At 39.6% G+C, this 72,089-nt stretch overlaps 3 protein-coding genes, 1 non-coding gene and 2 pseudogenes across 6 annotated transcripts in view; 4 read left to right on the top strand and 2 right to left on the bottom strand.

Moving 5' to 3' along the window:
- Nucleotides 1-3,659, top strand: part of LOC103454775 (2-isopropylmalate synthase 2, chloroplastic-like) — a 9,021-nt gene extending 5,362 nt beyond the window's left edge. Inside the window, exons 7-12 of one of the 2 annotated variants that reach the window (XM_029103665.2) lie at nucleotides 1,200-1,233; nucleotides 1,328-1,402; nucleotides 2,436-2,519; nucleotides 2,614-2,748; nucleotides 3,055-3,200; nucleotides 3,293-3,659. In XM_029103665.2, the coding sequence (XP_028959498.1) occupies nucleotides 1,200-1,233; nucleotides 1,328-1,402; nucleotides 2,436-2,519; nucleotides 2,614-2,748; nucleotides 3,055-3,200; nucleotides 3,293-3,425 (607 nt within the window). In that variant the 3' untranslated portion in view covers nucleotides 3,426-3,659. Of the gene's footprint in view, nucleotides 1-1,199; nucleotides 1,234-1,327; nucleotides 1,415-2,435; nucleotides 2,520-2,613; nucleotides 2,749-3,054; nucleotides 3,201-3,292 lie in introns of both variants that reach the window. The other variant, XM_008394379.4, reaches the window with a different exon arrangement.
- Nucleotides 3,660-6,041: 2,382 nt separating this feature from the next.
- Nucleotides 6,042-10,580, bottom strand: LOC103455369 (pentatricopeptide repeat-containing protein At4g39530). 2 transcript variants are annotated; one of them, XM_017323904.3, is made up of 3 exons: nucleotides 7,628-10,580; nucleotides 6,997-7,420; nucleotides 6,042-6,458 (listed from the first exon to the last, which is right to left on the bottom strand). In XM_017323904.3, the coding sequence occupies exon 1, from the start codon at nucleotides 10,473-10,475 to the stop codon at nucleotides 7,926-7,928; it is 2,550 nt and encodes an 849-aa protein (XP_017179393.2). In that variant the 5' UTR covers nucleotides 10,476-10,580; the 3' UTR covers nucleotides 6,042-6,458; nucleotides 6,997-7,420; nucleotides 7,628-7,925. The 2 variants fall into 2 exon arrangements, with proteins under 2 accessions (XP_017179393.2, XP_070678788.1); XM_070822687.1 differs by lacking the exon at nucleotides 6,042-6,458 and adding an exon at nucleotides 6,678-6,905.
- A 13,483-nt stretch (nucleotides 10,581-24,063) lies between these two features.
- Nucleotides 24,064-28,171, top strand: LOC103454765 (shikimate kinase, chloroplastic-like). Its single transcript, XM_008394369.4, has 11 exons — nucleotides 24,064-24,322; nucleotides 24,483-24,755; nucleotides 25,417-25,472; nucleotides 25,680-25,734; nucleotides 25,813-25,885; nucleotides 26,102-26,189; nucleotides 26,720-26,802; nucleotides 26,893-27,022; nucleotides 27,142-27,220; nucleotides 27,326-27,390; nucleotides 27,792-28,171. Exons 2-11 carry the CDS (start codon nucleotides 24,509-24,511, stop codon nucleotides 27,852-27,854), a joined length of 939 nt encoding a protein of 312 aa, XP_008392591.2. The 5' UTR covers nucleotides 24,064-24,322; nucleotides 24,483-24,508; the 3' UTR covers nucleotides 27,855-28,171.
- A 3,111-nt stretch (nucleotides 28,172-31,282) lies between these two features.
- TRNAL-AAG (transfer RNA leucine (anticodon AAG)) lies at nucleotides 31,283-31,363 on the top strand. The gene has a single exon. It is a non-coding gene; the product is annotated as a tRNA-Leu (tRNA).
- A 71-nt stretch (nucleotides 31,364-31,434) lies between these two features.
- LOC114826531 (uncharacterized) lies at nucleotides 31,435-40,573 on the top strand (annotated as a pseudogene).
- Nucleotides 40,574-41,088: 515 nt separating this feature from the next.
- LOC114826804 (4-alpha-glucanotransferase, chloroplastic/amyloplastic-like) lies at nucleotides 41,089-61,024 on the bottom strand (annotated as a pseudogene).
- Between the last annotated feature and the right edge of the window lie 11,065 nt (nucleotides 61,025-72,089).

The following is a 72,089-nucleotide window of genomic DNA, read 5'->3' as shown; positions in this document are numbered from 1 at the left end:
TTCTCTTCTGGTTTGTAAGATGCAACAAATTGTTTCTTTCAAGTCAAACTTTCAACATGTAATGGACTGTTTGATATTGTTTTCATTTTTTTGTTTCAGTTTTTATTTCATTTGAATTTTTTATTTAGGGCTGAAGAATATTTAATTTTCTTTTATTATTATCCTTTTTACAGGGGAGGTGTATATGCATGATTCCATATAAATTCCCAAATATCTTCTTTACATCCGACTCTTTTCAAAATCTTTGTTTATAATCCAAACAGATTCCAAAATTAAAATTTGTTACCAAATGAGCCTTGATCTTTTGTGTTTTATTTTGAGACTTTGGACCTTCTTCTTCCAACTATTTTCATATTTTTGTTATCACACTTTCACTTCAGTTTGAAGGAAAGATGAGAGAAAATCGGTTATGGTGGTTTGGACATGTGCAAAGAAGGCCTACTGACACTCCGGTTAGAAGATGTGACTACGGGACAGAGGTCCAGGGCCGAAGGGGTAGAGGAAGACCTAGGAAAACTTTGGAAAACTTTGGAAGAGACTCTAAGAATAGACTTAGAGTACTTGGATCTAACGGAGGACATGACACAGAACCGAGGGCAATGGCATTCTAGGATTCATATAGCCGACCCCACTTAGTGGGAAAAGGCTGTGTTGTTGTTGTTGTTGTTGTACACTTTCACTTCAGTGTTGACCTAGACTGGATCAATACAATGCTTTCAGATTTAAAGACCTGGGGTTGGGAGGGAAGGATCTGAATAGTTGCAGTTTGGTAGATTGTTAAGTTGAATTTGTGAATCCATAAATACAAGTTCGTGGATGTAGACTCCATTTGCTTCTTAATGTGAGTTCTTATCGTATAATAATTAACCACTTTATGCATGTCATGCTACCATGATTGCGCTAACATGCCCTTTATTCTCTTAATGTACTGTGCTTCTATTTCTTGGGGAAATATTAGTGTAGCCAAAGCTCAAGATCTATCAAGAAAGAATGAGCTCATTAAGAATCTTGAAGCCTCTGCTAGTTATTCAATAAGACAAAAAGCATGATTTGGTTTTTTTTTTTTTCACTTAAACATGGATGAACAGTCATTTACTTTATTGGAATTTACTTATTTTTACGTGTGATAACTCGTTTACTCCCTCAAAATAGTAAATTTTTGTTTCCTTTTTGTTCTGGGTGTAATGTTTTTTCTGCAGTGGACGTCATGCTTTGAGAAACCGACTTGCAGAGGTATGCAATGAGTCTCATTCTTTGCAACGTATATCTATTAAATTTGTTAGTTTCATTCATGCACCTCCCTTATGCTCTTCTTTACTATTGGTAGCTTGGCTATGAGCTTGAGAATGATCAACTTGCTACTATATTCGAGCGTTTCAAAGCTGTAGCCGAACAGAAAAAGGTAAATTTAAAGGTGTAACAGTATCCCCATGTTTACTTAATACGTATGCTTCTCTTATATGGTAACTTGTAAACTGCAAGGATGAAAATGTTGATCTTGTACAAATATTGGTAGTTGGGGTTTACTGTTCATCCATGTTTAAGTGAATATTGGTAAATATTACAGAAACAACAGAAGATTGCTGTAAACTGAGAAAACTGTGAGTAAAGTCTTGGGAAATGCTGAATCAATAATAATGCATTGATCAAACCTGTAAGCTATTTAAGCTGTCCATCCATGATAAATATATAACATCTATAGGTGAAATTGTTTGTACCGTTGGCACCTAAGCAAGACCATCATATGGGAGAGTTTTGGGTTGATTGCTATTGGACACTGACAAATTCATCTCATTGTTGTAAAATTAAGGATATCGCTATATCATCTAATAAGCCCGTAGAGGAGAAAATCACCTTCACCATTTGCTTGCCTAACAAGTAATTTATACAATATCTAGTGCCTGTTTGCTCTGCTGCTACCAATGCATTTCTTGCTATTGAAGATTTTGCGGTGAATATTGGGAAAACAAGGCTTACCTGTGTTTCAACTGGTACAATAGTAAACCTTAATTTTGAATAAGCTACTCTAATATTGGTGTGTCCTGCCCATAAACGAAAATATAGGCCAATATTTTGGTGGTATGGACCAGCATAGTAAAGAGTGGTCAAACCTCAAAAGATATTGCTTGTTATTTTAATTTTCCTAAAAAATCCTACGCAAACACCATTAAGACAGTAAACTTCTTGTCAGATGAGTTATTCCCTCTCCTGAATTCCTCTTTTGTCGACGTATGGTAATTTTTTTTCTTGAAAGACGAGACTCTGAAACATTGGAATCTGCATGGGAACTGTCGAATTGATTCAGATGCGCAGCGAAGATGGATTTTTGACCGAATAAACTCTGACACATATCAATCTTTAACATATTTATATCCTGTTTTGGTGCATCAAGATATTCTTGTTTGAACTCATTTTTTGAACTGTTGGTATCCCAGAGTATAACTGATGCAGATCTCGGAGCATTGGTGCGAGATGAAGTTTTTCAGCCAGAAGTTGTCTGGAAGCTTCATGATCTACAGGTTTTTCGAGATAGTGTTTTTCCATGTTCATTTTCCGCCCCATGAGTTATAAAGAGTTAATCATCTCTAATGTACTTGGACTGTGGATGGTCAGGTTACCTGTGGAACTCTTGGTCTGTCTACAGCAACTGTTAAACTAATTGATGCTGATGGGAGAGAACATGTGGCATGTTCAGTTGGAACAGGTCCCGTAGATTCAGCTTACAAGGCTGTTGATCTGATTGTGAAGGTTTGATAAGACCATTAGTTTTCACCACTGCAATTTTATTTACTTTTTATGCTTGAAATTTTTTTGTTGCAATATACTTGTACTACTGTTGAAGACAATTTTCTAGCTTGCCGTGTCTGCTTCGATGAGTTTATGATTTAAAAAATTTTGTCACTGAAGATGAATGATGGACGATGATGATCACACAACTTATCGTTGAATTTGTTTATATTGTGAAACTTTATTTTCCCATAAGCTGTACATGTGCTACCACAACATTAACTGCCTGTGTGTTGTAAAACAGTTTGTTGACTCTTTGCATAGCAGGAACCGGTAACGCTGGTTGAGTACTCTATGAATGCGGTAACAGAAGGAATTGATGCAATTGCCACTACTCGTGTGGTAATCCGACTGGAAAACAGTCATACGGTTACTCATGCTCAAACTGGAGAATCAGTCCAGCGGACATTCAGGTTTGGTGTCTAGAAGTCAGCTGTTTTTTTCAAATACCTTCTTCTATTCGCCTAGCAACAGTATGAAATTCTGTATTGTCCTCTGGTGGCAGTGGAATTGGGGCAGGAATGGATATTGTTGTCTCTAGTGTCAAGGCCTACATCGGTGCATTGAATAAGATGATAGGTTTCAAGGAAAGGTCGCCGCCAAAGTTTCCAGCTGAACGAAACAAAGTGTCTGCATGAAGGGTGGTAGGTGCATTTTGCACGTGATGTGTGAGCTCTCAAATCATGGTTCCATTTGGTTTCTTGTAGAAAGATGTCGAGAAATTCACTTCAGGGACGGCATGGATTGGCTCTATTGTGTATGCGGTGTTTTGGAAGAGGAAGTGTTCATAGATTTTGTACCATGGAATTGAACTTGGGTGCACTTTGTTTTGAATTTATTTTAGTACTATCGAAACAGTTTTTTGTTATGAATTTTTAGGCATTCAATTGTGAAAACCAAAATAGGGCCTTATATCATTGTAGAACCATGGTAAAATGTTTTTTTTTTTTTTTTTGTATAATTAATTTAACCTTGGTTTGAAACTCCAGAAGTACAGCTGTTGGATTTGAATTTGATTAAAAAAACAGTGAGAGGAAATTGTTTGAGTGCCCTCTTTGCCGCTCCTTGCTCAAATTTTGGTGACTCTTCTGGTTGTTGTTACCGCTCTCTCAAATTTTATTAAACGATAGCGTTAGTGGAGCTAAATTGTTAAATGTTAGGAGGAGATGATTGGTGAGAATTGAACCCGCATCAAGGAGCATAGGCATTATTGTTTTCTGCCATTACGGTAAAGCACTATCTGCATTAAAGAAACAGCTTTTATTAAAAAAGTCATTATGCACTTATAACCTATTTACTGAAACATAAAAACAAGATATATTAGAGCAATAGTAAGATGGAATTGGACCAATCACTTGTAAACATAAGCAAGATTCATTCTTTTTCCAATATTAGATTATCATTAAGAACGGGATGATTTGGAAGGTTGCATTTGTTTTTATATTTTAAATTGGAGAAAATCTGCACACCTAGGCTTAGTGTAGCTAGCTAGAGTATTGAGTTCTTCTTACTAATTCGAATCCCCGTGACCCCGTCTCCTCTGTTTAGAGAGATAAATGGTGAGGATTTGGAAGATTTGCCTTTTTTCCTGCAACAAAAGGTATCTCTCGTTTCTGTAATATTCTTCAATCTCAAGTTCTCTAAGAAGGAAGAAATGCAATGAGTTGCATCAATTTCACAACTTTCAAGCTTATACACATTTGCAATTTGATTTTGCATTACAAGGTGTTAAAATTTAAGTTTCACATTGGGAAATTGAGAAAATGAAATATATGTGTATGGTTTCACTCCTAATAACATTGAGGCCTTTTGTGGTAAAAATTCAATACCTAATAATAGGTGGTTAAGTTGGAGCAATAGCTCGTCTATCTTAATATCTGACATGGTATCAGAGCAGTTTAGATTGTGGGTCTTGTGGGTTCTAGTCGTGCCCGAGTTACTGATTTAATGTAACACCATGCTTCCACGCTTAATGGTCCGTTGTGGGATTGGTTGCACTTGTGGCCCACTATGTGGTGAAATCACGTGAAGGGAAGTGTTGAATATAAGTTCAACATTGGGGAATTGAGAAAATAAAATACAATATATAAGTGTGTGGTTCCATTCCTAACAACATCGGTTCTTTCTGTGATAAAACCCTATCTTGCAATAGGTGGTTGTGAGGGGACAATATTAGTGTAGTCTAGACGTAGTTGTTTTGGCTTTCCTTGTCAATCTTGTAAGTATGTACCACATCTAGTATTTAGATCAATTTTCCTTAGAATATGCATTTGCATTTTACATCTAAATTTATTATGCATTCTAATTAGTGAAGTAGTCTAGCCAATTTATGCATACATTTTACATGCAAGATGGGAACAATTCAAGACAACCCACATAGGTTGTGTACTTGGCTACTACAGAAAAAATACATTTTACATGCAAGATGGGAACAATTTGGCACATGTCTTGTAGTGTACTTGGCTACTACAGAAAAAATATAGTTGTTTTAAAAGGGTTGTGGGTTTTTAATTTTGGGTTGGAAATCCATCTTCAAAAAGGGAGTGTCTTTGTTTTTCCTCTCCAACTCAAATCTCCTAGAAGCATCAAGCATTTTCTACGTAAAGTTGTCATACAATATTTATAAAACTATCCCTGAAAATACTTGCTTACATCTTCTTAGAAGCTCATTTGTTTTGGGCTCCCCGAGCCTCTCTTTGTTCTTCTAAAACCCTAGCTGCATACACCTTTTTTCATACATTAAGTCTTGTGCTAACTCACTGACATCATTCCTGGAAAAGGTTTACATTGCTCATAGTCTGGATCTTAGTTTCAATTCTTCATTTAGACCTTACTTTGGATTCTCATTTAGTTTCCTCCTTTAACTGTTTGTTGTAAAGGCTGAAGACTACTCCAGCTAAGTGAAATATAAGGTTGTACAATGGTACATACTAGTCAATCAAATTTATTTCTTGGAACTATGATTTTCATATCTGACAAACTCGTATCTTGTTGACTATTTCATCTTACTAGTTTACTGTGCAACATTTAACTTTGATTTTTGCAGAATATTCCGCCTAGTACCAATTTCAGATTGAGCCAATAGCTCGTCTCTCTGGATATCTGACATGATATCAGAGCGGGTTCGATTGTCTTGTGGGTCCATGTTGTGCCCAAGTTACTAATTTTAATGTAACACCACGTTTCTACGCTTAAAGTCTGATGTGGGATTGGTTGCAAGTGTTGCCCACTGAGTGATGGTCCCACGTGAGGGGTGTGTTGAATGTAAGTTCCCATCGGGCAATTGAGAAAATAAAATACAATATATGTGTATGATTCTACTCCTACAACACCGAGATTTTTGTGATAAAAACGCAACACATAGCAATAGGTGGTTAAGTTGGGGGAATATATGTGTGGTTAGGAATGAGCCCATCTCTCTGAATACATGACCGAAAGCAGATGTCATCTTGACCATCAGCACGAACTATTTGTGCAGTAAGTTTGAACCTCATCTCCCAGATAAGCAAAATTCTTCAGATCAAGTTCCCTGCAATAATGTGCTTGACCAGCTTATTAAACGGGACTTGTGATCCAGCGTTTGCCTGCAAGCGGGTTGCTTCTTCCTTAATCCTGGTAGAAAACGAACCCGAATGCGCTGAGGCTTCAGATAGGCGTAGTTGTGAAAATACCTGCGGTGTGAGAAAAAAGGAGAAAATTTTCTGTTGGCATGCCCATTCATTCATTTACCAAAACCAACAGGAAATCCAATTGAACAATGTTAAAAACTTTGCGAATCAATGAAGCATACTATTGAACGAATCTCCTCCCTATAAAAGACGGTAAGAAAGACGAGAAAAATCCTTCACTATTGGTAATAGCACATGAATTAGTTAGTTAATCTATGAACAAGTACGAGAAAGAGTATTAGAACGTGAAAATTTGTCACCGCACAGCTTAACTATAAACCAACAAATTCTAACATAAACAATGCAAAACCATATGCCAATTCTAGCTGCGCCAGATATGAACTGTCCACACATACGAGCAGCTTTTGGAGCAGCACATTGCATCTGACAATGTAAAGTCTCAAGTACCAGCAATTACACATCCTTAAAGGCAAAGGACGTTCAAAATTCCTGTGAAATAAAATATTTATAGGACGAACTCTCTTCAAATTAAAATTTATCACAGATGAAGGGATTATGGGTTTTAATTTTATCCACAAACCTCGCGAGCACGAATGAAAGGTAAGAGAGAACATGAAGGAAGGAACCTTCCAAATGCCCTAAACAAGGGCAGAACAAGTGTTACTCGCAAACAACTGCAACCATCTTGGACAGCAAAGCAGACCCTTCCTCAGAATCACTTGAAACATTCATACTTTCACCAAGTTCTGCATTCCCCTTTAGACATAAGGCCCTGGGAATCAAATGTATATGGACACCCAAGAGAATTCAAAATATAAGAAACTGAAGCATCTGAGGGATCTCTTGGGATGGGTTTTAGAAGCCACCTTCATTTTGAATTTTGCTTACTGTAATTAAAAAAGGGTTTTACTTCCTGCTGCAGGGAATTAGTAGCTTCCACGGCCGCTCTAACATTTTCTGCAATTCTTGAAGCAATATCATTCACCTTAGTGGATGAAGTTTTCCTGAGGAGAATAAAGTTGCAATCAGATGCTTTGAAGTTTTGCAAAGTAAGGTATCGGAAATCACAACAGGAGAAATTGACATCACAAAAATATGTAAACCAAGAGTGAAGTCAATGAGTCTGAAAATAAAAATATTCATATAGATATAACGTCATTTGTATACACAATCCAGGAAGCATCACTTGTAAATGGAATATCAACAGTAACCTTGTTGCAGTAATTTCCAGCCAGTCTGTTATGCAAGATATGGGAGACACATCTGTAAAGCAAGATGCAATCACTGCAAAAATTGACCAAGGACAGCTCCGTTTCATCAAAATGGCATCGCAAGGAAATTTCTGCTTTTCACATTCTGATAAACTAGCCAATCAGAAGGAGCCCAAGATTTGCTCCCGTCAAGCTCAAGCTTCACTTCAAAAAGATGCACAGTGCAAATTTTCATTTCATGGTTTATCAAGAGCTCATAATGTCCGTTTCACTGAGCATTACCACACCATGTCTCATCTCAGTCATTCATCACAAGTGTCGTAATATCAGGCACATAACCAACACCCTTAATCTGCAGAATCAAATTGTCTAGAATTGAAAAAATTAGATCTGCCTCACGATGTGTTCTATCTCTTGCAGCAAATGTATGAACTTCATTATTCACTTCAACCCAACTACAGCCGGTTTCTTTCACCACCCCATCATTGTCCATTTTTTCCCTCACCGCCTTGACATCAGCCCACATACCTCTGGATGCATAAATATTTGAAAGTAAGATATATGATCCACTATCCACTGGATCATTCCAAATTGCCATCTCTGCTGCATATGTTCCCAATTCAACATTACCGGCAGCAGTGCACGCGCTGAGCAAGCTCCTCCATACAATTGCTGCTGGTTTTACCGGCATTTTCTCAATGAATTCCTTAGCTTCAAATAATTTGCCAGCACGACCGAGGAGAGTCACTATGCAAGCATAATGTTCAGTTCCTGGATCAATCCCAAACTGAGGCATTGATTCAAAGTGGCGAAGTCCATCTTCCACAAGGCCAGCATGGCTACAAGCTGATAACACACCCACAAATGTGATATAGTTGGGTTTTATTCCCTCCTTCATCATTCTTGCAAACATCAGAAGGGCTTCTTCTGCTTCTCCATGTTGAGCATATGTTGATATTATGGAATTCCAACAGGCAACGTCACTCCAAACTTTTGAATTAAATATTTTGCAAGCCTCTTCAATGCTTCCACACTTGGAATACATATCCACAAGGGCATTTGTGACGAACAGATCACTGTCAAGACCCATCTTAATGAGCTGGTTATGGAACTGTTGGCCATGCTGCATACTTGCCAGGTTACTGGCTGCTGAGATTAGGGCTGCAAAAGTAAATTCATTAGGATTTTGTCTCGATAATTGTAATTCTGTGTACAGTCTAAGAGCCTCTTCACTTTCCATCTGTTGCGTGTATCCGCAAAACATCGCATTCCACACTACAATGTCTTTCTCATACATCTCATCGAATACAAGTCTAGCATCTCTAATACCTGAGCACTTTGAATAAACATCTATCAGACCACTGCCAGAAAATACATCCAAACAGTACCCATATTTGGTGATCAAACCATGGATTTGCTTGCTCAACTGCAACGTGAATAAAGCAGCTGAGATACCAAGAAGGCTGACGAACGTCAAGAGACTCGGCTGGAACGATCTAAGTCTAAGCTCATTGAAAAGATGCAGCGCTTCAGACAGCTTATCCTGTCTTGAGTATCCTTCGATCATCGTATTGTAAGACACAACATTATGATCAGTCATTGAATCAAATACTCTTCTTGCATCAGTAAGGGAATCACATTTTGCATACATATCAATCAAACTATTCTTCACATAAGCTTCATAAACAAGATGGACTCTAATAGCATACGCATGGACTTCTCTCCCCTGATTAAGAGCGTCAAGTGAACCACACGAAGTAAGAATGCTACTGCATGCAAATCCATCCGGCTTCCAACCCAATCCGGCCATTTCAGAAAATAACTTAACAGCCTCCCGCTCAAATGAATTCTGCATGTACCCGGCTATCATCGTGGTCCACGAAATGAGGTCCTTGACTACAATCATATCGAATAACTTCTTTGCTGCCTCCACTTCACCGCACTTGGTATAAAAATCTACAAGCACATTAACCACTGAAACGTCCATTACGGTTCCCCTTCTAAGCACATAAGCATGGATTTGCTTGCCGCCTCCAATGAATTTGAGCGCAGAACATGCAGTCAGGACACTAGACAGAACATATTTGTCAGGAAGAACATCGGTGTCTCTCATTTGGTAAAACAATTTCAAGGACACTTCACTTTCTCCACATTTTGCATACCCTGCTATCATTATGGTCCAAGTAACTGCACTTTTCACGTTCAAACCCTCAAAAATCAGGTCAGCTTCATCTATATGGCCATTTTTGACGTAAAAATCGACTAAAGAAGTAGCCACATAAACATCCTGATAAAAACCAGTCTTGACAACAAAACCATGCACTTGGGCACCTTGATCAATCCCTCCCAACTGCGTACAAGCGCGGATAACACTGGCCAACGTATACTCATTCGGGTGCCCATCGGAATTCCTGCAGAAGTCCGAAAACATAAGCAATGCTTGTTCATAATTACCATGCTTGGTATACATAGAAACCATGGAAGACCAAGTAACCGAGTTCCTTTCAGGCATTTTATCAAACAGTTTCCGCGCGTAAATAACAGAGCCAGATTTGGCATAGGAGTGCAAGAGAAGATTAGCAAGAAAAACATCGTCTCGAAAGCCGGAGAGGAGAATCTGGGCATGAATTGCGTTGTAGTAGAAAATGGGTTTGTCGGAGTGGTCGCGTGGTTGTAAGAGGTCGAGTAAAGCGCGCCTTTTGGTTCGAATTGGAAAGGTAGGAGGAGGAGGAGGAGGAGGAGGAGGAGGAGGAGGAGGTACTGGTAATGCTGCTAAAGTGGATGCGTTGAGGGTTTTGTGAGAATTTCGTCGCCTACTTAGGTAGTGGTGAAGTGCAAAGTTTCTCATAATAATACACCGACAACAAGTATACGAATTTACCAGAATTGGGAGATAGAGGATGATGTCAACTCATTCAAATGCTGTGACTCTTGTGCTCTAGTGTTATAACATGACTAATCTAGTTGTAAACTTGTTTAGCAACACTTTACAAAATAATTTTTAAACAACTGTTTTGTAAAACGAAAACGACAATTTGTTTGTTTACTAGTATTCCTCTTCACTAGTAAGTAATAGCTATTAGGTTTAATTATCGTCAAAAGTAAAGTTAAATAACATTATTATGGCAAACCCATTGTAAGGCTTAACACTCCCCCCATACGCTTAGAGCACTTCCAATGTAGTAAGCCCCCTGGACAATAGGCAATTCAATCCCTTTAAATGAAAAGTAATTGCATATAATGAACACTCTACTTGCCCAAGTGAAAAGCTCAGGCAATTTGTATTAAAATATTTTTTTTTTTATTTTTATAAAATAATAAAAGATAACTTTATTTTTAATTTCATATAACAATAAACGCAGTATAATGTGGAAGAACATGGTTAGTTATTTATAAAAAAAAACTATAGTTTTTTCATTTTTTTAATTAGTTTTTTTATTTATAAATTATAATTTTAATGGTTAAATTGTGATTGACGTCATGATGCCTTCAGCCTTGCGTTACATGTAGGATGCTAGACCAGACGATTATTGCCTAACTTCTCCATCGGGCTCGCCTTGACCAAATTGCCCAAGTGGGCTGGAGTGTTTTGAGGAGGAATAAGTGGATTGAGTTGCCTATTCTCAAGGCAATAAGCAATGATGGAGTTGCTCTTAATGTAGATACTATCGTTTATTAAAAAAAATAAAAAAAACATTACTAATATAAATTTTAACAATGTGAAAATTGCGGTGGAGATGGTATTTTCAATAGCGGTTGATAAGGGGTGATGATAATGTAATTGGGTTGGTGGCGATAGTGGTGCTGGGGTATGGGTGGTGGCAACAGATAGGAGGAGCAATTAAAGGTGGTGGGAGTGATGGTGGTAATAAAAATAGTGATTGAGAGGTGGTGACAGAAATTGTTGAGGTGGTAGTGGCCGAAGGGTGGGCATATTTTGGATTCAACCGACCAAGCCATCCAACCCAATCCGCTTTAGGTGGTTTGGATCGTTTTTACCCAAGTTTCTTAGCAATCCATGTCATAACCGCCCACCCATGAAATGGAGTCATAATGTGGGCTTATCAAATACAAACCGGTCAAGAACCGACCCATACGCATATGGTAAAAATTTAGTCATTTTTTTTTAACAAACGCTATCATCTATATTATGGGGTGGGAGAGTAAGTAAGCTAAGTCTCACGATAGACTAACAATAATGTAATTCAATTTCTTCTTTGGCTATAATCGAACCCAAAACCTCTCACTTACAAGTGAAGAGAAATACAACTAGACGGTAGTACTAAATGGCTGATAAAAATTATTACATGATTTGTATTTCAAACCTATGAGCGCTATGGATTAAACTCATCCACATATGGTCAAAATAAATAAATATTTATAATAATTAATATATATATATATATATATATATGTGTGTGTGTGTGTGTGTGTGTGAAAAGTGTGAAAAAAAAAATACAAACGCTCGTGATTGCATTCTATACGCTTAAACGATAAGTACATCGTCATTTGGATTTTTAAAACCCTTCAAACCCTCATGAATAGTGTTTTTATTTTAGAGTCCAAAATTAATAAATATTCATAATAATTAATTTACAAGTGTGAAAAATGTAGAAAAGAACATATAAATGCTTGAAGTGACAAACTCTAAAACTTTAGCGAAGTATTCATGACACACCCCGACCGAGGCCAAGGCATGCTGGCCATCACGTGAGACAGACATAGCCATGTGCACAGTGCAGAAGCAATAAAGATAGCAATTATACGAATAATTAAAAACCACATTACTAGAGTGCACTTCTAAACAGAAAGTGATAGGAGTTAAGTACAACAGTAACACTCCTAGTCAGAGCATAATAAGTCTAGGTGCAGTCCAGTAGGACAAGTACTAGTTACATAGTACCAGGAATGTCCTACTATAATATAGAATAGTCAGAATAGTCGACGTCCTCGAGCCACCAACAACAACTTACTTAAAACCTGGAGGGGCGCAAAACAGAAAACGTGAGTGGGCAAAAACAAATGTTTTACAAAATCATTTCATTTATCAACATACTAACCCCTCGCTATAAAACATATAAGATTTTTCCAGAATCAAGATATAAGTATATACAAAAATATATCTAAAATCATATCAAGTCAATTCATGCTTCACATAATCATATTCATATGTATGCCATGCCAAAATATAACAAAGTAAACAGTTCAGGTAAGAATGATTTCATGGAAATACGATATGTTAGCCAGAACTCCTGTGGTAGTCTGTACGGCTGAATTCATAGCCCAAACTCAATCTAGCCGGAGTCACTACTATGACCTATACGGCATTATTCTGCACATAAGTCGGAACCACTAAAAAAGGGTATGTACGACAAGATTGGGTGTAATATAATTATGCTCAATTTTACTCTCTCAATGCTAGCTGTGCGATAATACGTTAGTCACTTACGAGTCGGAACCACCTATAGTGGTTTGTACGACAAGACTGTTCACCTAATTGGATCCCATGTGAGCATATGGTACGGGAGGTGACATAATATACAGGCCTATGCCAACTCTCTCTCTGGCTAAATCGCAATCACCCTGGTGCAGGTTATGACCTCAATGTTCATCAATGCATTTATAATCATTTTATTCACAACTAAGGCCTTTGCCTCAACTATTGTCTGACTGCATCTAACGTATCGTTAGACTACCTAGGTACCCTGAATAGGGATCAAGTCATTCGTAGTTCACATAATCAAACATAACTTACCTGAACTTACCTGTGCCTCCACAACACCACATTTATATATATATATATATATATATGCAACTATGAAATGTGTTTATACCATATTTAGGGCCTCGTATATTTGGGCCTTGGGCCTTGTATTTGGGCCTCACACTAAAGCCCATACTTTGTAAAAGAGGAGGAGCCCCTTATTCTATAAAAGGGGACTCCTTCCCTCATTCTAAGGGAGGCAAAAGAGCCAAGCCTAAGAAGGCTAAGAGAAGCTCTCATTACATTCAGGAGAGACCTCACACCACCGAGGCTCTCCTCTCCCTTCTCTTCTCTCTCTGGGGGACTTCCCCTCAAACACTTGTATCCATACAATTACAGAGAAACAGAATCAACTACAGTGTGGACGTAGCCCAAACATTGGGGTGAACCACGATAAAATCCTTGTGTTCTTTGTGTTCTTCGTGTTCTTGCAGATTCACGGTCGGATTTACGTTGTTCCAAGACCACTTCGGTTTTGTGCATCAACATTTGGCGCCGTCTGTGGGAATCGATACAAAAAGTTATGTCGGTTCTCTCTCAATTGTTCACCTTTATCGTGAATCTGCAAAATCACAAGAACCCAGAATCTCCCTCCTGGGGCTTTTCTAGAAAACCTTATTTTGTCTCTCTCTCTCCCTCTTTTCCCCTCTCTATAGCCAAACTTGAAACCCAACAGGCAAAGAGAGAAAGCAGAGGAATTTGAACGCTGGTGGAGTCAGATTTCCATCAATTTATTCTAGCTTTTCCTACAAACTAAAGAAGAAAACCTATATAAATATGGGAAGAGGATAGAAAACCGCCCCAACGCAAAACATCAAAAGCTGAAGGATGCAGTCGTCAGATCATCAAAAGCTTTTGTTGGCAGAATCAGTGCTTGTCGGGGTTGTTGGCAGAGTCACTACAGACATCAAAAGCTGGGACCGTTCAGGCAAGCTTTTCCGATATGCAGTCATCAGATCTAGACCCGGATCCGACCCGCCAGCGGAACGGCACTGACAGCTTTGACTATTGGGTAACCTCCAGATCTCCACAAACCGACGCAACCTTTCCCTCCATACCATCCTTTATTCCCGCAATTTGGGCTGTTTCGAAATGAGAAAATCGGACGGCTGTCGTCTCCAAATCGCCGAAGGTGACTATAGGGCAGACGTCTGTCGTCTCTGTCCCTCAAGCTCCAGCTTCAGTCCCATATTTCCACCAAGTTCTAGAATCCACACTCACAAACCCAAACAACTTCCCTCTCGTTCCTTACTAGTCAAAAGCCAAAAGCCAAAAGCTGTTTAATTAGTCACAGAAGCCATGGCAAAAGATATTGAGGGAGCTGAGCACGGTGAGTTTGCAACCAAAGAGCAGGCAGGAACTCCGAGTACTTCGCTGAGAACCCCGTCTCAGAGCAAGAAGAAAAAGAGAAATGGAAAGATCAATATCTTTTCGGGTTTTAGCTACGGCCGGATCAAATAAACCGACCCCGATCCTAAATGGGTCATGGAGAAAATGCCCATGCCCCGTGTCATGTCCGGTATGCTACTTTTGCCCACGGGTGACGTCCTCATAATCAACGGCGCATTGAACGGGACGGCAGAATGGGAGAACGCGAAAAATCCAGTTTTCAACCCGGTCTTGTACTGAACCTATGAATCCAACCCAGAACGGAGAATCGTGGTGCTGAAGCCAGCCGGCATTCCAAGAATGTACCACTCATCCGTTGTTCTTGTGCCAGATGGCAGAGTATTGGTAGGCGAGAGCAACCTACACGAGATGGACAACTTCAGGAGAACTTTCCCCACCGATCTCAACCTGGAGGTGTTTCATCCACCGTACCTGGCCCCACTCTTCGCTTCCCTACGACCGTCGATCCTGACCGTCGAAACGAGGGATGATACCGTATGTTGTCATCAGAGCCACCCAGGAAACGAGGGATGATACCGTATGTTGTCATTCAGCGTATCTTCCAAATCATCTATGTGAAGAGGCTCTGTTTGGGGAGAATGAACATGTAGTTGTGAGATTTCGTTACAACGACCGGTACAAATATTCACACCATTCGTTAATCATAATGCTTGGCTAGAATGATAGAAATCTTCGTTCAAAAGACAGAAAAAATTAGCAGCTCCGTATACAGTGGAAGTAGCTGCCAGAGCGAGGTGTCTATCGCCGGCGATTCGAGCTTGGAAACAAAGCGCGTCGGAGAAGAGATATCCGAGATGTTTCAGTGGCTTGCAGGGGTATGATTGGTAAATTCAATAAAAGGACTGCATCAGACAGGGATGGGGAACATGGGGGGCAGAGAAAGAGTGGAGAGATAAAGAAAGGCATATGGGTGGTGTCTGTCCAAGCAGCTGTCATCCTAGAGAAAAGCAAGGAAAGCAATGGCAATTAAAAACTTAAAATCAGATGGTCTCCAAAGGCCATAAAACATGGGTGGACAGATATAATTGCGAAAGACCAGAGATAATTGCGGGGGACTCAAGATCATGCAGAAAGGAAAAGAAAAAGTAAAAGCAAAAGCTTCTGCAGCCATCTGCCATTCCACTACCTAGCCTTCAATTATGCAAATACTATCTCATTATCAAACCATCTGCCATACTCACCTTCAAAAGCAGTATTTTTGAATGATGTAATTTATTTTTATTATCTTTCGGAGATATCTGTATAAACTCCATCAGAGGGTAATATGTATAAACCCCATCAGAGGGTAAAAAAAAAAAAAAAAAAAAAAAAGAACGGTAAAGCCCAAAATAAATGGGCTGGAATGTTGTGACGGGCAAAGACCCATAAGCCCAAAATAGCACCAACCAGGTGATCAAAAGTACGCCGAGTACTTCAAGTCATACATGAGCATTACTCATGTCAATCATACATAAACATTCATGAGCATCACTCATGTCAACATTCATGAGCATCACTCATGTCAACATCCATGAGCATCACTCATGTCAATCAACATAAACATCCATAAGCATTACTCATGTCAACATCCATGAGCATCACTCATGTCAATCAACATAAACATGCATGAGCATCACTCATGTCAAATCAGCTTCAAAGACTTCATTTACAGAGCTCTAGCTTCAAAAGCTTCATTTACAGAGCTCTAGCTTCAAAAGCTTCATTTACAAGAGCTCTAGCTTCAAAGACTTCATTTACAGAGCTCTAGCTTCAAAAGCTTCATTTACAAGAGCTCTAGCTTCAAAGACTTCATTTACAGAGCTCTAGCTTCAAAGCTTCACTTGCAAAGCTTCACCTACAAAGCTTCAGTGCAGGGTATACAAATACCGCCTCCGAACAACATGGATTCAATTTGGAGTCTCCAGCCAACAGACTCTATTGACTGAAGACTTAGGGGACTACATTATGTACCATATATTGGGCCTCAATTGGGCCTCATGAAAAATACTTGGGGGACTCTAGCCCATTATTTATGTATTAAGGAGTGAACCCTTATTCTATAAAAGGGACTCCCTCACTTTCATTGAAAGATCACCCATGATTTATGTATTGAGGAGCGAGCCCTTATTCTATAAAAGGGACTCCCTCACCACCATTAGAGAGCATCGCCGCCTACTGAGCAACCGGCTCGCCGTGAGCATCAACTCTAGCCCATCATTTATGTATTGAGGAGCGAGCCCTTATTTTATAAAAGGGACTCCTTCACCTTCAAACGCCACAAGCCAAGCCAACCAAGGCAACATAAGCTACAAGCAAAGCGGCCTCACAACATGTGACAGTTGAGCATCATTTCAGATTGAGCACCGCCTCATATCGAGCATCAGTTCAAGATAACATCTAGTTACTTCGGCCCACACATGGACTGAATTTCAAGTCTCCAGCCAAAAGACTCTCTTGACTGAAGACTTGGGGGACTACTGTTTATACCATATTTAGGGCCTCGTATATTTGGGCCTTGGGCCTTGTATTTGGGCCTCACACTAAAGCCCATACTTTGTAAAAGAGGAGGAGCCCCTTATTCTATAAAAGGGGACTCATTCCCTCATTCTAAGGGAGGCAAAAGAGCCAAGCCTAAGAAGGCTAAGAGAAGCTCTCATTACATTCAGGAGAGACCTCACACCACCGAGGCTCTCCTCTCCCTTCTCTTCTCTCTCTGGGGGACTTCCCCTCAAACACTTGTATCCATACAATTACAGAGAAACAGAATCAACTACAGTGTGGACGTAGCCCAAACATTGGGGTGAACCACGATAAAATCCTTGTGTTCTTTGTGTTCTTCGTGTTCTTGAGCGTTCTTGCAGATTCACGGTCGGATTTACGTTGTTCCAAGACCGCTCCGGTTTTGTGCATCAACAAAATGCATTACCAAAGTATAAAGGCATTTGGCATGGAAATTGAAGACATACTTTCATTTAAATGCATTTCTGGGAAATATATCAAGTATATAAATATATATTGAAAACCAAAAGCCCACTCACTGATATGTCGAAGGGTCGTAGCCTCCGAGTCGCCCGTGGATACGCTCGTCCTCAGGATAAGTCTCATCTATATGCGAATTAACTATAAAAACGTTATTTTAAAGCACATATACATAACTAGCTAATAAATTCTCATCCATTGCTCAATTTTGGTATTTAAATATACTAACGTGACCTACACAACCTCACGAACATCGTGATATTTTTTGATAAATTTTTAGGAGGCTCACGCGCCCCCACAAGTCGGGGAGGGCACGGCCTCACGCACCCAACACGTGCATCATCTTCAACCTCCAGACACCGGAACTGTTCACCAGCGCCGGATTCTGGGCAGACCTTCAAACTCACTATTCTCCTTCGTTTCTCAACCATTTTTCATGCAATTTGTACCAAAATGAAGCTAAGGACATCTACAATCACTTTATACTACTTTTAAGCCTTGAATTCCACTAGAATCTACCTGAGGAAACTCAATAATCTGGTCGACTTGAAAAGCTTCGATCTCGGCCCTCCGACGTCCAAACTCTTCCAACGAACTACCCCAAGGCTCATGAGGACCTCCTTAAGCCTTCTATGAGCTTCGAATTCCCTGAAAATCGAAGAATAAAAGTTGCATGAACAGTGCATGGAATCTGACTTTGTGGTTCTATGTGAAATCGAAGGTAACCTTACTTATTTTTGGTACCTTTGAACTCACGAGGACCTTAGGAACACAATGGTACCATTTTCAACCTCGATCTACTAGGTTTGGGGTGTTCTTGCCCTTGTCCGTACATAAGAAGGAAGAGAGAGAGAGTGAGAGTCCGAGAGATGTGAGAGGACACGGGGGAGAGGAGAGAGATGGAGAGTGTGTGTGGCCTAGGATTGGTCAACCACCAAAAGAAAACATAACTTAATCCTAATTGGTTCCAAACAATTAGGATTTAAGTGTATTAACCCAAAGCTACCCTTAAACCACATTACACAACTAACGTTCAGGGTATTTCCGTCAACTCACGCCGTCGATAAATATATACTTAGGACGGGCTATGACAATTCAACTCCGATTATATTTAACCATTGATTGTTGTTTAAGTTTACTCTTCATTATTCTCACTGGATTTCACTTTTTCAGATTTTCTTTTTTGAAAACATGATCTTGTAGCGGATGAAGAAAGATAAATGGTTTGGACATTAATATCACGTTCAAATTTTTACGGTTAGTGAAAATATTGCTCGGAGTTTATAAAGTCTCTATAAAATATATGATGACTACTCATATTTTAGTTAATTGTAAATGTCAGAACATGATATCAACAATCGGAACCATTCATCTTTCTGCATCCACAAAAAAAAAATCATGTTTTCAAAAAAAGAAAATCTAGAAAAAGGAAGTCCGTTGAGAAGAATGAAGTGTAAACGTAAACGACAATCTATGGTCAAATATAAATCTAGAGTTTATGGATTATGGTGTCAAATTTTGGAGTTGAGCTCTTCATGATAGTTGTAGATCTTGTCATTATGAGCGTTTGTATATTTTTGTAACATTTTTCACACTTGTTTCTTACATTAATTATTATAATTTTTTGTAAATTTGCACTCAAACATAAAACATTATTCATATGGGTTTGGAGGGTTTCATAATCTAAACGATGATGTAACCATTGTTTAAGCGTATATGATGTAATCACGAGCGCATGTATATTCTTTTCACATTTTATACACTTAACATTGATTATTATGAATTTTTATTTATTTTGAATGCCCCAAAATATTATTCACGAGGGTTTGGAGGGTGTAAAAATTCCAAACAATGATGTACCAATCGTCAAAACAGAGATGATGGGATCGCGTGTGTTTGCATATTTTTCACACTTGTAAATTAATTATTATGAATTTTTTTAATGTGCTTTGGTATTTTGTAGGAAAAATCAAATTACATTAAAAAAACTTCATAATGAGGGGTCCAAGTTCACTACCCTTGATTGTTGGCTGCCATACCATCGTTGACCGTTGACTAACATTGATCAACGGTAATGATTTAATATCACTTGTATGAAATTAAACCCTATGGCTATTGTAGTAAGGTTTTTTAAGTAGTTTAAAGTTACCAAACTATTTTTTTTCTTAATGGGTTAAAACGGATTACCAGCAGGTAAATCTGTTAAGAACCCATTAACAGGTGACTCGATTAGTCATCTCTCTCTCTCTCTCTCACCATATCGACTCATTCTCTCTCGTATCCTTATGATTTAAGTTTTTTTCTTAATGGGTTGAAACGGATTACCAGCGGGTAAATCTGTTAAGAACCCATTAACAGATGACTCGATTAGTCCTCTCTCTCTCTCTCTCTCTCTCTCTCTCTCTCTCTCTCTCTCTCTCTCTCTCTCATCCTTATGATTTTGGTTTTTTTTATGTAACTTTTTAAATTTCGCTAGTTGCTTTCCATTTCAACTTTTAACTTGAATTTAACTTATTTATTATGCCATTTAAATTTTGAAGTTACATAAAAATTTGTGACTCAAATTCAAATCATCGAACTCACATAAAAAAATTGTAGCAATGGTCCCTCAACTTTAACCCAATTGAAGCAATGGTCCCTCAACTAAAAATCTGACACACCTCGACTTAAATCAGGGCATGCTGGTCGTCATGTGGGAGTGACGTAACCATGTGCACAGTGCGGAAGCAATAGAGATAAAATGGAATTGCGAAGGAATAAAAACTAAACTACTAGCAGAATTAGTTAAGATAGAGTGTTAGTGAGAGATTAAGTGCGAAATACACAACTAGAGCATAAATAGTCTAAGTGCAGTCAAGCAGGACAAGTACTAATAGTACAACACCCGAGGGTGATCCTACATGGTGATGTTTTGTCAGAACCCCCGTCAAAATCCTCATGATCCACCAAAGCACTTCTACTTAAAACCTAGAGGGGCGCAAAACAGAAAGTGTAAGTGGGCAAAAACAAAGCTTTTCAAAATCATTTCATTTCTCAAAAGTTCTAACCCTTCGTCGTAAAACCTGTATAATTTTCCAGAAAATAATAATAATAATAAGCTGTATTCGAAATCATACTCAAGATGAAAATCCATAGAAGTATACCATGCTAAAATATCTCAATGCAATGCTATAGGTTAACCAGGCAAAATATATAAATGTCAAATATCGCATCAGCCAAATCTCTCTAATTCAAACTGCACTGCTGAATATATAGCTCATAACCAATCTCAATCATATCAAATCAAATCCTGCATACGAGTCGGAACCACCTACAGTGATCTGTATGACAAGACTAGGTGTAAAGTAAATATGCTTTAGTGCTACGATCACGTGAAGGTTGTGCGAATGATTGCGGGTCACCTATGAGTCGAAACCAAGTAAAGTGGTATGTACGACAAGCCTGTGCACCTAACTTGGATCCAAGGTGAGCATACGGTGCGGGAGGTGAACATCACGTGAAGGACTATGCCCTAACTCTAGGTGGGAGCACTAACACCGGGGTGCAGGTTTATGAGCTCTCAATACATCACATCATATTTCACATAACTGAAGTAATCTCAATCTTTAATTCATGAACTTACCTAGCACTTATCTGTGCGTCCGCAGCACCAATTATAAGTATATGCAACTACTAATGCATAAATAAAATAGGCAGATACTTTGCATGGTATTTCAAAGCGTATAATCATTCAAATTCATTTTCTGGGAAAAATCTCAAGTATATAGGTATATACGGAAAACCAAAAGCCCACTCACTGGTATGTCGAAGGGTCGTAGCCCCCGAGCCTCGATTGATGGCGCTCGTCCTCAGGATAGGTCTCACCTATATGCGAAATAACTCAATAAACGTTATTTAAAACACGTACACAAAACTAGGAAATAACTTCTCATACATTGCTCAAATGGGGTATTTGAATATACCACCATGATCTACTCAACCTCAGGAACATCTCTAAATTTTTAGAAAAAAATTTCAACCACCCACGCGCCCTCACGAGCCGGCCAAGGCACGGCCAGACGCGCCCCCACGCGCGGCCATGTGCCTGGCACACCAAACGGATTCCCTAACGGCGTTAGGGAATATTCCGTTAACTATAAGCATATACCGTTAAAATCAACCAACGCCGTTAGTCAGCGTTAGGAATATCTCGTCAATTTTGACGGAATATTCCGTCGTCTCCTACCTTCGAACTCCGGCGACCGTTGCCGTCACCGAAAACTAGAAAAACCTTAAAACCTTATAACTTCTTCATTTTTGTACCAAAATTCACCAAATTTATATCAAATTGAAGCCCTGAAGGAGTAGAATAAAACCTTACCACTTTTAGACCCTAAAACTCCGGGAACTCGCCGGAAAAAGCTCCGATAATCCGGCCAAACTTAAAACTCGCCAATCTCAAATTCCCGACGTCCAATTTACTTCTCCGAGCTTCGTAAGGATGTTCTAAAGCTTCCTACAAGCTTCAAATCTCCTGAAACATCCATAATTACGACCACATGAACAGTACCCCAAATCGGGGATTCTTAGTCCTTATGAAATCAAAGGTTTCATGTCTTAGTGTAAATGAAGTCAAAAGCTTGCAAGGAGTTCAAAAATTACCTTATTGACTCGATCCATGCATGAAAGCTTAAGTTCGAAGTTCGTTCGTACGACTTGTATGGAAAATGGAAAGAAGTCTGAGAGGGAGGAGAGAGAGAAAGCACGGGAGTGATGTGTATGTGTGTGAGTGAATGTGTGGTCCAAGTTGGCAACAACCACCAACCACAAACTAGGAAAGTTTAGTTCTAATTGGTCCAAAATAATTATAACTTAACATATTGGTCCACAACCTAAGTCTAAACCACACAACACAACTCAAAACGTCCAAGGGCATATTTGAAATTTCATGCCTAAAAATATAATATTTCCGGACGGGTTGTGACAAAATCCATTACCATTGGTTCCTCAACTCATCAAAACGTGCAACTATGATTATTTTCGTCAACTCTATTAGAACTTCTGTCAAAATGAGTCATGTGACATGCACGTGAGGCTAAATCAAGGGGCAAATTGTCTCTCAACTGGAGAAATTGTCTCTCAACTTTAATCCAATTAGAGCAATGGTCCCTCAACTTTAACTCAATTGTAGCAATGGTCCTTCAAACATAACTCATTTTGACAAAATTCTGAAGGAGTTGACAAAAAGGATCATAACTACACATTTTGATGAGTTGAGGGATTAATGGGAATGAATTTTTAGTTGAGGGACTATTGCTTCAATTTGATTAAAGTTGATGGATCATTGCTACAATTTACGTTACACTTAAAAATGAGCTAGAATTGGAAAAGCCCAAAAAATTTGCCCAACAAACGAAAGCCCAAACCAAATTTTGAGTTTACCAAACCATTCCAATTTTTTAGTTTACTGAAAATTTTGGTTTGGTTTTAGTTTGATTTATAAGTTAACCGAAACTTCGATTCAGTTTTTGGCTTGGTATTTTCGGTTTGGTTAGCAAACCGAAAACAAGCCCGAGGTTGCTTATATCGTTACATGTATTTTTGTCAGATTAAGTTGATAATCTATGTGACACGTTCTAATTAAATGTGGTTCATTTATATTATCACATGTAAGAATAGTTTTTATCTTTTTTTTTTGAACAAATAATATTACATACAATAAGAAAAATGGAATGAAATAGATTTTACTTTTACCTACTTTATAATATTAGGGGTCAACAATGGTAAGGTATTTCCCTGCCGCGGGTACGGTAGGATTACAAGTGTGAACATGTAAACCTGACCCGGATAGTTGCAGTGCATTGCTTCCAGTTTCAATACCTGGTTCCAAAATAAATCACTAGAAAATGGAAATTACAAAGCACTTCCAGTTTAGAAGAAATTTTTACTTTTGCCCCTGTAACACAGAATGATATATCATATGTTATTATATAAGTAGTAAAAAATTTTATTTTTTAACATAAAAATCTTACTACTTGTATAAAAATATGCGGTACAGTAGCTTATGTTTTGAGTACATTGAAAAATCTCTTCGTGCGTCGTCGTCGAGTCCACCCACCCACCAACCAGGGACCAGAGACCCGCGAGTAAGTTGACGCTTATGCAAAGCTACCAACCCTAACATCACCATTTGATAATGCCTACGCCTACGAGGGGTTGGTAGCATGCGGAGAAGTCACAGCCTCTTGCCAATCTTACCCGCATGCCACTGCCACGTACCCCATTAATTTTAAAATATAAAAGAAATAAAAAATACAAATGATTCAGTCCGTCAGATAGCACTACCATTACCACCAGTAGGACCAACCCCTCGGGGGCACAGAGATAGTGCGTACCCCCGCCGGTGTTGTAACAAAAACAAATGAAAAACCGAATTCTGATGACTAGGCTCAGCGAGAGGCACCAACGCTTTAAATAAACAACATGGTTGCAGAGAGGCATGAGCGAGCGCGAGAGAAACAGCATAGCGTGAAAAACGACTCACATCTGTGTGTCGTTGATTCTGCTTTTGGTAAGCCGTAGAGGTACGTGCCCCCGCTCGTCTTTCCGAAACTCCTCCAATCCAATTGTTGATATCAAATGTTTGTTTGTCTGTTTGTTGCGCCGCCGCTTTTCGTTTAGATTTGTATCACATTTTTCGAGATTGAATAGTTTTATCTGACTGCGGTGGCGGTGCAATCACAGCCGTTGAGCTGCTTGTTTGAGGGAGGATGAGTATGGAGGCGGCTACGGTTGCGCCGAGATTGCAAATTTCAACATGGATGGTGGATTCCGACAGGGTTGCGAGGAGGCGGCGGCCGAAGAGCACGTCGGCCGCCTTCTCTCGGAGATTAAAGGACCAAAACATGACCCAGGTGCTTGTTGCAGCTGCAGCCGCTCACCTACCAACCTCAAAAGTCTCTAATCGACAACTACATGTCGCTTTGGAGGTTTCGTGCTCTTACAACAACTTTCCAAGTAACTTGTTCAATTCAATTCAATTCAATATATATATGTATTGGATTTTTGGTAGTGTTTAACCGTGATTTGTAATGTTTATTTGGTGATTGAAAGTTGGTTAATTTCAATCTTGGTGTTGAAATTGCATAAGATGAAGGATTAAAGACACAAAATTTAATGAATATATCCAAGGAATAATTACTCTTTGGTAAAGGAAAAGTAATCAGATTTGTATTAGTTTTGTTGCATTGAGTCCCAAGTAAGTTGCTGTCCTAATCGTCTACCTAACTTATGTTAGGTGTGCCCCCATTGAGTTTAAGAAAACTAATAATATTTTTAACCCTAGTAATTTAGCCTCAGCCATGAGAAGCTTTACAACTGTGACGCGCATTCTTTTTTATCTCAACTTAAGTTCCTAACAGTAAAATTCTGCAACTTTGAACCCAAAATGGAATTAATTTGTTTTCAATATATTTATCGTATACAATTTCATATGCGTAACAGAATTGGTTATCTTTTGAGAATTCTGGAGTGTGATGACCTCAAGGCTTGAGAATCTGTTTTAATGAGGTTTCCGTTTCATGATAACAGAAAATCTTACTTGTAATCTGGAAAAATCTTTACGCAATTTATTTTCTTTCTGAGGTTTGACTTGTTATTTCAAATCTCACTTGTGTAGCTTCAACAGTGGAATCTGGAAACTTTCATACTTCTGATCAATCACTGGTTTTGAAGGTATGACACACCTTTTTCGAGTTTGTTTGGGCCATGAAATCCTGTAAATCAAACCCCCTTTGGTCTTGATAAATAACAGAATCTATCTCCTGTCAAATGAGAATGTGAACCCTGGTTCAAAGATAAAGCAAAACCATATACATTTACTTATTTATTCTTGTGTGGCACACACATGCATCTGTCTAACTAGAAGTTATAAAATTGCAGAATAAGGCACTAGCAATCGAGCCATATTTGAATCGACGTTGTATATATCTAGTTGGTAAATCTCTTTATAAGCCATTTATATTTAGTCTGGGATATAATTACTGTGCACTAATAAACTAATTCTGAGTTGCAGGTATGATGGGATCTGGGAAAACAACCGTTGGCAAGATTATGGCGCAATCACTTAGTTATTCGTTCATTGATAGGTATTTAATCTGCCTACTTTCGAGTTTGGTCTTTATAGAAAAAGTGCATGCTCTGTCAGGATTGCATAAAGAATGAAGGGAAGGACAAATAGTTCTTTTCTGTCAATTATCTCATTTTTCTAAGTCTATCTGCAGTGGCTTATTTAGGGTATCAGTTTATGTTACTTTTTACTAAACGGTTTTCTGTATTTTGGTATATTCTTGTGGATGCTTTAGTGATTCATTGGTGGAGCATGAAGTTGGTGGAACTTCCGTCGCTGAAATTTTCAAGCTCTATGGAGAGGGCTTTTTCAGAGATAAGGAGGTCAGTTGCAAACTATTTCCGTTGATTCATATTTTTGCAGATTTCATGTTTGGAGACTATCTGTTACCTAATGATTCATTATGTATTAATAGAAAAAATGTCTGATTATCAGTTAGAACTCAAAACTGCTTAATTTTTTATTATTATGAAACCATGTGTAGCCAACCCCACTTGCGAAAAAGGCTTTGTTGTTGTTGTTGTATGAAACCATGTGTAATCAGTTTGTAATTTTTAAATTTGGTGTCTCATGATTGGTGGTGTTATGGCATAGTTCGATGAAGTGTCGCTCGTAATAAAAAGTGGAAGTTGTAGGTCCTATACAATGCCGTACACCTCATGTACATGCATGCACATGTATAAAAAACTGAAACATTCTTAGTAGTTGTCCATTCAATATACATGAAGATAAAGAAGCAGCAGCGTATTAGTGTAGCTATGCACTGTAGGTTGATTATTTTTTCCCACTCTTCTCTCCCTTCCATTACTGCAATCATGGTTTATAATTGTATAATTGTACTTATTCCTTTTAGACTGAGGCGCTACGTAAACTATCTTTGATGAATCGTCTAGTTGTTTCTACGGGTGGAGGTGCAGTTGTACGCCCTGTCAACTGGTTAGTAGTAACACAAATTTCTATGCTTTTGAATTCTCTCAAATTGTATTAACTTTGTAATAACTTACTATACACATATTGGTGCATCAGGAAGTGTATGAAGAAGGGGATTAGTGTCTGGTTAGATGTTCCCTTGGAAGCCTTGGCTCAGAGAATTGCAGCTGTGGGAACTGGCTCTCGCCCCCTTTTGCATCACGGGTCAGGGGATGCATACAGAAAAGTAAGCCGTTTATGTTTAGCTGAAAATTGTCACTGAAATAATCATCATCTTTCTTATTGATCTATCAAATGAAAAGGATACCAACTCATTGGTATGTTGAAACTTTGCCTTCCATCCAGACTTATATGCGTCTGACTAGTCTTTTTGAAGAGAGAGGTGATTCATATGCCAATGCCAATGCTAGGGTTTCCTTGGAAAGTATGTCAGCCTTCCGACTTTAATTCTTCTCTTGACATAGTAAAATTAGTAAACGAAAGAGTTTCTCTTGTAAGATATTGATTCCTTACGTTATCTGTCGTGCAGATATTGCAGCCAAATTGGGCTGTAGAGATGTATCCAATCTCACACCTACTGCCATTGTGATTGAGGTTTCCTCTCTCTTTATGACTCTCAATATTGCATTCCCATGTAAAGGAATACTTGTTAATCATCCTTTTTAAAAACCAAAAACAGGGCTATGAGCCAATTTGGGAGTGCTTTTGTAACAATCACTTCTACTCATAAGCGCTTTTGTTAGAAGCAAATCAAACTTTTAATAAAACGAAGCAAGTCCTTGGGTGAATAAGCATTAAAAGTGGTTTTATAACCCATAGGGAGTTTGAATGTTCTCTTCATAGCGTCGGCCAGATCACTTTAGTTTTCTGGAAGCGCTTTTAGCCCTTCAATAAGCATTGCCAAATATCATTACTTGGTTACAAATTATGTGTTGTTTTGGTTGAAGTTATCTGTTACCTATTCTAATCTCTACTTTTACCGTACCCTTGGACAGGCGCTTGAACAAATTGAAGGCTATCTGAAGGAAGAACATAGACATGCACATATTACGTTCTAAGACGGAAAAAGCTTCCGTGTTGGATTCTGGTTATGGTAAATTTATTAATTTAGTTTGCAAACGTGCTAGGTTTAGGTTTCTACTTTTTAAATAACGAAAAATGGTGTGGTTTTATGCGTCCATTGTGTTAATCGGGGTTTGTCATGCAAAAGTTAGGAGAAATGAAGTATTATAAGATTTTGAATGTAATGTAATGTTGAGTACGCTGTAGCTGTATATATATTATATACCTTGTACCTGTATAACCTTTCTACGATATTTCCGTAAATCTGGGGAACAAGGTTTCTCCTCGAGCAATAAACTTGTCGTTTATTTTTTTTTGCAGATTAAACGTTTAATTGTTAGTTGAATTTTGAAATGGATGTGAATGTTCCCTAAGTTGCAATTGTTTCTTTCCTTGTGGACACATGATGATGATGATAATAATAAGTTGAAAACTGTCCAAAATAAGAAAGGAAAACTAATGAAAAATAGCTTGAAAACTTTGAGTTTTAATCAAAATGATAAAAAGACGTTGTAAGTGAATAGTATCATGAGTGATTTTTTAGAGTAAAAATTTATTTTTCATTAAAAATGAACAATAACGGGAGTATTTCGTTAAAATTTTCAAATAAGAAGGATTTAAGGCCACCTCAAGTCAACCAATGATGAAGTTTTAAAGTCATGACGATGCTTAATGTGCTCGAAAAAGAATGAGGATCCTCTTTGGATTCTCTTTGTGAGGATTTCAGGGATCTTCTAATTACATCCGTTCATCATATATCGTACGGTCTGAAATCATTGTAAATTTTTTTGTTTAAAATTAAATATAAGCAGTACCTATAAAAAATTAACCACACTATACACGATAAAAAATGTGATTAAAGAATCTTTGAAAGAGAATAAAAAAAAAGATCGTCATTCCTTGAGAAATTCTTGTGGTGTGTGGGTGGACAACAACTCACCTTTATATTTAGGTCCCACCACCCGCTAGATCGCGCAGTAAGGGCGCCGTACGTAGAACACTAACTCCATTTGGTCCATCACATTGCGTACCAACCCCATAAACCTCGAATTGCAACTAGCATCATCAAAGACCAAATTTAGTCCTTTTGTTTTTTTATTTTATTTTGGTAGGAAAACAAAGAAAAAGTTGGTTGGCGGTGTAGGGCCTACCTCTTATAATCTTGACAACAACAGGTATATGGGGGGGAGAGAGAGAGAGAGAGATGGTTGTTAAAAAGAAAAGGAGCACCTCACACCACTTGGATTGGAGTTGGAGGCTCCAACAAAGACCTTTGCATAGAAACAATATTTACCCTTAAGACTATCAATAAATATAAGTTTTGGAGCCATGTGAGATGGCACCTCTCGCCCTTGCTTTGTGTTTTGGTAGATTATTCGTCGAATATTATGAATAAATAAAAGTTTTTGAGCTCATGAACGACCCTAGGATGCCGTATAGTATGATTGCAAGTATTCGACAGATAATCTAACAAAGTATGAAGCAAAAACAACAAAAAAATGAACAGAAAAGAAATCCCCAACTTCTTGTCTAGCACTTTAAACAATGAGTATAATAATAAGTACAGGCCTCAAGTTGCCATGTGTTCGTGGCTAGAATTTCCGTCGGGGATGTTTCCTAGCCGACGAGCACACAGCTCCCCGAGAGGTTGGCGTCGGTTGATGCTTTCTGTCGGGCTTTTGCTTCACTGGCGGGCTTGTCGGGCAAGGCTGAAAGAGAATGACAGAGTTAACTTTGAAAGGTGCCTTTGTGGGGCCTTAGATGTAGGCCTTGAGGCTTACAATCAAGATTAACTTTTAAGTGTTCAGGCGTGCCACTGCCATCTTTAGCATGGCAGATGTAAAATGGATGTTGAGGTTTAGTTGCACATATATTCGAGAGGCCGTGTTAGTTATGACAAGTGCCTTTGTGGGGCCTTAGGTGTAGGCCTTGAGGCTTTCGATCAAGAACTAACCTAGTACTCGAATATATGATGTCTGTTTTATTGTTTGCAGAAGTGTTATAACCATTATACTTCTGATTATCCGAGCCCGCAGAGCAGAATGAACCCAAATAGGTGCCTTTGTAGGGCCTTAGATATAGGCCTTGAGGCTTCCCATTAGAATCCCTTCTATACTCAAACATTCTACTATAACATAATATAATAGAAATAAAACTAAGAAATAGATCAATTACTTGCGCCCCAAGTAACTTCAGACTTCTTGTTATCAAAGCTTGTAGTGGATGGGTTAAGTCCACATAAGGTTCTTTTTTATGCCTTGAGGCCAAGGACTTTTAAATGATCAATCTTACATGCCCGAGAGCTTAGAACTTAGATCTGGTTTGAACTATGAAGACATATTCGAATCAGATTCAAGAGCTGAGAGAGTCTTTTAATAGTCATCTTACTAGAAATAACCTGAATACAACTTGAAGTATACAACATATTGCTAGGCTAATGAATGAAAAGACAAAAACAAAGAGGGTCGGGCAAGGCTGATCGTCTTGCAACTTCCTATCTTTGTGGTTTATCAAGGGGTTTGAGAGCTTTTAGAAAGGGGGTAAAGAGATGAGTTTACAGAAAGAAATCGATACTACAGCAAGCCTAGGACAAGGTAGCAGAGCTATTACAAAGGCTTTTGGTGAGGGTTTATCCCGAAAGGGATGAAGGCTTGGGCTGACTACAGCTTCATTTGAAGGCAAATCTGGCTTTGAGCAGTTCTAGAGTGGCTAGAATACATGCATTTGCATTAATTTTTTTTATTTATAATAAAAACGTGATAGTATTATTCTAGGAATGTGATTATGTAAATTAGAAAGTACGAATCATATAGGATTTAGAAATTTCTTCTCTTGTATTACTTGTATAACTTGGAGGACAAGTAATAAATAAAGGCACAAGCTCAAGGTAAAAACACAATTTTAGAAACAATGAGTCATTTTTCTCTCTCTCTAGCTGACCCCTTCTCTCTACCTTCTCCCAAATATTCAAAACCATTCACAAGTAAAGATAATCTTTTCTTTTTGAGTCCAAAACGATTCAAAAGGGGTCATCTTTTTAGATATTATAATTTGGTGTCATTTTTCTAAGATTTGATTGTAGACTTGGAAAACGGGTTATGTTTGTTGTCGTGTTCATGTCCTTTTGATGTCATACTCATTATCTTAACGGATCATGTCCAAAACTATTCAAAATAGGTCAGTTTTTGGATATTATAATTTGGTATTATTTTTGTAAGATTTCATTGTAGACCAGGAAAACGGGTCATGTTTGTTGTATTTGTGTCGTTTTGATGTCATATTCGTTATCTTAATGGATTTTGTTGTATCAAACCCGATATTTTAATGAATTCTTAACAAGTAACCCAATAATTGTGTTGTAAAGCTCACTTCCCAAACTCTTCGGCTAAAGAAATAAAGCTAAGGGGATAAGAAGAATAACACAGTTGATATGGCCGAGTTGGTCTAAGGCGCCAGATTAAGGTTCTGGTCCGAAAGGGCGTGGGTTCAAATCCCACTGTCAACAAAAAACGTTTTTTTCCTTTTTCTTTTCTAGTCATTCCCTAGTTTCCATATAATTACGTGAGAGGGAGAGGCATGACGAGGTGCTGCTTCGACATGTCTATAAAGGCTGCTTCTGCTTCCAGTTTATTAGTAGCCTCCTCCTCCTCCACTGACTTTCGTCGTCTTCAGCGGTTGCGAATCAGTGCTTCTTCCTCAGCTGCTCCTTCTGGTGTCGACCTCAACACCCTCCAATCCGCCATTGCAAAGGTTCTTCTTCTTCCCTTTCGTTTATTTATTTTTCATTATTTGTTGCAATGCAGTTAGTAATTTCTCTGAAGAAAATCACTCGTTATATAAGCCTAAATAATTCATTAATGCATTTGAATCATTGATTTTTCTCCGAGGAAAATAAAACCATCCAACTCAAAATTTGCAATATTAATCTCATGGCCATTGGCATAATTGGCATTGCTATATATGTACGTGCGTGTGTCGACATATATATGTATCGGCAAGTAATGTATACGCATTTGGTTGCTGCAGAAAGATAGCAGTGCGGTTAAAGAGGCACTTGATCAGCTAGTGAAATTGACTGGGCCAAGAAATGGAGTTCTCAGCCACGTCTCGCGGCGTACGGTCAGTCTCCATCACAAGTACTATACTTGAATGAATGATCTGTAAGATCCATACATGCGGAATAAGTAAATCACAATACCAAATTAACCACTAACCTTGTGACGCCATTGCTGCATCTACTCTCAACGCAGACTGAATGCACTGCTACAATCAATGGGGCTTGATATCTTTTTGTGCGTAATTAGTGTGAGACCAGGGGACCCTATTATATATCCTAAATGGTGGTGTTTGATAAGGATACTTCCCATCATGTAATCCTTGTCAAACAATCAAACTGATAACCCTTATCACCACGAAACCATACTATTCATATCAGTATGGATATATCTACTCATATCAGAATTACTTTAGCTATATATCAGTCCACTTTCATTCCTTGATAGCTTACAAGTACAGTCAATCCTAATCTCTTATGATCTCAATCCCTTAAGCCACGTGTTAAACAAGTGAGCAGCTCTAACAAAGTTTACATGATCATCATCTTTTCAAAGTGTATTCTATCATGATTCTTAATTACTACACCATTTATTTACGTAATTGTTTTGATTTCGATTCCTAATTTCAAGTGGATTCAACATTTATGCATGCATTTGGACAATGGAGCTGACAACTCTAGGGATTAAAAATGCAGAAACTCCTGCAGTTGCCAGTGTCAGAAATGAAGCAAGTATTACTGGTTTGGGTTGCAATACTTGCATTCTTTCATCATGTGCCAAAATCTTTTAGCATTTTCATCACAGCTTCTTATTCTTATGGTCTTTTGTGCAAACATTGTCTTCTTTTCTGTCACTGCCTTTTTGTGAATCCGAAATTTCATGAAACACGGGATTTGTATCAGACCAGTTTTCTGTGAAGTGTTAATATTGTTCAGTGATACTTACAGGCGGCCTTTCTATTCACCGTAGTGGGGACAACAGGATTCTTAGGTCTTCTTCCTGGCCAACTTCCTGGGGTAAATTTGATTATATCTCCTTTTCTCTGTAAGTCCAGATATAAAGTATACATCAACTTGTTAGACGAAGTCAACCTCAGGATAATTCTACCGTGCCTTGAGGAGTCCAGCGTTCTTTCAGACGTTGTTTCGGTTTTGAACTCCTCACTGATTAGGTTTCCTTGTTTCTAGGATGTATATCTGTAATCTTGTAATCCCTAGTTTTCTGTTATGGATTCCTTGATGTTTTGAAACTCCTTGTAAATAGGGTTTTCCAACCCTCAGTTGTTATTATAAATACAGGCAACCCATAGTTGAATGGGTATGCAAACAAAGTGAAATACCTCTGATCTTAAGTTTTATATGGTCTCTAGAGCCTTTTTTGTCTAACGACAAAGATCCTAGTCCTGTTAGCTTTTCCAACACCGCTTCCATGGCTGAAAATAATGTTCCCGTTGTTCCTGTGGTTCACCCCAATCCCCAACCTCCTACCTTCCAGCCATTCTCCACGGTCGTCAATATCAAATTAGATAGGACCAACTACCCACTGTGGTTGGCACAAATTCTCCCTATTCTGAAAAGTAGGGATCTGATGGGCTACGTTGATGGCACGGTGCTATGCCCTGCGAAACATGTTGATGGTTCGGCTACTGTCAATCCTGCGTACACAACTTGGGTGCAGCAGGATCAAATGATTCTTAGCTGGATTAATGGCTCTCTCACTGCTTCTGTCTTGTCTGTGGTGGCAAGCAAACGAACGGCTCGAGCTACCTGGGAAGCTCTTGAGCAAAGGTATGCATCCACGTCTCAAAATCGAATTTTGTTTCTGAGAAATTCGTTGTTGCAGACAAAAAAAGGTGATCTATCTGTGGCGGATTACCTGGATCGAATGAATGCTCTCGCTGACAATCTTGCCCTAGCTGGGCAACCTGTGAGCGACGACGAACTGGTTCAGATTGTGTTGAACAATCTTGGGCCCGCGTTCGAGATGACTGTGAGTGCTGCACAAGCTCGTGACACTCCTATCACTTATCCAACTCTTGAGTCCTTGCTGCTGACTACGGAGAGGCGACTGGCCGAATACACCGTTCATTCGGTTGAAGGCACTGCTGTCAATGCCTTTGTGACTTCACGTGGACGTGGTGGTGGACGTTCTCGTGGTGGAGGACGCGGCAACTCCTCCCACCGTGGTGCTGCTCCGCGCGGAAATAACCTTCGCAACAACAATGCTCCGCAGCACAACCAAAGTAATGGAGACAGGTTTGTTTCTTGTGGAGACCGAATCGTGTGTCAAATCTGTGGTAAACCAGGCCATCCTGCTCTTGACTGCTACCAACGCATGAACACTGCATTCGAAGGCCGCATACCAGCGACACGTCTTTCCGCAATGACGTCCTCACCTATCACCCTGAACAAACAACAGAATGGCTCTTGGCTCCTTGACACTGGTGCCAATGCCCACATCACTCCTGATCTTCATAACTTGATCAATCCCAAAGCATACAATGGTAATGAAGGCGTGGGGGGTGTAGGTAATAATGCAGGTATCTCGATTGCACACTATGGTTCAAATAACCTTGAAACTAATGCTTGCTCTTTTGTTCTACGTGATGTCCTTCACTGTCCAAATGCATCCACTAATATACTATCTGCCCATAAGTTTACCCTAGATAATGACTGTTACCTACTCATTTTTCCCCATTTTTTTCTTGTCAAGGACCTAAAGACACGGAAGACGCTTTTCCGGGGGAGATGTGAGAATGGGTTGTACCCATTTTCAGATGGCAGTGGACATTTCAAGCATTCTGTATCTGCCTGTGTGGGCGTCCGGGCTTCGGCACAACAGTGGCATGCTCGTCTTGGTCACCCTGCCACACCAATCCTTAAATTTTTAGTTTCCAATAAAATGGTACCTCTTCATGGTGCCTGTGATGTAATCTTTTGTGAGTCCTGCCCTCTAGGTAAAAGCACTAGGTTACCTTTCAATATTTCCGAGTCTATGTCTGAATTTCCATTGCAACTTTTACATTCTGATGTGTGGTGTTCTCCAGTTATTTCTAATGAAGGTTTTCGTTATTATGTTTTGTTTGTTGATGATTTTTCGCGATATTCTTGGATTTTTCCCATGAAACAAAAATCTGAAGTGTTTGAAAATTTTGTCAAGTTTAAAGCCAAAGTTGAAAATATGTTTAACTGCAAAATAAAAACTTTTCAATGTGATGAAGGTGGTGAATACAAAAGCCATGCGTTCAAACAATTTCTTGCTGCTCATGGTATTTCACAACGATTTTCGTGCCCTAAACATCCTGAACAAAATGGTTTAGCAGAACGCAAACATCGTCACATTGTTGAAACTGCCATTGTCATGCTTTCCAAATCTTTCATGCCACATAAGTATTGGGTTGATGCTTGTTTCACTGCTACTTATTTAATCAATCGCTTACCAACGCGTGTGCTTTCAAACACTTCACCATTTGAGAAAATTTTTCAGAAGAAACCAACTTATGACATGTTGAAGGTTTTTGGGTGTCGTTGTTTTCCTTGGTTAACACCATACAATCAACATAAACTGCAACCTAAATCTACCCCATGTGTTTTTCTCGGGTACTCACTCAATCATCAAGGATACAAATGCTTGGATCTGTCCACGAGACGGGTTTATGTGTCTCGCCATGTCCTATTCGATGAGGACTTCTTCCCTTTTAAGGGACTCACATCTTCTTCGGCAAGTGTTGATCTTCCAGGTAACCATTCTGAACCCCCGTTATTTTTTACTTTTCCTTGTCCTAGTAACCCTACGCTATCTGCTTCGCCTAATCCTAGCCCAACTCTTTCTGGCTCTATCCCACACGTCACAACCACCAGTCCCGAACTTCCCACCACTGTGCCAAATCCAACCTTGTCCCCTGTTGAACCTAGTCGACCTTTAGAACTCACCCTTCCATCCAATGAGCAAGTATTAGTGGATTCTCGACCTGTGCATATTGATGAACCTCGTGATACGGGTCATTCCATGACTACTCGTTTCAAGTCAGGGGTTATCAAACCTAACCCTAAGTATGCTATGCATGTTGCTGTTGATTCTATTTCTGTTGAACCTACTTGTTACAGTCAGGCTGTTAAGCATGCGGAATGGCGCCATGCAATGGTCCAGGAGTTCAATGCTTTACAACGGTGTGGGACGTGGACTTTAGTTCCTTCTCATCATACCATGAATGTGCTTCCAAATAAGTGGGTGTTTAAGATTAAACGACGAGCCGATGGTACTATAGAGCGTCACAAAGCTCGGTTAGTAGCCAACGGATTTCACCAGAAAGCTGGAGTGGATTATAATGAGACATTCAGCCCTGTTGTTAAGCACACCACCATTCGGCTTGTGTTGAGTCTTGCCGTGTCCAAGAAATGGCCTGTGCGCCAACTCGACGTGCAAAATGCGTTTTTGCATGGCTATTTAACTGAAGATGTGTTCATGCGCCAACCATCGGGTTTCATTGATCAGCAGTTTCCAAACCATGTCTGTAAGTTGCAACGTTCCCTTTATGGTTTGAAACAAGCGCCTAGGGCTTGGTTTCAACGGTTTTCAGACTTCTTACTTCAACTCGGTTTTGAAGAATCCACCTGTGACTACAGTTTGTTTGTCTACAATAAACGAGGTGTCTATCTTATTCTGTTAGTCTATGTCGATGACATTTTGATTACCGGAAATAGTTCTACTCAAATGGCCCATTTGATCAAGAAACTTGGCAGTTTGTTTTCAATGAAGGACTTGGGGCCCTTGCATTATTTTCTGGGTATTGAGGTACAATATATTGCTGATTCCATGCATCTCAGTCAGTCTAAGTATGCCTTAGACTTACTAGCTAGAACAAAATTCACTGATGCCAAACCTATTTCTACTCCGGTGGTGACTGGTCAGAAATTAAGTGCCCATGTTGGTGATCCCCATGAGCATCCCGACTTATATCGTAGTGTCGTTGGTGCTCTACAGTACCTCACCCTCACTCGGCCTGATCTGTCGTATGCTGTAAATCAGGTGTGCCAGTTCATGCACTCACCAAAGAACACACATTGGGCCGCGGTTAAACGCATACTTCGTTACTTAAAGGCCACGTTTAATCATGGCTTAGTATATCGACCTGGTGATGCCCAGTTAACAGCTTACTCTGATGCAGATTATGCGGGTAACCCTGATACTCGTCATTCTACTGGAGGATTTTGTATATATTTGGGTTCAAATCTTGTTTCCTGGAGCTCGAAGAAGCAGAAGACTGTCTCAAGATCCAGTGCCGAGGCGGAGTATCGTCAATTGGCTTATACTGCTGCTGAGATCTCGTGGTTCCGGTCGTTATACCGTGATCTCCATTTGCCTATGGTTCGACCAGTTATCTGGTGTGACAATGTCTCCTCGATTGCCCTTGCTTCCAATCCCGTTTTCCATTCCCGAACCAAGCATTTGGAAGTTGATTTTCATTATGTTCGTGAGAAAGTTGTTCGTGGGCAGCTTTTGGTTCATTATGTTTGTTCTCAGGACCAACTGGCTGACATTTTCACTAAAGGGTTATCTTCGTCAAGGTTTAAATTTCTGGTTTCCAAGCTTCCGGTTGTTTCCCCACCCGTCAGCTTGCGGGGGGCTGTTAGACGAAGTCAACCTCAGGATAATTCTACCGTGCCTTGAGGAGTCCAGCGTTCTTTCAGACGTTGTTTCGGTTTTGAACTCCTCACTGATTAGGTTTCCTTGTTTCTAGGATGTATATTTGTAATCTTGTAATCCCTAGTTTTCTGTTATGGATTCCTTGATGTTTTGAAACTCCTTGTAAATAGGGTTTTCCAACCCTCAGTTGTTATTATAAATACAGGCAACCCATAGTTGAATGGGTATGCAAACAAAGTGAAATACCTCTGATCTTAAGTTTTATACAACTATCTCAACAGTGATTAAGTAGGAGCCATTTTCGTATTCCTATATATATACTTTTGCAATGATTCTTTTACGGAATTTTGTATAGTTCAGATGAAAGTATGCGTTTTGCTACTTGCAAGTCAATAGAGGAAAGTTGTCTTTGCAAACCTCCCTCTTTGATCTTGTGGAAGAGAGAGGAACATGGTGCGTCAGAATATTACTTGTCTCTCTTGCATCATCTTTCGTATTAGTAGAAGGCATTTTCTTAGTTCCTTTGCTTGTGAATGTGATCACATATTAAGCATGGATTGAATAGATGATCAGGTTATATGCCCGGGGTTGAGGAATCCAATTAATTATGTAGTCCTAGTCTATCCCTCTGCAAATATTTTTTAACTAGATATAGCTGCTCGACATTTTGTGAGAAGTATTAGAGTCGTACATTGACATTAGAGACAAACTTTCGCATACTTTACAGAGATTGTGGCTCGGGGTTCTTACTGACATGCATCTTGGTTTCACGCACGTAATACTGCTGCTGTAGGATTGGGGTTTTTTCGTGCCATCCATGCTTGGGAGCATCTCTTTAGTCAATATTGGGTGTTGGAAGCACTGCCCCTGGGTAAGAGTAAGACAAAGCTTTTTTTTTTGTATGGAATTGAATTGTAATTTTAATTCATGATATATATATATATAAGTTTGGCAGTATTTTCTTCCATAAAAGTTTATCTGTATTCTACTGCACTTTAGGCTTCTTCAAGCTGCCATATCTGGCTTTTCGTCATTTTTCCCGGATTATCAGAACAGAATTGCTAGTCATGAAGCTGCTCATTTTTTAGGTACTAAATTAACACCAGAGACCATAAAACTTGTTATGATTTGTGATTGATAAAATAATGCTTTGATTTTGTTGGTTGCTTTCTTGGCAATTTGCATGCTGATTAAGAATTCTCTCTTTGAATAGTTGCTTGTTTGCTGGGCCTTCCTATTCTGGGATATTCTCTCGATATTGGGAAGAGCATGTCAACCTTATTGACGAAAGGCTTGAAAATCTGATATACAGCAGGCAGCTCGATGCAAAGGAACTAGACAGGTATTTAATATATGAGGGTCGAGTCATAGCTACTGCAAGGTCTGGAACTTTAACATTTTCCTCAAGTAATATTCCACTTGTGAAGTGCAACAAATGAGCTCTTTGTTCGTTTGAGAATAGTGCAGCTGTTGTCTGTAAATCCGTTAAACATATCAATATTCCCTCATTTAATCTGATTCGGTTTCATGCACAAACAGTCGATTTGCATTAAGGTTACCTGTTCCGGAGTCTTCACTTCACATGAACTTTATCAATACAAATCCAATACGTAATTACACTCCAATTATGCGATAGACATCATGTTGAATCCATAAATTTTATGGCGTTTTAGGTTGGCGGTTGTAGCAATGGCTGGATTTGCAGCAGAAGGTCTGAAAGATGACAAAGTGACTGGCCAATCTGCTGATCTTTTCACTCTACAGGTTAACAACCATTTTCCTAAGATTAATTGTTTTCTTTCATGATAATATGTTTATGCTACCCCCAAGTTCCGAGACTTGCCTATTTATATCTCGTGTTCAGAGATTTATCAACAGAAGCAAGCCGCAGCTCAGCAAAATCTTACTAGATGGGCTGTAAGTTCATAACCATACAACCTCCTGTATACGTATACAATAAATGATGCGGAACACAAGTGGTGGCCTTCCTAAATCAATGGGTGTTTTAGTATTTTAATATTTAGAGCTTTCGTCTTTTGATTTGCTACTTTTATAAGAATTAAGATTCTTTCCAATTTGATTAGGATTAGATTTAGTTTCCTATAATAAGTTTACTTTCATGCAAAGTCCCTCCTTTCATCAACGTATAAGGAATTTTTCATCAATATGAGATTCATTCTCAACACGCCTTCTCACGTATAGCTTGAAAAACGCCCCCTCACGTATAGCTAATTTTCAAGCCTAACATGGTGGATAACACAACGGGGGGATATGCACCATAAAACCAATTGGCAATATGGAGAGTAGCCAAACCTCTTATAAGCCCATGCAATGTCCCTCCTTTCATCAATGTGAGATTCATTCTCAACACTTCTTAAGGTTTAAGGCATTATAAATGTCCTTGCAATCTAGTAATCAAAAGGGATGAAGAGTAGATGAATAGGAAAGCTTTGTTTTCCAGAGATAGGAATTCTTATCCTGCCATGGGATTATTGTGGTGAGAGGCCAAGAACTGGTGTGATGCCCCAGAAGTGATTCCAGTTAGACTTTTGTTATTGTTTAAGTTTCATGTGTTTTCGCTTCCGCTAAACTATTATAAGTTCCTCTGCCCAACTCTGTCCTACGCCAATTCAATTACGCCTTTCTTCTAGTAGCAAATAGTAGTGATAATCGAGGGAAATGTTTTGTGTATTTGCAGGCTTTGTTTGCCGGGTCACTCTTAAAAAACTACAAGGCGATTCATGAGGCCATAGTAACAGCTATGTCGAACAAGGCAACTGTTTTGGAATGCATTGAAGCAATTGAGAAAGCTGCTTGATTCAAACTACTTTGCTGTCACGAAATCTGACTTGCGTTTTCTGCTTGATCTTTTTGGTACACTCGGTCTTCTTATTTTGCAGGCTATGAAACCTGCGACTTACCTTTTCCCTACTTGATCACTAGGTACATTCATTCCATCTGTATCACATCCTTAAGGCTACAAAGATCACTATTTTATCCTTTGTATTCATGCATTTCCATTTACACGCCTAAGCCCGTGTGATCCAAAATTACTGTGTACATCACGAGAGCTAGGACTGTCGCCCGCGCTAGTGTGGCCAGGAATGTCCAGGATTCGTGCACACATGAGTGCATGCTCGCATGCACAATGGATCCTAGAATTTCCAGGTTGTATCATCTTCTCACTTTTGTACCAATTTAGCAGTGAAAATAGAGAATGTGGTGACTTGTTTTGTATAAGCTGCTGCATCAGCAACTATGTTACTGAACATCAGGGCTTGTGACTCAATTGATTTAGAATTAGAGCAATAACCAGGGACATAGTGGGTTGAAGACGAAGCCCTAATCACCATGGCAATCTACCACTAGAAAGATTTCCCTCCAGCGTTCATCTAAACGAAGAGAACAAAGAAATAAACAAAAATCGAGATGGCACTTTATTTTGAGGTCCCATTTTATTCAACTGAACTTTATATGATTCCAACGTTTTTATTCAACTAATTTGTTGGCTTTCATGATTAATATCTGCTCAAAGGTCTATCCTGAATTCGTCATATATATTTTGTGCTCTTCTAATGCGGCGCATCCACCATGAAAATCCTTCTTTCTCCATTGATTTAAAATCATACAGAGGGCTTTAATTCAAACATTAGGCTTACAGTAAGCTCAATGATATTCTATAGAATAGCACAACTGACCACAACATAAAATTGAAGGATTATGTATGAGTTGTATAAACCTGTTCCATAGCTGACCAGTTTCACTAAAAACATCAGGGGGAACGCCACTAACTTGAAGAGGAAAACCATTTCTGTTCTGCAAGACTAATATACGATCAGTAACAGTAATTGACACCTGGTACAGCATGTTGTGGCATGAACATGTTCCTTTACCTACTAAAAATTACTCACCAGCAAAAAATGTTTTCTATTGGCTCAAACATCTGCACTGTGATAACCCTACGTAAATAGGTATGTCTCCCATGATACTAATTCCCTTCATCTATGCATACTTGCGAACTTTCTGCCATTGCCTTTGGAACAAAAATTGTTCGGCGATGAAGATACTTATCTGCACAAACAAACGATGAGGGGAAATGGGCAATGAAGGAGTTCCTAACACTAAGTATATATAAATGTTTTAAAAGGCTCGCCTCAGGGTGCGCCTAGGTGCCCTCTGAGGCTGGGAGTGAGGGTTGCCGCCTCTGTTTTGGTATGTGGGACGGGACGGGACGGAACGGGACGAGGCGTTCCGTCCCGCGTTTGGTGCGCCAAAAATGGGTGGAACGGGCTGTTCCACGGGACAGATTTTAGGTGTTTTTGCGTTCCACCTCCCCCCCCGTGGAACGGGTTTGTTCCACGTCTGTGGAACACAATGTTTTACCATTTTAAGACAAATATACCCCATGTCTTTTTCAAAAATTACACCTTCGTTCCGTCCCGTCCCGTCCCGTTCCGTCCCGTCCCGTCCCGTCCCGTTCCGTCCCGTCTGCGTACCAAACGCACCCTAAACTCCCAAACCCAAATTTTGGATAGGGTTTTAAATGCCTCATACCCCTTCCTTGCACTATTGTCTCTCTGCCCTTTTTTTTTTATTTTTTTATTTTTTATAGGGTAATAATACAAAATGGTCTCTGAAATTTGCATGATCAATAGAAATGGTCCGTGAGATTTCAAAGCAATAGAAATGGTCCCTGAGATTATCCACCATCCATGATTTTGGTCATTCCGTTAAAAACTTCATTAAGTGTCTCGGAACTCTTGGCCGGAAGTTTGGGCAATTTTCAAAGCTTCGTAACACAATCGTTTCTTAACCAAATTCGACCCATAATATATCAAAATGAAGATAGGAAAGTGTAGAACAAGATTATACCTATTTAGAAGCCCAATGATTGCCGGAGATGACCGGAAAATAGTCTAAAATGTGAATGGTCCGTAGAAAAACTGGAAAACTCGCTGGAAACTGGGTAAACTTTAAACGTTCATAACTTCTTCAATACTCAACGAAATTGAGTGATTCAAAACGAAAATCATACTTCTCGACGAGAAAAAGAGAATGATATCTTTTTTTACTGCTAAATCGCCGTGGTTTGGCCAGAAAACGGCTCGAAAGTGGCTATCTTGGTCTCGAGTTAGCCACTTTCGAGCGGTTTTTCGGCCAAAATAGGGTGAGTTAGCCATTGGAAAAGGTACCATTCTCTTCGTATCATCAAGAAGTATGATTTTTATTTTTTGAATCACTTGATTTCGTTGAGTATTGAAGAAGTTATGAACGTTTAAAATTTACCCAGTTTTCGGCGAGTTTTCCAGTTTTCTCTCAGACCAGTCAACTTTGAGGCTATTTTCTAACCATCTCCAGCAACTATTGGGCTTCCAAATAGTATAATTTTATTATACACTTTCCTATCTTCATTTTGATATATTATGGGTTGAATTTGGTTAAGAAACGATTGATTTACGAAGCTTTGAAAATTGCCCAAATTTTCAGCCAAGAGCTCCGGGACACTTAACGAAGATTTTAACGGAATGACCAAAATCATGGATGGTAGACAATCTCAAGGACCATTTCTATTGCTTTGAAATCTCAGGGACCATTTCTATTGATCATGCAAATCTCAGAGACCATTATGAATAAAAAGCCTTTTTTATATAATGGATGTGTGTGTTGTCTGCGTGCATTGTTATATGTGTGCTCATTGTACTTTTCATCCTCTATTATATATAGGTTGACAATATGGCACCATGTTTTTTACACAATTTTTGACACAAGTATCTAGCCATTAGATTAGTCCTCTTTTAATGGTTGAGATGATAGGTTGACAATATGGCAATTAATTTTATTTCTATTTTCCCAAAAATACATATTAAATCTAAATAAAACTTTACAATTATAATTTTCTTTCTCTCTCATCTATCTTAATAGACTTTCACCAAATTGGCATAGTCTAATAATTATCTCTGAATTCTCGCTGTCATCTAATCCTATTTTTGAAGAAAGTATTTTAATCAAATCTCATAAAATTCTATGATTTTTTTGTCGTGACTTTCACCAAATATATTGGCATAGTCTAATAACGTATTTTAATCAAATTTATTCATGATAAAATTGGCATAGTCTAAAAAAAATCAAATCTCATAAAATTGGCATAGTCTAATAACGATATATTTCAAAAACTCCTTCCCTATTTTCTCCAGAATAGGTGAAGAACAAGAACAAAAATCCTAATTACGTTTCTCCTTCTTCCTATGCAAACCTAATAAGCTTTTCTTTTTCATCATCACTCAATTCATTTCTAATCTATTCTCGTTCAAAATGGTAGAGAGCGTGGCAGATTTTGCATCAAACTCTCCCTCCATGTCTCCAATATGTACTCAATTGTTAATTTAATATCCCTTAGTATTTATTTTAATAAAAGTTTATAGTTGCTTTTTCTAATAAGCGTTTATGTTCGTAGTTCATTAAGCATATATTTATCATGTATTTTTTTAACTTTGATCATTAAGCATGATTAATAAACGTTAATAGGTACAAGACACGGTTCAAGTCGAGAATGATGAAACATGTATTCCAAATGAGAATTCAAAAGGCTTGAAAACTCCATGTGTAGGGATGCTTTTTGACACAATGGAAGAGGCTAGAAACTATTATCAAGATTATGGCCGACAAAAGGGATTTTGGATTCGAACTCGATCTTCATCCAAGACAAGAAGCCGTTCAGACGATATAACAAGCAGACAATTTGTTTGTGCACATCAAGGGAAACATGTGAGACTGAGAATATGAAGAAAATGAATAAGAATTGTTCTACAGTGAAATGTGGGTGTAAAGCAAGTATGCGAATCGTACATGATAGATGGTCAAACAAATGGAAAATTTCAGTGTTCAAAGATGTTCACAACCACAAACCAGTTACACCAGAAAGAAGAATGAAAATGAAGTCAAATAAAGTTATGCCCAAAGCTGCTAGAGTTCTCACTGAAACATTTCATGAAGAAAATTTGCCAATTGCAAAAGTTTCTTCAATTTTTGGTGGCACGCATATTGGCTTTAACAAAAGAGATTGCTATAACCACTTGAGAAATGTCCGACATAGACAACTAGATGGAGGTGATGCTCAGTCAGTGCTTACTTATTTCAGGAAAAAACAAGCTGAAAATCCTCATTTTTTTTATGCAATCCAATGTGATGAAAACGGAAGAGCAACTAATTTCTTTTGGGTGGATGCTCGGTCTCGCATGGCTTATCACTATTTTGGTGATGTTGTTACATTCGATTCAACCTACAGGACAAACTAGTACGACATGCCTTTTGCACCATTCACTAGAGTAAACCATCACTGGCAGTCAATACAGTTTAGATGTGCACTTTTACAAGATGAGACAGAAGTTACCTTTTTATGGTTGTTTGAGACATGGCTTGAAGCAATGGGAGGACGTCATCCGATTACAATTATTACTGACCAAGACTTGGCAATGAAAGGAGCAATTGCGAAGGTTTTTCCAAACACTCATTATCGATTATGCCTATGGCATATCAAGAAGAAGTTTGCTGAAAAGTTATCACATGTGTACTTCAAGAAGTCCAAGTTCAAGATTGAGATGAAAAAATGTACTCGAAAGACATATAAGATTGATGATTTTGAAGTAAAGTGGAAGGCCTTGATGAAAGAATATGGGTTGGAGAATGATGAGTGGCTAAAAAGTTTATATGAGATGCGTTCTTCTTGGGTTCCTGTTTATAATCGTAGAATATTTTTTGCAGGAATGAATACTACTGGACGTAGTGAGGGTATTAATTCATTTTTTGATGGATTTGTCACACCAACAACAAATCTTAGAGAGTTTGTCGTCAAATATGAACAAGCACTGAAGAAGATTATGGAAAGAGAAAGTGATGAAGATTTTGAATCGGAACACAAGTATCGCATTGTCAATGAAGGAGAATTTCTTTTGCAGCATGCAGCAAGTTTGTATACTAGAAATGTATTCAATAAATTCAAAGATGAATGGAGTAAAGTCAATCGGTACAAAGTTGAAGAAATGCCACATGACAACGAAGATCACGCATACGTAGTGAAATCAAAACTCGGAGAGCAAGAAAAGTTTGTGGTGAAGCTAAATACGCAAACGCACAAAGGTACGTGTGAATGCCAAAATTTTGAGTTTGTTGGAATACTTTGCAGACACTTGTTGAAAGTATTTGTCCGTTTGAATGTTGATACAATACCTGAACATTTTATTTTGCCAAGATGGAAGCAAGAAGCAAACAAATTTAGGATAATGGATTTTAAAAGTTTGGTGACGAATAATGGTAAGGAAGAATCAGAAGCTTTGAGACTTAGCCATATGTGTCATCAAGCAACTAAGTTGGCTTGTACTGCAGCTTCTTCAAATGAGGCATACACAATTTTCATGGAAGCTATAGATGAACTATCCAAAAAGTTGTCAAAATATTCTTGTCAAGATGCAACCATTGCTTCTTCTACAAAAGGTGACACATGTACTTATATTGATTCTTCTATACCGGTACTATTGGACCCATATATCTCACAAACTAAGGGTAGAAAGAAAGATAATATTAGTAGTTCGAAAAGAAGGTTGGCGGAAAATTCTTGTCAAGATGAAAATGTTGCTTCCTCAACAAAAAGTGACTCTCTACTGCTACTTTTGGACCCTAATATCTCACAAACGGGTAAAAAGAAGGACAATATTAATAGTTCGAAAAGGATGAAAAGTGGTATTGAGTTGGCTCAACAAAAGAAGAAAAGAAAATGTCGTTCATGCAATAAGTTAGTATGACACGACACAAGAAATTGCCCATCAAATCCGAAAAGAAGTAAGATCGAATCAACTAATGAATGTAAGTCGAATTAACTTTTTTTATTGATATTTTTCAATATTCGGTTACCTATTTATGTTTTTTTTTTTTTGTTATTTTATAATCTATCAGGGAATGAGGAACAAGAAGACCTGGGCGAATATGTGGAGAGTGATGACCAAGAATATTTGGAGAGTGATGATGTTTAAATTTTGTAGGATAGATTAGTCACTTAATTGTGCTATTTTGTTGCAGTTTTCATAGTTTGGAAAATTGGGTGTATTTTGTTAATATGCCAACAATGTTTTGAAATTAGTTGTGTTTTATTAACGTTATTGAGACTTCACAAATTTGATTTCCGTCAAGCTTTATGAGAGAGAAATTTGATTTTTTTATAGCTTGACAGAAATCGAATTTCTAAAGAAAATAGGGAAGGAGTTTTTGAAATATATCGTTATTAGACTATGCCAATTTTATGAGATTTGATTTTTTTTAGACTATGCCAATTTTATCGTGAAGAAATTTGATTAAAATACGTTATTAGACTATGCCAATATATTTGGTGAAAGTCACGACAAAAAAATCATAGAATTTTATGAGATTTGATTAAAATACTTTCTTCAAAAATAGGATTAGATAACAGCGAGAATTCAGAGATAATTATTAGACTATGCCAATTTGGTGAAAGTCTATTAAGATAGATGAGAGAGAAAGAAAATTATAATTGTAAAGTTTTATTTAGATTTAATATGTATTTTTGGGAAAATAGAAATAAAATTAATTGTCATATTGTCAACCTATCATCTCAACCATTAAAAGAGGACTAATCTAATGGCTAGATACTTGTGTCAAAAATTGTGTAAAAAACATGGTGCCACGGATCCGCTCCCTATATATATATAAAATATAATATATGTATATATATGTGTGTGTGTATTTATAATATATGCGTGCTCAAAGTGATTATTGATTAATAATTTTTTTTTAATATGGTATATGTGTACGCTTAGTGTATATATTAAAAAATTTATATCCCGTGAGGCTTCGCCCTTACGCCTAAGCCGGGTTATCCCTTGGACACCTCGCCCACGCCTCACACTTTTAATACATTGGTGTATATATACAATAGCAAACTATTAATCAATAAGTAATAGTCAGTCACCCAGATCTCACAAAATGCTGTTTGCTCTGGTAAATTTCTTCCGGTGCTGCGAGATGGCGATTTTTTAAAGGTTCAGGCCACTCGTACCAACTGAAAGCAGTGAAACTGCTGTCAATTGCTGCAAAATATGCCTGTATCCTCGAGCCAGCCTACAAAATTATGAAACAAGAATCACAACTGAAAGGGATACAAATCTCCACACAAGCAGCACCCTGGTTCTGCATTCTTAATCTCTTAGTGCAAAGTAACTGCACCAGGGACCACTTAGTTCAAGAAATTGAAAAACGGGATAGCTTTTCACCAAGTTTGAAACCAAAAATTAAATACTTTCTTGAAGTAAAATAAAGAAACTAGTGGCAACCCAGCACCATCCATGGTATTTCTCTGTGTGTCTGCACACACTCACCTGTATCCTTTTGTGTGTGATTATATATGTCTGCATGTATTGATGTATGTGCATGGATTCAAACTGAAAGAATCCAGAACAATTAGAATTATGCCAATCTGAAGATTGTCCAGAACTAAGTTTAATGTAATTTTACTACCACTTGTTTCAAATCATAACACATACAAAATTGTCAGCAACAGTATAAAATATATGATACAATTAGTGCACAAGAAGAAAGAAAATCCCACTTCATATATCAGTGAAAATGTAAGATACAATTATTCGTGCGCAAGATGGAAATCTCACTTGATATATCAGGGTCAGTACGGAAAGCTTCAAGCTGACTTTTAAGTTCACCTTCACTCCTAATAAGCCTCTCTGCAGCCTGAGAATGAACTCAACTAAGAAATTTTCTCTTGGTATATAAAAAGGATCAACTACATTTTAGCCCCCAAGATTTGGGGATGGTTTCCAAATCTGGTCATGAGATTTCAATTTTAGCAATTTACACCTTGAGGTTTTAAATTACATAAATTTAAACCTTTCATCCGAAAAACAGTTTAGTATGCTGTTAAATTGGGGATATGGCGACTACATAACCCACATCACTTATCCTGAAACGTGGATAGAGAGGGGCTATACAACTGGTTGCATGGTAGAATACGCCCAGTAGTGGTGGCCATGCTGGAATGAAGAAGAGCTGGGGATGAGCTTGTTCCACACATCAGCACAAAAATAGGCCCCGCAGTTGCCACGTCATCAATTTAAGAACAGATCTAATGGTCAATTAGAGAGAAGATTTACACTGATGCAATGTTTAAGTTAATAAAATGGACACCTCTTGACAATCAAAGTCTCATGGTGTTCGTCGCAGGAATCTCCTGGCGGACGAGCACACAGCTCCCCTGGGAGAATGGCGTCGGTTGAGGGTATCTGTCGTACTTCTGCTTTCTTCTCGGGCTCGCTCGGGCAAGCCTTTGTCAGGCAGATCTTGGTCGGGCAAGACACACTTCGGGCAAGGCTCGTCGGGCAGTTCTGAAAGAGAAGGACAGAGTTAATTTGAAAGGGTGCCTTTGTGGGGCCTTAGGTGTAGGCCTTAAGGCTCACAATCAAGATTAACTTTGTCGTGCTCAGGCGTGCCACTGCCATCTTCAGTATGGCAGATGTTGAATGGATGTTAAGCTTTGATTGAATATGTATACGCCCGAGAAACCAAGTTAGATATAACAGGTGCCTTTGTGGGGCCTTAGGTATAGGCCTTGAGGCTTCCTGTCAAACTAAACTAGCGCTTGGATGTATCATATTTGGTCTTTTATGGTTGCCAGAGTTTTATCACTATTATACCTTTGATTATCTGAATCCAAGAGGTAGGACGAACCCAAATGAGTGCCTTTGTAGGGCCTTAGGTATAGGTCTTGAGGCTTCCCATCAGAGTTAATCCTTATACTCGGACCAACTAGACCGCAACATGAAATGAAGCTAAATAGATGCCTTCGTGGGGCCTTAGGTGTAGGCCTTGAGGCTTTCTATCAGAATTCACTCCATGCTTAAGCCTTTTCTACGAATCAAGATATAATAGCAACAAAACGGAGAAATAGATTGATTACTTGCGCCCCAAGTAACTTCGGACTTCTCGCTTATCAAGGATTGTCGTGGATGGGTTGAGTCCACATAGAGTTCTTTTTTATGCCTTGAGGCCAAGGACTTTTAAACTGATCTTTAAATTACATGCCCGCCGGGCTTAAGACTTAGATCTGATTTGAACTCTGACGCGATTCAGATCGGATTCAAGTGCTGAAGACTCATTTTCATTATGACTTTGCTAGAAATAACTTGTATATAACTGGGAATATATAACATGTTATTGTGCTTTTAAAAGAAAGAAAAGACAAAGACAGAGCAAAGATAGTCGGGTAAGTTTGAACCTTATCGGCCAAGGCTGAACTTCTTACAAAATCTATCTTTGTGGCTCTGTCAGAGGTCTAAAAGCTTTTAGAGGGGTTGACGGGGGAGAAGAGGATACAAAATGAATCGATACCACCATGAACAAGGTAGCAGAGCTATTACAGGGGTTTGGGAAGGTTTATCCCGAATGGGATGAAGGCTTGTGCTGACTACAGCTTCGTTGAAGGCAAATCTGGCTTGAGCAGAGTTTTGGCTTTTGTTTGTTTGTTTGAGTGTCCTTAATTCTGTCTTCTCTTCCTCCTTTTATACACGACTTCAGCTTGGGTTCTTGTAGCAATAGCGGTGCCCGAATGCGGTTTGGTGATGACTCACTAGCTTTTTTACATGAATGCCACCAATAAAGTACTTTATTGGGCTGTGTAGTGACTGAATAGCCTACCCCCTGTGGTCTTTGAGCAGGTAAGCAGGTGGCCTTTGTAACTTGTGCCCAGCCGAAAGCCTCTTTCCTGCCTCCTAAGTTTTCCTCTGGGCCTTGGGTTTGGGCCGACTTTCTCTCTGGCCCAAAGTTCAGATTTTATCCCAAACAGTGCCCCCTTCAATTGATGTTAAGGTTGGGATCCCAAGCGCCAACATTAAATGAATAACAACATGCGTGCCCTTTGAGCTTCTTGCGACCTTTAAACTGCCTTCTGGTTCTCTATAAATTCTGGCTTTGGAAACCCTTTTCAAATCATCACCTCTTCTTCATTTTGGTCTTCACCCTTCATCCACCTTGAATCCTTCCGTCTCCCCACTGAGAAATGGGTTCCTCAGGTTTTGAGTGGAGTTTCCTGAAACTCCCCTTTCGTGAGAAAAAAGAAAGTTTTCACCTGATGATTGCTACCTCCAACACCTTTGGTCGATCACCCCTCTACCTCCAACACCCTTGGTCAGGCGGTCTCCTCTTGATGACTGATCTTCCCACAACTTGTGGTGATAAGTCGGGCTTCATCATCATACATGGTGAAGATCTTGTGGGAGGGTCCTCTACCAAGCTCATGTTGGCCGCACAACCCGATCACCTGATTGGGTTTCAACCAAGAAGATAGCGGGAAACCAGTTGAAGACACCAACACTTTCAGAGAGGATCAAATGTAATACATAAGATTTGGTATCTTGTAATCTCATCAATTTGTCGACATGAAATAAGTATTTTTATCTATTTCTGCATCTCTGCCTTCTTTAAATGTTTGGATGAACAAAATACCGTATGTGAATTTCTAAGGTCCGTCTCACTCTGTTCCCTCTTCGATATAGCAATCCCTAACATCCCATAATGTAGGACAATATTTCTTCAAGAATTTTGCATTAATAGGGTGTTTATGCTCATTGCCTTCGAGGTCTGCTAGATAATATCCTCCTTTGTTCAAAACCCGACTAATAATAAAAGGACCTTCCCATGTCGGGCTCCATTTCCCGAAGCCACGCAGCTGAGCGCCTAGCGGGAGGACCGCTTTCCACGCTAAATCTCCTTCCTTGAAAGACTTTAACTTCACCCTTTTGTTATAAGCTCGGGCAACAACAATCTTTCCTTCTTGAATCTGGTTCAAGGCTTCAATTCGGGCTGCATCCAGATCTTCAATACCTTGACACATGGCTTCGATATATTCTGCACTATGCAACCCAAATTGGTTTTGAATTCTTACGGAACTGACGTTGATTTCCATAGGAAGCACTGCATCTTGCCCGAAAGTCAAGGCATAAGGAGTCGTGCCTGTCCCTGCTCTTTTAGAAGTCCGGTATGCCCACAACGTGTTCCCTAGCATCTCATGCCACCTTTCTGGACTATCAATCACCATCCTTTTAATAATGTTGACCAAGATCTTGTTGCTAGCCTCTGCTTGCCCATTTGACTGAGGGTAGTATGGACTGGATTGGATCATCTTTATTTTGTACTTGCTTGCAAACTCTTCAACCTCCTTTGAAATAAAAGATGGCCCACGATCCGTTACTATAGTTTCAGGCACCCCATACCTGTGCAGGATCTTGGTCTCAATAAAATTCTTGACCACGGCTGAAGTTATGGATTTTACTGCCGATGCTTCTACCCATTTGGTGAAGTAATCCGTTGCCACAATTATGAAAGTATGTCCCTTACTAGAGGCTGGATAAATCTGCCCGATGAAGTCCATTGCCCATCCTCGGAACGGCCAAGGCTTGACCACTGGATTGAGAGGTACTGATGGTACGTGCTGGAGAGGTCCATGTCTCTGACATTCTTCACATCCGCGGGCATAGGACTTACAATCTTTTTCCATGTCGGGCAAAAAATAACCATACCTTCTGAGTAGCCATCTCATCTTTGTTCCCGCTTGATGTGCTCCACATATTCCCTCATGTACTTCGGCCATTACTCTCATGGATTCCTCTAGGCCTAAGCATTTTAATAGCAACCCATCTGGGGTCTTTCTCAACAGATTTTTTGTCCACAAGACATACTTGGTTGCTTGCTGCCTGTTCTTCTTACTTGTGGGTGAAGAAGGATCTTTCAGATACTGAGTAATAGGTGTCCTCCAATCTTCCACCTCGGTCTCTAGAACCATTACATCCAGACTGAACCTCCAATCTAAGATAGAGGGAAGGTTTCTTGTTTGGATCTCAACATCAACACCATACTTCCTTTCTTGCATTGGCACTCCTGAAGCTAGTTGCGCCATTTCATTGGCTGCCAAGTTAGATCCCCTAGGAATGTGATTGACTGATATCTCAGACTCCCACAAACTCAGCAGTTGTGTTGCTGCCATATAGTACCCTGCCATAGTGATATGTCTGCATTTGAACTCGACATTTAGTTGATTTATCACTAACTCTGAATCACCAAAGATCTCTACTTCAGTTGCCCCCAAGTCCATCAGGATTTCCAGGCCGATAATCAATGCCTCATACTCTGCCCGATTATTGGTATTTTCTTGATAATCAAGTAGGAAGGAATAGTAATGATAAACCCCTTGAGGGTTTATAATCACAATTCCAGCTCCTGCTGCCTTCTGAGTGTAGGATCCATCGAAATATAGCTTCCAAGGTGTAATCCAAAGACCTGCTACTCTCCTTATCTCTTGCTGGATCCAATCTTCTTTGCCCGAAACATCACTTCTTGGTGGGATCCATACATTAGCAACTTCTAAACTTCCCGGGATATCGATTTCCTCGCTTTGAGACTCCTGATGTTCGGTCAGGAAGTCAGCAGTTGCCTGGCCTTTGACTGCCCTCTGGGGTATGTACTGAAAACTGAATTCTGATAATGCTAGAATCCACTTCCCAATCCTCCCTGCTAGCATAGGTCTTGACAACATATACTTTATCACATCTGTTTTGGCGATAATGTGCACATGACAAGGTAGCATGTAATGCCTTAGCTTGCTGGCAGTAAAATATAGAGCCAAACATAGTTTTTCCACCGGAGAATATCTTGTTTCTACCTCGGTCAGAATTCTGCTGAGGTAATACACAGCCTGCTCTTTTCCTCCTTCATTATTCTGGGCTAGTAGACTCCCAATTGATCTTTCCGATGCAGAAATATATAGTTTCAATGGCTTTCCCCTTTGAGGTGGCACCAGCACTGGTGGGGAAGTTAAGTAAGCCTTAATGCTATCAAATGCCTGCTGGTGGGTTGGCCCCCACTCAAAATTCTCCCTATCCTTCAATCTCAGTAGCGGAGTTAGTGGCTGGATTTTGCCCGCCAAATTGGCAATGAATCTCCTTAAGAAGTTGATTTTACCTAGCAATCTCTGAAGCTGTACTTTGTTGGTAGGTGGAAGTGACTCTAATATTGCTCGAGACTTATTTTTGTCCACCTCCACACCTCTCTGATGCACCAAGAATCCCAAAAAATTGCCCGCTCTTACTCCAAAAGCGCATTTCTTTGGATTCATCTTCAACTTGTGGATCCGCATCCTCATCAATGCTTGCTTGAGGTCCACGAGATGCTGCTCTTCTGTCTTAGATTTCACCACAATGTCATCGATATACACCTCCATGCTTTGGCCAATTAAATCATGAAAAATGGCATTCATTGCCCTTTGATACGTGGCGCCTGCATTTTTGAGCCCGAATGGCATGACCAGATATTCATATGCCCCCACATGACCAGGACATCTAAAAGCTGTCTTATGAATATCCTCTGGCGCCATCTTTATTTGATTGTAACCGGCATTTCCATCCATAAACGATAAAACTTTATGCTTTGCTACAGCATCTATGGATAAGTCAGCCATGGGCATGGGATATTCATCCTTTGGTGTGGCGCTATTAATATTCCTATAATCAACACAACACCGTACTGCTTTTGTTATAGCTTTTAAAACGGGTACAATGTTGGCTAGCCACTCTACATATTTGGCTGGTCTAATAAAGCCATCTTTCACCAGCCTTTCAATTTCTTCTTTGACTTTTTCTTCTATCTCCTTTGACATCCTTCGTGGTGCCTGCTTGACAGGTTTATATCCTTCCTTGATGGGCATTTTATGTTCCACCAAGGCTGGGTCTAATCCTGGCATCTCGGTGTAATGCCAAGCAAAACAATCTTTGAATTCTTGTAAAAGAGAGATAATCTTGGCCCGATCCTCAATCCTTAATAAACCGCTGATTTGAATTGGTCTCGGATCCTCTTCTGTGCCTAGATCAATAACTTCCAATGGATCCTGGACTTCTGGAGGTGGCTTATCAGGTTCTGCACACAAAAATTCAACTAACTCCGGGTTCTCGGGCAGACCGTCTGGCTCGTCTATATCGTAGACGCATTCGGCCATTTGAATGGCCTTATCTAACTCCTCTGTGCAAGATTCTTCCTCATTTTCCTGCTGGCTGGTAGAAACTTTCCCCTGCCACTCCTGTTCTTCTTTATCCAAGAGCTTTTCTTCCTGTCTTCTTCCCTTTCCATACACCAACAGTCTTTTAATCAGGGATCTGACTGCCATGACCTGATCTTTCTTCTTTTGTTCGATCATTGATGGTATAGAGAGTTTGGTATAAGATAGGGTCTCTCCCACTCCTCCTTGGTAAGGAGCATCCCTTGTTCTAGAAGCTTTCGGGCTGTCACCTTGGTAGGGCGGCCGTTCTCATCAGCTCCTAAACATTTCAAAATTCCCACGTTGGGATTGTAGAAATTTGCTTCTGCAACATTAGCTGAGGGGAGGAACGGCCGTGATTCGGCCTCTACCAACTCCCAAAAGCTTGATCCTTCAGTACTTGCCTCGTGGTATACAGCCACTTGTTGATGAAGAGTAGAAGGTATGGCTAAACTTTGATGAATCCAATCTCTTCCAAGTAGGGCCCCGTAAGTGGAAGTGCAGTCTACTACAAAGAACGCCAACATTATTTTCTTGGACCCCAGATCTACCTCCAAAGGTAATATCCCATGAGTCCTGGTGATGGCACCTGAAAAGCTCGAGACTGTAAGGTTTGTGGGAATAAGATCTTCAGTGCTTCTCCCCATCCTCTTCATCTGCTTGGCTGGCAATATGTTAACAGCCGCTCCTCCATCAATCAAAATTCTTTTGAAAGGTACACCTTCCAGATGAGCTGAAACGTATATAGGCTTCAGGTGGTTGGCCAACGAAATACTTGGGCGGCTGAACACCATTTTATCTGTGTAAATCCGTAAGGGACCACCTTTAGGTACTTTTGAGGATTCAACCTTGCCTGAGTCTTCCTCTGTAACTACCTCCACATTGACGTGAGCCATCATCGGCTCAGTTGTTAAATAATCACCTTCCATGGTAGTGGGCTGGTCAGGCCTGGCGCCAAACATGGCGGATAATACATACGTCATGTTGATGTGGAAGTTGCTGGGTTCGAGCAAGTCCTCCTTTTTGCTCCCAATGTGATCCATGAACTCGTCTAACCAGGCCATTGCATCGGCTGGTAGTAAGGGCTCTGGTATCCCTTCCTGTTGTGGTTGATTCATGTCTCCGTACAGCGCTTGCTTTGGAACTTCACCAAACGGATCCAAAGGCAAAAAGGTTGGTCTCCTCTCAGATGCAACAGTTTCCTCATGGGTGGGCCCTGGCCTCCAACCAGGTGTTGGCATCATAGTCAGATCTTCCTGAGCCCTTCTTAAGATCCTATACTTGCCAGGATGTTGGCTTTGTGGCACATGATTCCCCATACCCTCCGTCTTGCCGTTGGCCCTTTCTACTTCCTTCTTACTTCGCCAACGAAGCTGACTACTACTTCCAGATGTTGCCCTCTCTGGCTTTTGATTTTTTGAGGCTTCAGAGGTGATGGGGGTCATCAGGGAATTCATGTAGGCTTTGTGTTGCCTTTGAACCCTTCTGACCATGGATGCTCCCATTGGTCTGGTGGGCTGCCCATCTTTTCCAACTACATACCATTTCCGCCCACGATATGCAGGAGTTGCTTTCTTAACAGGATTAGCTATCCCATCAGTTCTTCTGACTTCCTTCCCCTTTTGGCCATTTTGAAGTTGCTCTGTACTTTTTTGGAGTTTGGCTTCCATGTCCTCTGCCTCGTCAGAAACTTCATAGTTTCGAAACTCGTCAGAAACTTCATAGTTTCGAAATACTTCTGACAACGCCTTGGGTTGGGAATCACCTCCTAAACGTTGAAAAACGCTTCGGGAAGTATTTTTTCTTGTTGCCTGCTTAAGCCTTTCGCGGGCTTCTCTTTTAATTAACTCGTGATCAATAAGGACTCCAGCTGGGGGAATCTCGAGTTCACATTCACACTGGCATTTACTACACATAACCAGCCCTTTGATTATGGCAGCCTTTGGGTACTCGGATGGTTTGCCTATCCCTTCCGTAGGTCGTTTGGCTAGTTTCCCTTCTTCTTCTTCCCTTATAATTTTCCCTTTTCCTTTCTCTGCCCAGGTCATGTTGAGCATGTTTACCGGGGCTTCAGAAAAGGGCAACACAGGGTTGACTATGACTACCTCATCTGGTTGGGTAGTCCTGTGTCTTTCTCCTTTGGGAGGAGCCAAACCTGTCTCATTTCTAGAGCCTAGGGAGGCTTCATTCAGTCTCTGTAGCATTTGAAACAATGTATTCTGTAAATCTTCTGGCATGTTTATCTTTATCTTCAGATCAGAGGATCCCACCGGGCGTGCCAAAACTATGTTCGTCACAGGAATCTCCTGGCGGACGAGCACACAGCTCCCCTGGGAGAATGGCGTCGGTTGAGGGTATCTGTCGTACTTCTGCTTTCTTCTCGGGCTCGCTCGGGCAAGCCTTTGTCGGGCAGATCTTGGTCGGGCAAGACACACTTCGGGCAAGGCTTGTCGGGCAGTTCTGAAAGAGAAGGACAAAGTTAATTTGAAAGGGTGCCTTTGTGGGGCCTTAGGTGTAGGCCTTAAGGCTCACAATCAAGATTAACTTTGTCGTGCTCAGGCGTGCCACTGCCATCTTCAGTATGGCAGATGTTGAATGGATGTTAAGCTTTGATTGAATATGTATACGCCCGAGAAACCAAGTTAGATATAACAGGTGCCTTTGTGGGGCCTTAGGTATAGGCCTTGAGGCTTCCTGTCAAACTAAACCAGCGCTTGGATGTATCATATTTGGTCTTTTATGGTTGCCAAAGTTTTATCACTATTATACCTTTGATTATCTGAATCCAAGAGGTAGGACGAACCCAAATGAGTGCCTTTGTAGGGCCTTAGGTATAGGCCTTGAGGCTTCCCATCAGAGTTAATCCTTATACTCGGACCAACTAGACCGCAACATGAAATGAAGCTAAATAGATGCCTTCGTGGGGCCTTAGGTATAGGCCTTGAGGCTTTCTATCAGAATTCACTCCATGCTTAAGCCTTTTCTACGAATCAAGATATAATAGCAACAAAACGGAGAAATAGATTGATTACTTGCGCCCCAAGTAACTTCGGACTTCTCGCTTATCAAGGATTGTCGTGGATGGGTTGAGTCCACATAGAGTTCTTTTTTATGCCTTGAGGCCAAGGACTTTTAAACTGATCTTTAAATTACATGCCCGCCGGGCTTAAGACTTAGATCTGATTTGAACTCTGACGCGATTCAGATCGGATTCAAGTGCTGAAGACTCATTTTCATTATGACTTTGCTACAAATAACTTGTATATAACTGGGAATATATAACATGTTATTGTGCTTTTAAAAGAAAGAAAAGACAAAGACAGAGCAAAGATAGTCGGGTAAGTTTGAACCTTATCGGCCAAGGCTGAACTTCTTACAAAATCTATCTTTGTGGCTCTGTCAGAGGTCTGAAAGCTTTTAGAGGGGTTGACGGGGGAGAAGAGGATACAAAATGAATCGATACCACCATGAACAAGGTAGCAGAGCTATTACAGGGGTTTGGGAAGGTTTATCCCGAATGGGATGAAGGCTTGTGTTGACTACAGCTTCGTTGAAGGCAAATCTGGCTTGAGCAGAGTTTTGGCTTTTGTTTGTTTGTTTGAGTGTCCTTAATTCTGTCTTCTCTTCCTCCTTTTATAGACGACTTCAGCTTGGGTTCCTGTAGCAATAGCGGTGCCCGAATGCGGTTTGGTGATGACTCACTAGCTTTTTTACATGAATGCCACCAATAAAGTACTTTATTGGGCTGTGTAGTGACTGAATAGCCTACCCCCTGTGGTCTTTGAGCAGGTAAGCAGGTGGCCTTTGTAACTTGTGCCCAGCCGAAAGCCTCTTTCCTGCCTCCTAAGTTTTCCTCTGGGCCTTGGGTTTGGGCCGACTTTCTCTCTGGCCCAAAGTTCAGATTTTATCCCAAACACATGGAAAGTACATCCAACTGGCTCAATGGCCTTCATAGAAACCCGGCCATGAAAAAAGAAGAAAACGAAAAAATCAAGAAAGGTACCTTGAGAAACTGTAAGAATTATGTTGGTGATAATATTGGTAGACAACACTTGCTAGTTTCACCAAATGGCAAAGACACAATCAAGATTGGTATGTCGTAATTTTAGTAGAGTTAACAAAGGGGTTGTATTCAATTTGAAAACAATTTATAGTTTTCAAAATTGATGAATGTAACTAAATTACACAATAATACTAAACAGCTGCTAAATTTTTTGCTCTTCTTTTGGAATTTATGGGTACTTATCCAGGCTGCTTTCGTCTAACCACAATACCAACTTCAGTTTCACCGTCCGACATAAAAAATTGTTCATTAGGCAGTCTGAAGTGAAAGTCATGGATCGGAATCGCATAAACTCTAGTAGTAGCAATATTGTTTACCTTAGTTATTAGAGGATCCTTAATGTCAGCAACAGTAGAGTAGTTCACACGCTCAGAATCACTGCATTGAATTGAATGAGTGTCACACTACCATCTGAGAGAGACAGAGAGAGTGTTGACCCTAAAAACTACCAAGCCTACGTGGCGCGCAGGCCGAGTAACTAATAAGCTAACTACGTCATTCGGTTGATGTGGGGCGTGCCAACTCGTCGGCCGAGTTCGGCCGAGGAGTAAAATGTGTTGATGTTGCGTTGAGTGCGCGGCTGACTTCTCGATCTTGCGACTGCGGTCGAGGAAGGAACACGTCCCGACCTTTGGGTTCTAGAGCCTAAAGACAAGGCTACTAGTTCTGCGAAGTTCACAAATCGTCGGCGCCGGATTCGGTCACAGTGATTATATTTGTAAGAGTATAAGCACGCCGAATCGACACCAGAGTATAGGGGCACATATACTCAAAACAGATATATGTCTTGATGGTAAATGTGGTTCGGCCGTCAGAATGCCGAACTCTAAAGCCTACTTATGAGTAGCCAATCATAAAACAACTCGGCTCTCAATGTGTCGAGCCCTAGTAACACCTCAGTTCGCCGAGAAGTCTGATGAGATGACCTCTGCCAATAAGGATTCGAAAATCGTTCTTGACCAAGACTTAGATAGATAACCAGTCGGCACTGTCGCAATGCTGTTTATCCAAATTGAAGGTGCTTCACGATCGGCTAATTCTACGGCAACAGTGTTGTTTATCCAAACTGAAGATGTTCGCCGGTTGCCTCCACAGTGCCGTTTATCCAAACTGAAGATGTGTCAGTGAAAAAGGAAAGTAAAAATCTCAAGGTTGTTGAGAGGTTTCGCGTGGAGCGAGAGTTTGCGCATGGCAGTTTTTGTGTTGAATTGGAGAGGCCTGATTGATGTCCTCCTCCCCCTATTTATAGTAGCTAACCTGCTTCCGATCGAATCATAACCATTCTCGGATTGGGACTCCTTTCCTCGATCTCCCCTTATCTCGGCCAGTCTTACTCCTACTAGGACTTTGAACTCAAGCCGTTATCAAACCGGATTCAATCCTAAACTCCAATATCCTTATCTTATCGAAACTCTTTCTCGTATCAGGATTCAACTATCCATGGATTCCTAATAGGACACGGCAGGCCTTGGCTATGTGGCCTATAAACCGTATAACCCCCAATGACTCCTAAGTATGGCCTCTGGGCTGAGAGCAATCTAGTGCTCGGCCCAAACCAATATTTTAGGCCTAAACAAAGAGTAATACTGAAAGCGAAGGGCAGGCTCACACTGGTTTTGGAAGCTCTTCCTTTGTCAACAAACCATCTTTAACAAGCTCCTCCACAGATATCAACAAAGTCTTGCCACAGTTTACATCCTGAAAAAGTCACCATCCATCCATCCATCCATCCATCCTTCCATCAACCACAATTAACTTAAGGGGACGTTTGATAACCATTTCGTTTTCAATTGTTTTTTATTTCACTTTTTTCAAAAACTGAAAACTAAAAGCTGAAAAGTGAAAACGAAATGGAATCAAACGGCCCTTTAATTACCTAAAATTTGCAATTTCGAATCATCAAATATCGGCTTCCATTTTTATCATAATTTAATTTATTTTGCGTCCAAGAGTAATGAAATGAATCGAAGCTAATAAGCTTAGCGATTGGGTTGTTAGGTTGAATATTTATACCTGACCAGAGTAAGGGGATCCCTCCACATTGGCGTTCCGACCAGGAGGGACAAGCGGAAGCACCTGCCAAAGGGAGCACCCGACCTCATGAAGCCAATCTATGAACCGAAACGCCTTTTCTCCGAGATCGCCAATGTCGTGGGGCCCACAGAACAAGGTCGGGTGTAGCATCACGCCCGCTCTTCTGCGCTCGCTTAGATCGGCCTTGGGGAAGATGTCATTATAGTCGAAGGGCAGGTCATCTCCGATGTCGACTTCTGCGGCATGAGTCGAAAGGGCGGCGGATTTCATTGGGCAATTGTTTTGGAGGAATGGAATAATTTTGGTTTTGCTTTGGAAGTGGGTGGGGGAGAAGAGGAAGGGAGAGAAGGAGGAGGAGTTGGAAGAGAGGTTGGGAGAGAGAGTGGAGATGAGGAGTGAGAGAGAACTATTCAATTTCAAGGCCATTGGTTTTCAGACTTCACATTAGAGATAGAGAGGAAATGTGGATGATGAATCAATGAAGGCATTAGAGATAGAAAGCTGGAGTATGTATAGTTGTTGTCTCCTTCCAAATATTGTATGAATCTTGACTGTGAGGCTAAGCGCTTTTTTATTTTATTTTTATAAATAGATAAAATCATTTGTTCAAAATAAAAAATAACAAAAAAATAAAAATATTTTTAAGTTTCAACAGTATTTGAAAGTACTTATTTTTTCCTGCCAAAAAAAATTAATTAAATCTAAGTGTTTTTTATGATTCAATTGTTGTAAAATTTTCTAGTTTAAGTGTGATTGTGTAAATCCTAGATTAGATTTGATTCTAGTTATCATTTCCTATTACAACTTGTATTCCTTGGGGATGAAGGAATTCCTTCTCTCCTTTTACTACTATAAATAAAGACATTGTGTAGGAGGGATAACCCACACATTCCCCTACAATTCTACAAAACACATCTTTCTCAATTTCTCTACCCTTGTCGTCTGGTCCTATTCCCATTGTCAGATAAAATAGGCTACAACACGTTATCAGCACGCTCCTACCACTGCGCTTAGGAATCTGACGTTGAAGTTTTTTCTGCATCAAATCAGTTCATCCATATCATCACGCAATCAAGTTCTTTCAAAACAACGGTTTTTATCTCGATATTTTTGTAGCCCTGATAGTAAGAACATTCACCATAATGCATGACCTAACTTTACATTTTTCTAATTTTAGATTCTACATAAATTGTGTATGCATTATATTCATAATTGTTAAATTATGTGAATTTGATATTTTTCATGAATTGCATTAAATACATGTACATGCATTAAAATATTATTGATTTGAATATGCATATAATTGAAAAAATAAAAAATAAAAAATCACCGCCTGGGTTCTTCGAACCCGTGACCCTGAGCAAGCATGGAGCATCAAGCTCCTTTGAAACCCAACGTGTAGCGACCCGTCCCCAAAAGGTACAGTCTTTATAATTTTTAAACGTGAAATTTCGAAAATGCCATTCAAGGCAAATGCATTGACTTTTGTTGACCATCGTGTCGAGTTATGTAAGATTTATTTTCTTGGTGTATCCTCATAGTACTCGTCGTTATGGACGCGTGGGCTCAAACAGAGCGCAATTTGGAGTTATAACGAAGGAGATATTAATGTTTTAAGTTGGGGGTATTTTAGTAAATTAATAAAGTTCAAGAAAGCTCCAGATTTTTGGAGCAAAATCTGGAAAGCCACGTGTGTGGCCCAGATTAAAAGAAAAGAGAGATGGTCGGTGCAGATGGAAGATAAAGGAGAGAAAGGAGGGGGAACCAAACCAATGAGGAAACGAGAGATGAGAGAGTAACCAATCAAAAAGGTGAGAAAGGAAGGAAAGGAGAAAGGAGGAGGACGAGGGGAACCAAACCGGATTCCCCTTAACCCGCAAACCCGGTTGTGACCCATAGGTTTCTCTGGCGAAATTCATCATTTTTCCAATGGATTGGGCAGATTAACCACTACCAATCATCATATAGACCTTTCTTCTACCATTTTTATATCAAATTTGAGGAGATTAAGTTCGGAATTGGGAATAAAGGAGCCCGTGGGTGCCGTGAGACCCGTGGCCGAGATCCACCAAATCTGAAATATGTTCTTCCAATTATTACCACCATTAGACTCCTCCTGAGGTCTAGAACAAAGCCCATGCATTGGTTAAGGTGTCAGAGCTTGTTTGGAGTTGAACCAAGAACCACCCATTTCTAGGGTGCCGATGGGTTTTCGTGAAATTGGGGTTTTTCCCGGCCAAATTGGCCTTAGTCACAGGTATGAAAGTTGCTCTACTCACTGAGATCTTCATTTCTGTGAAGTTTGAGAATTTTTAGAAATAATTGAATTTTCCGGCGAGTCAGGGCGACCGATAGCCACCTGCGGCGGCAGGTGGGCCGAGGCATCCCCTGACCTTCCTAAGCTAAATTTGATTCTCCAATTTTGTATGTGAAGTCTGATTGACGAATTTCCTTCGTTTGAACCTAGTTCCACTAAGGTCCGCCACTCGATTATTATAGCAATCGATGATCCGACCGTTAGAGCGTCACTAAACTTTGATACGTTATAGTACATAATATTTGAGGATATTAGAAACTTACGGATCGGGAATCCGACTTACGGATCTTCCCCAATAGGATATGTAAGTTACATGTTCTATTGATAAGAATTCTAAGACATGATTTGATAATTGTTCTAGGCGCCGATCGTTCATGACGCCTTGATGTTTGTGCTAGGGAGTTGTACCGGAGACTCTAGGTGAGTGGGCTTTTAGGTTTTCTATATATACGTGTATATATATATATATATATATATATATATATATATATATATATATATATATATGTTTTCCATTTTCCCATAAATTGTTTTAAATGGATTTACGTTTTTAAATGTCATGTCAATTGCATTACATTTTAGTATATGCATTAGTATGGATATACATATTATTGCATGACGCTGCAGATGCCCAGGTAAGCTTCAGGTGAGTGCATATTGATGATAGTGATTGCAGTGTGTATGGTTATGTTTAGATGCATTTAGTGCTCATTATCCTGCACCCCGGTGTTAGTGCTCCGCCCGAGGCTAAAGCCTAACCTTCACATGATCGTTCACCTCCCGTACCACACTCTCACCTTGGATCTAAGGCAGGTGCCAGCCTGTCGTACAAACCACATTAGGTGGTTCCGACTTGTAGATGACATGCAATACTTCACATAGTCTTCATGTGATCGTAGCACTTGAGGGTATCTATTTACACCAGTCTGTCGTACAAACCACATTAGATGGTTCAAACTCATGTGCAGGAATTGGTTAATGAGCTATAGGTTCAACCGTACAGGTCACATTAGGTGACTCCGGCTGACATATCATTTTATATTGATTCACAACACCTGGCTTACATATTTATTACTAAGATACTTGACATGGCACATATTTTGGTTTTCATTGCTCTCAAGCCTGATTTTTATATATGCATGTATTATTATTTTATGGGAAATTATATGGGTTTTACAGTGAGGGGTTATAACGTTTTCAAAAGGTTTTTATTAAAACTTTATTTTCAGGCCCACTCACCCTTGTTTTTCGCCCCACTAGGTTTTAGCTGCTGAAAGTTTGTATCGACGAGAATTCTTGGCAAATCTTAGTATATGTGGCTACCTTTGAGGGTATGATCCTTACCCATACTACTGTACTTTACTTATGCTCTGACATCGCGTGTGAAATGGGTTCATTCCCGCTCATAGGGCACTTTTGTCTTTAGTTACTTTTAGGTTTAGATTTATTCACATTTTCCACATCACTATACTTTATGGCTTTGTCACCTTCCAGGTGTTGGCCAACACAGCTCGATTCGGAGTCCTAGTGGACATTCCGGGTCGGGGTGTGTCATGACGCCTATAGCGTCCAAACCCAGAAAATCCACATCACCTATAGTGTGCAATTTTCTGACCAAATCCGATATGGTATCGTAATTTTGATTCGATAGCATTGAAATTCCCGAAGAAATTTCATCGAATTTGGGTGAAATTCCAGTTTGAATTCTTAGGTTTTTTTTCCCTGATGTCGAGGTACTCTATCCATCGCCCAGAACTTGCTCACCATCGAACCTATGACCTTGCACCGAGAAATTTTTCCCAAAACACGGCCGCCTGCAGCGGTGGCATTGGCCTTAGTCCCCGGTGACTGCACCCAGCTCCGGCTGGGGTCTTTTTTTTTTTTGTTGAAACTCTAAGCCCCAAATCTTTGGGCTGACCTTCTCGGCCGGCGGAAAAAAAAGAATTTTTTTTTAAGAATAGGGCTCGCATGATGTGGCCCAAGCCTTGGCTCAACCCAACACTGGCCCGAAGGGCCATGGTGTCCTGACGGTATGTGCCACACCAAATCCCAGCTCCGCTGGCGCATTTGTGTTCCCCCATATCGCGTCATACATGATCCAGCCCCTGTTTGGGCCACCCTTTTGGGCTGGACTCCTTTTATGCAGCCGGTCTACAATATTGGGCTTGTAGCCCACTATTAATATTAGGGCTTGATCAGCCCGTTTTGTCCTTCTCCTCCTCGTGGGCTTGAAGCTTGCACCCGAGAAACCGCAGCCCAATTTTTAGGCCTGGTTCACACGGACCAAATTTGCTTAGCCCCCCGTAGGCTTTGGCCTATATTTTTGGACCCCAAGCTTCGTTGTTTAATACTTTTAGACAATTTGGGTTATATATATATATATATATATTTTTTTTTTTTTTTTCACCCACACTTTAAATTTTGGCCCGAAGTCCAAATACTTAATTCAATTATAACTATAGACCTGAAGTTCTGTTTGCATCTTTTTGTGTATATATTTGTGTTTGCCTGTAGGAACATATGAACCTGAAATTCATAATTATTTTGAAACCTGAAGTTTCTTATAAACATGCCTTGTTTGAAAACCTAAAGTTTTCTTTAAAAACATCACCTATGAAAACTTGAAGTTTTTTCATGCAAAATTAAACCAATACATGTCTATTAGAACCTGTATGTTCTACTCCTATGTCAATGGATTGATTTTTCTCCATTACACTCACCACATCTTGTTCATTTATTTTGTGATAGGAACATGTCAAATTTGAACAAACTCGGCTTTGGAGGTCTCTAGAAGGAACTACCTCAAGTGGATCCAAGATGTGAAGCTCCACCTCACTGCAAAGAACTTGCGTCCTTCCATTGAAGAAGAGACGAACAATCCTATTGGCAAAGCTGAAAAAGCCACTGCTATGATCTTCATCCGAAGACATATCCATGACGCCTTGCACACTAAATACCTTGCTGAGGAGCATCCACGTGCACTATGGGTCACTTTGGTTGATCGTTTTGATCACCAAAATGACATATTCTTGCCTGAAGCAAGACATGACTAGCAACATTTGCGCTTCCAAGACTTTAAGTCTATGAATGAATATAATTATGAAGTTTGTCGAATCCGATCACTTCTCAAGTTTTGTAATGAAACTTTGACAGAAGAGGATCTCCTGGAGAAGACCTATTCGACCTTCTTTGCTTTTAATATTATCCTGCAACAACAATATAGAGCTCAGAAGTTCACTAAGTTCTTGGATTTGATGAAGAACATTATAGCACAAACCAATGCCCAAAACGCCAAAAGAGGAATGGTAGGGGCGGCCAGAAGCCACCCCGTGAAGGTCAATAGAGTCAAGGCCCATCCAATGGAGGAAACAAAGCCCATAAGCACTCAAACCTCGCTCCCAAGGCCCCGAACTTCAAGAATAAGGGCAAAAAACCTAAAACCATGGATGCAGATGTGTTATCATTGTGGTTCAAATGACCATTGGTCTAGCGTTTGCCGAGTTCCCTAGAAGGTTGTAGTTGAATATCATTTTCGTCGTAAGAAGTTTGAATCAAACTTCGTGCAAGTGGACGAACTGGAGACTACAAAGATGGAGGTTTTTGACTTTCAAGAGGATATCACCCCTATGGAAGATTAGAATCTTAGACATAAACAATTTTAGTTAGTTCAAATTGCACAATGTGGCTGAATTCCACCTAGTGGCTGAACCCCTCTTTGTTTTTTGGTTGATTTTTGAACAATTTTCCTTTATGTTTGGATTATTTGTTGGTGATTTGTTTTTGGATATTAAGTTTTAATTAATTACCATCCTTGAATAAATGAAATTATTTTGAATTGGTATTTGTTTTTGGAACTTTTATGCATGTGACCAATTCAAATTAATTTTTCATTCTAGGTATGACTAGTGGGGAAGTTAGTTGTCTGGTAGGTATTGCAACCACACACACAGTTTTGCATGAACGCATCTATTTCACTAACTTCATACCTAAGAATGCACCTCTGACAACCGTTTTAGGCCTATCCAACCTGATAGAAGGATACGGTAAGGCACATATAATGTTGTCCAATGGTACAATCTTGACCATTTTTTAGGTACTTTATTCTCCATGTTCTAGAAGAACGTTGTTAAGTTTCAAGGACTTTAGAGATAACAATTACCACGCTGAAACCCATGTAGAAAACGGAGTTGAATTTCTGTACATAACTTCCTACGAATATGGCTAGAAGTGTATTCTAGAGAAGATTGAGCGTATCCCGAGTGGTTGGTATACTACAACCATACGCTCCATAGAATGCCACTATGTGGCCGGCCCTACTACTGGGACCGTGCATGAAATTACACTTTGACATGATCGTTTGGGACATCCTAGACGAATAGCGATGCGCCGTATCCTCAAATCATCATACGGGCATCCACTAACCCGAAATTTAGGTTTGATCCAAGGAATCGCATGTCAAACATGTTCTATGGGAAAACTTATTACTAAGCCTTCTTATGACAAGATTTGTTCATATCTTCCCATTTTTCTACAACAGATTCAAGGGGACATTTGTGGACTAATTCACCCTCCATGCGGACCATTTAGATACTTTATAGTTTTGGTTGACACTTCCACACGTTGGTCACACATGTGCTTGTTGTCCACAAGGAACATTGCATTCTCCAAACTGTTGGCTCAGGTTATCAAGCTCAGGGGCTCACCACCCTGATTATCCAATCAAATATATTATATTAGATAATGCTAGAGAATTCACATATAAAACTTTTGATGACTATTGTATGTCAATTGGGGTTGAAGTTGAACATCCCATACCCCATGTTCACACCCAGAACAACCTGGCAAAGGCTTTCATTAAGCACTTACAAGTGATTGGTCAATTGTTGGTCATACGTACCATGTTCCCGATCGTTGCTTGGGGCCATGCAATATTACACGCGGCAAAGTTGGTTCGCTTAAGGCCTGTTGTGACAAAGCCATTTAGTGCCCTTCAGTTGGTTACCAAATACGAAATCGACATATCACATCTGCGCATTTTTGGTTGTGCGGTATATGTGCCGATCTCGCCGCCCTTAAGAATGAGAATTTATGTCAGATATGATTCTCCTTCGATTATTCGTTACTTATAACCTTTGACAGTGATATGTTTACCGCTCATTTTGCAGATTGTCACTTCTATGAGATAGTCTTCCCATCGTTAGGGGGAGATAAAAACGTCAACGTTCCTGAAAAACTACGCGAATTATCGTGGACAACCCCCATTTTATCTCATTTATATCCCTGCATCGTTCAGTCCGAAACTAAAGTGCAATACATATTAGATCTCCATAGCATAGCTCAGAGCATGCCAAATGCTTTTACTGATCTAGCGCGTGTGACAAGATCACATATTCCAGCTACGAATACGCCTGCAAAGATGGATGTAACAAATGTACGATAGGCTTCCCTTCTGGAGGCCCAGGACGCCAATCTTGGTGATTTATGTACATTAGCGCTAGCCAATCATCAGCCCCTACACAAAAGTGTGGCAAACCTCTTGGTTCTTAGGATTCACACCCCTGGGAGAGGAAATCCACGACACAAGGTCCCAAAGAGCCTACCGTGAATCCAACAATCGCTTACTTATTCTATCAAACTCATGAGGAAATTCTAGATTATGGAAGCGTCTTTGAAAAGACAAATCCTCCTCCCAAGAATCGTGAGATTTTGGTCTATTATGCTAGCTTAGATGATGTGTTGCATAGAAATAAGATGATTGTCGACGATGCATTAGCATATGCAGTAGCTACTTAGATCATGTTGAGTAATAACATTGAACCTGAAGTTCCTTATTTAAGTGTGTTAGGTGCTTTATTATACTTAGCTCAATGCATTAGACTCGACATCTCATTCGCTGTTAATCTTTGGTAAGATACAGTAATACACCAACACGCAGCCACTGGACTGTCGTGAAAGACATCTTCCGTTACCTTAAGGGTACTACGAATTTGGGTTTGTTCTATCCCTATGCATCCTTGAGTGATACCGCACCCCCTGTTTCTCGAGTCGTTTCTCGCCTTGTTGGTTATGCTGACGTATGATACTTATCTAATCCGCACAAGGTGCATTCTCAAACGAGTTATGTCTTTACCGGTGGAGGCACCACAATCTCTTGGAGGTCAACTAAACAGACTTTAGTTGCCACTTCGTCTAACCATGCTGAAATTCTACCTTACATGAAGCAACTTGGGAATGCTTTTGGTTGAGAGCAGTAGTGGGCCATATTCGAAGTTCCTACGATCTCTATCTCACAGTTGATGTCCAAACGACGATCTTTGAAGACAACGCAGCATGCATCGAACAAGTCAAGAAGGGTTACATCAAAAGAGACAACACCAAGCTCATTGCATGAAAGTTCTTCTTTTCACATCAACAACAAGATTATCATTGAAGTCACACAAATCCGTTAACAAGACAATATGGCCGACCTCTTCACCAAATCACTGCCGAAGACAACGTTTCAGAAGCTTGTTCATGGAATTGGTATATGTAAACTTTATGAGTTGTAACATTGCTATTTCTCTTTGGAAGTCAAACTCAGGGGGAGTATCCTGAAGATACTTGCTTGATCTTGATGTACTTTTTTTCCCTACGATTAGGAGCATTTTTCCCACTGGGTTTTGCTACCTAACTAAGTTTTAACGAGGCACCCACCTTGGGCTGGTCATATCCCTGATGACATCCCGTAAACGTTCTTTTGACTTTGCATTTCTCATGCATTTTTTCTTAGATTATGAATTTTATCCCTCCTCGAGTTTTTGCCATAGCCTTAGGGTTTTTTTTAGTGAGACTTACTTATTTATGCAAGTTCTTACCTTATTGAGAATAAGCGTTGTTCCTTAGAATCAGTGTCGACGAGTCGACTTCCTCAACTTTTGTATGATGCTAAATCTACCTTGAATATTTACACACTCAAGGAGGAGTGTTGTAAACTTTCCTAGTTTAAGTGTGATTGTGTAAATCCTAGATTAGATTTGATTCAATTACAACTTGTATTCCTTGAGGATGAAGGAATTCCTTCTCTCCTTTTACTACTATAAATAAAGGCACTATGTAGGAGGGATAACACAAACATTCCCTTACAATTCTACAAACACATCTCTCTCAATTTCACTACCCTTGCCGCCAGCCCTTTTCCCTTTGTCAAATAAAATAGGCTACAACATCAATTACGTTTTTATTAAATATTAATTCTAAAGCATCTTAAACAAAACCCTTTAAACGAATTTTAAAAATACTTTCAAGAGGCCTTTGTATATCACGTGTGTATATTAATAAGGGTGTGCTATCCACACATCCCATTTTACTTCTCACACACCCTTTGATAATTTTTGTCTGTTGATCTTCTTCAATTCATCTGATCCGACGGCCGAAAATTAAAAAGGTGTGTGAGAAGTAAAATGGGGTGTGTGGATATCACACCCCTATTAATAACACAATAATGTTCTATTTTAAAATATTAAAATATAATTAATTTCTTTTCACATGTTCTTGTATTATTAGCTTAAAACGTCACTTTGAAGGTGCAGTCTTACCATACAACTCATGTAAGTAAACCATTGGGATCTATGTGCTTGCTTTTATTCAATCTCAAGTTAAGCCACCGACTGTTTTGCACAATGTATAATAACATGGGGGACGCCAACATGTACAACATCCTTGTCTTTTTGCTCTCTAACCATCTTATTCTCGGATTTATGATACAAATTTTAAATACTCGTTTATATTTCATAGACGTTGGGAGCAGCCTCTCCATAAATGGGGATAAGGCTAGCCGACATTCATCTCTCCCAAACCCTGCGTAAAGCGGGAGCCTTATGCACTGGGTACGACCTTTTGTTTATATTTCATAGACGACAATGGTTGAATACTAGAAATTTTGAACATTCATAGCGACAAGAAAGTTTAAACACTCTTTCTGTACAACTCATGAGTTTATATTTCAAACACGTCCTTTAGTTGAACTCATAAACTATTGTAAATGAAGGGATAATGAACTCATGAGCTTAATTTGATACTATATTGTTTTGAAAAGAAAAAAAAAATCATTTTACCAAGGGAAGGGAAAGAGTTTGAAACTATTACAATAATTTATTACTATATGTGTGTGTGTATATATATATCTTCACTAAAGGAAAAACCGACAAGAAGAACCAGTAGTAAGACGATCAAAATCAAAACCAGGGAGCACAGACAGGAAGAGCACGATCCCAAACACAAGTATCAGAAACACCAATTCCTAAACTAGTGATAATATCAGCAAGGAAAATGGCCTCCAGAAAAATGTGATACCAAGAGATGTTCTGAAAGGAAGACGCCAAGCTTCTAATGGATCGAAGTTGGCATGGTATTTGGAATCTCCCTTCAACCACTTCAATGACAAGCTTATGATCCCCCTCCACACAAACATTCTTGAAACTCCTATTCCGAGCAGCTACCAAAGCAGAGCCTTACGCAACGCAAAAGCTTCCGCAACTGAAATTGTGTTCTGTCCTACACTTGTTGCCCCCGCAACAATAGGACTTCCACAATCGTCTCGATTGACAAAACCAATAGCAGACTTGGGACTCACCACTGACCCATCAAAATTTAGCTTCAAATAGTTCAGTTCCTTCTTCTTTTTCTTCTGGTTAGCCTGAGCAAATTCTCTCCCCACCACAGCAGCTCGCAAAGGAACTTTTAAAACTAAAATTATTTCTCTCATTATTCCAGATTTGCTAGCAAATAAGCAGGGCAAAATATCCTAACCATTTTCCACAATCCATCTTAGTCTCTTGAGTAAAACATTTCTACTTTTAAAAATTCCTTTCCAGGTTAGGGAATGATTTTGCCCTACTTTTTGCAGTTAGAAAGTCCTTTTGTTGCAAGTATTTTTGTTTTACAATGTACCCACCGGTTTTTGTTATCAGTAAGAATTTTGCAACCTAATTTAGCTAAACAAGCATTGTTAAATTAATCCAGTCTTTGAACACCTAGACC

This window comes from Malus domestica, chromosome 01, assembly GCF_042453785.1.
Source record: "Malus domestica chromosome 01, GDT2T_hap1".
NCBI lineage: Eukaryota > Viridiplantae > Streptophyta > Magnoliopsida > Rosales > Rosaceae > Malus > Malus domestica.
This window is presented reverse-complemented; position numbering and strand designations above follow the sequence as displayed.

Coding starts and splice junctions, on each gene's coding strand:
- LOC103455369 (XM_017323904.3), bottom strand. CDS start 10,475: ATGAGAAACTTTGCACTTCACCACTACCTAAGTAGGCGACGAAATTCT.
- LOC103454765 (XM_008394369.4), top strand. CDS start 24,509: ATGAGTATGGAGGCGGCTACGGTTGCGCCGAGATTGCAAATTTCAACA. Junction 25,735..25,812: donor ACGTTGTATATATCTAGTTG/GTAAATCTCTTT, acceptor TCTGAGTTGCAG/GTATGATGGGATCTGGGAAA. Junction 27,023..27,141: donor CAGGGGATGCATACAGAAAA/GTAAGCCGTTTA, acceptor CCTTCCATCCAG/ACTTATATGCGTCTGACTAG.